The sequence below is a fragment of the Notolepis coatsorum genome (assembly GCF_963971535.1).
Source record: "Notolepis coatsorum genome assembly, chromosome: 11".
NCBI lineage: Eukaryota > Metazoa > Chordata > Actinopteri > Aulopiformes > Paralepididae > Notolepis > Notolepis coatsorum.
In genome coordinates, this window is record NC_140175.1 from 28,062,655 (window position 1) to 28,134,743 (window position 72,089).

Genomic DNA, 72,089 nt, shown 5'->3' on the forward strand with positions numbered 1-72,089 from the left:
TATTGTTCAGCGGTTCACGCTTTGAACTGTTAACAATCATTTTGATTCAGATGTAGTTTTCACTATACCTGGCGCTCGACATTTCAATTTATCTCGAATACACACAAGGACAATGGGAGAATTTGTTTGACACACACACGCGCACACACACACACACACACACACGCACACACACACACACAGACAGATATGGGCTTGTCTTCGCATCTGCCTGAGAGGCAGCCACTTGTTCTGTGCATAACGACTTCTAGCCCCTCGGATTCTCTTCTTTCAAGAATCCCATTTGATTTCATATTGGCCAATGAAACACTGGAGGCTGGGAGACAAGCGAGCAATCAATCTTTGTAATGTGATCCGCGGACTGAGCACTGTCTGTGAGTAAATGTTTGCGCAGGCAGCCGTCCAAGCCTGCAGTCAAACAATCCTGTAGAAAAGGAATCTATCCAGGGCACAGGCCTCTCTCTTTATCTCTCTGCTGCCCGACAGCAGCAGGGTATCAAGCGCATTATATTCCAGCGCTCTGTGCATTTTTCATATAGGCTCTCGCCTTTTATGTTTTATGTACGCCAGCTCAGGGGAGAACAGCTGTGTGGGCGCTGCTGCATCCTCTGTAAGTTTAGAGAAGAGAGAGAGAGAGAGAGAGAGAGAGAGAGAGAGAGAGAGAGAGAGAGAGAGAGGGGGGGGGGGGGGAGGAGAGAGAGAGAGAGGAGAGAGAGAGAGAGAGAGAGAGAGAGAGAGAGAGAGAGAGGGGGGGGGGGGGGGAGGAGAGAGAGAGAGAGAGAACTCATTTCACCAGGAGAAGTGGAGCAGAATGCCAAACACTAGGCAAGCACACTACCTGGGTACAAACGGCAGCGAATACCGACCAAGGCCCTGCCTGAGCTATTACATTACCATAATACACGGAAACAACACCTCGCATGCTGTTACAGCGGTAATTTGAAAACAGATTGACAAGATTTACAAGTTCTCGGCTTACCTTTGCCCGTGACCCCTGTGACCTCTATCTTTGCTGTTAACTTTTTGAGTGAAATCGTATACCGGCGGCTTATCCACTGATGTTGCAGATTTTTACCTGGATAATCTGGTATTATATATTATAATGGAAATTGATTTCTCTCTCGTGTTGCATTTGATTCAGTGGGGCCGGGGGCCTACAGGTCTACGTGAAGAAGTATAGTGTGATTTTATAATTAACCCTGTTTGCTCTTTCATGCAAAATTGTCAAATCTGTTTGATCCCTCCTGCGCTGAATGTAGATCGTGAATATAACAAATACAACATTTGCAATGTGACAAACTGCCTTTAAGGAAGATCCTGTTTGAAACACTGTTGGGGTCCTATTTAGACCATGCAATCTAGAAATGTAGGTTGTACATTGTCCTGTTTAATGTTAATTACTTTTTGTATGCCGTCTATGTGGCCACATCTTATTAAAAAAACGATATATATACATATATATATATACAATATATTCATCACAATGGAGTTACCCGTTTAACCTTAATGTCAGTTAATTCAAATACATTATTTTCACTATACGATTGTCGAGGAATACCTTTTTCTTTGTATATTACTGTTACATTTGCACTCTGGTTGGATGCCAAACATCTTTTTGTTGTACTGTACTTGTGCTGTATAATGACAATACATTTTAATCTAATCTAATCAATTGAGAAGGTTAGACTTCACATAATTTATTCAAATGTGTGTAATAAATAGACAGCCATAGAATTCAATTTGGTGACAATTCAATTTCTGTGAAATGACACCAGTAATGTCCAGAAATGTGTTGAAAATAAATAAATAAAGTCCTAAATACATGGTGACAAATATGACAATCTTATGAACCTTTTTTAAAATTTTCAATATCTTGCATGAGATAATAATTTGTATATAACTTATATTGGGATGATACAGCATCCTACGTGTATACTATGCATTTATATCATATAATATATATGATATATGGTATGACATATAATATTATATACTACCCTAGTGGGTAAAATAAAAAGATGGGTAAGCTATATTTAGGTGTGTTTACTTTCCACTTTGATGCAGCAAAGCAACATTACACAGAATAGCCGATTGTATTTCAGATACATTTTCCAGTGAATGTACATTATATCAGGTTAATGGATAATGAGAGACTGTGTAATACACTACCTTCATTACTGAATGTTTTTTTTATTGCTGTTTATAATCATGTTGCTTCAGGGTTTCAACTTAAAAACGCCATAATAACCAATATGTTACATCCAATATTATAGTATTTTGTCATTCATTGCTCATGACTTGCTTTCCTGTGGTTTACGACGCAATATCGCCACCTAGTGTTGTATACCATGAGCTACCACCTTCAGAGGGTGTGATTACTGTAATTGAGAATGACACTTGCAGGTTAAGTTGTCTATACCATTTTCACAATATGATCAAGGCCCACATACACATATGCACCTGTTTTGCCTTTTAGATCATAACGACTGACATGGTTTTGATTGAACATTTTATTAACAGATTGCAGAATGGGTACAATACAGTACTCAATACACATAATTGTTAAGGGGATGCAGACCAGAGAAAGACTTTCAACTGTACATTGGATTATCAACGAAACCTTACTTGGTCCCAAGAAGAGGGTCTCGTGTATTATTGGGTTAGGACATTTACAGGGGCCAGTTTCGAATTGCAGTCTCCCCTAGGTGCTCTTTGAGAGTGGTTTTGAAAGTGGGTAGTGATTCACATTCCAAATGGTCAAATGGTCCTTGTCGCCTAGTCGTCAATACCACCACTGCTCTCTGGAACTCCACTGATTATCGATCGCTCTGACATCACACTACATCATACAAGTTTGTTTGGATAGGCTACTACATCTCTTGCTGCTGGAAAAAACAACAACAACAGGTATTCATTCACTGTTCGTTTTCTTTCAGGGACAGTGGTCAACTAAATTAAATGTTAACGTTGACTTGCATTCACACAGTATCCCTGTGTAGACAATACAGGATGATTGGTTGTTACATGTAGGTGGTTCTTTTGTCCAATTCGATATCATCAGGGGACAGAGGACAGAGAGAGAGAGAGATGCACAGACACAGACACACACAATTTTTGTGTGTGAGAGATAGAAAGGAGAAAATACAGTACCCAGGGAATAGAAAAGGGGTTGATAATAGGGTGAAAGTGTGAAGCAGCACAGATACAGCAGCGGAGGGGGAAATGAGGATTGGAAATGAGTGAATCATATGCTGTAACTTATCCTCCAGGCCCACCAGAGACTGAGGCTCCGTGCACATTAAAACCAAAAAGGTCCAATCCCAGGTAGCCGCTGGGAGAAGGGAGAGCATTTTTTTCACGCATGAGAGGGTGCTGCTGTGCCCTAACTGGCCATTGGCAAGCGGTGCCGTTCGCCGGTCCCAGCTTGGTGCTTTTGTCAGTGTGCTGTGTCTAATACAGGAGGGGGGTCCCACATTCCCTCTACTTACCCTAATTAAAAGAGGATTAGCCGGCACAGAGTTCCAGGCCACTCCAACACACCACAGCCCTCATCCCTTCACTTTCCTGGGATAATCGCACCTCCAGGAATTGCAGGGAATCTTTTTTATTTTTTTTGATAAAGCTTGCTGCCTTCAGAAGTCATAGGTCCATTGCTGAAATGACAGACAGTAAGCCTAGGTCATTTTTAGCACACAGCTCTGGATGGGCTGAGTGACAGACAGGCTTTGGACATCTGTCTGTACATATCTGCATATAATCCTTTTGACAGTATCTGTTGATTCTATATCTATGTGTACATATCCCTCTCCTTTGTATATACAGTATATCTACTTGTATATTATTTATTATTGCACTTTACTGTTACATTTGCACTCTAGTTGAATGCCAAACTTATTTTTGTTGTACTGTACTTGTGCTGTATAGTGACGATACGTTTTTTTTAATCTAATTTAATCGAATCTAATATGGATACCATGGAGCACTGCACTGCGAACAGGGATGACAAGTCTTAGCTCTTTTATTATGATAGTCTTATTATGGTTCTCTACTTGTTAATGTTAATGTTATTAAATAATTGGGTCTGTGGATAGATTCTGAACAGTCTGTCGGAACCCAGGACGCCTAACAGCCAAAATGGCTATAGTTATTACAATACTATTCAGTGCCATTATCATTATTTCCTTTGTAAAACTCTGAAATTATGAATGTCAGTTGTGTTTGCCATGCAGTTGTGCCCAGTTGTGCACATTGGGTCCAGTACCAATTCCCCTGGAACAAACGGCCTCAAATAGGCTCTTTCTAAGAAGGGCCTGTGGTGAGGCTTGTTTGCACAGCATACTGGGTTGCGTTCAAGGGAGGCATACTGTTCTGAATATTGCAAATGGAAATGCCTTGTGTAGAGAGGACGTGATTTCTTAAATCTGTGAAAGAAAGAAGCATGTCTGTGTGTGGTACATGAGCAGTTTCAATTAGTTCTATAGTTGCAGTTCTACAGGCTGTGTCGTATTAAATATGGATAGTATGAAATATGTATTAATTCCAGATATACAACACTATTTATTTCCCATTTTTAAACAACCAAAATATGGAGAAATCACATGAAGTCGAATTAAAACATATCCTGTTTTTTATTTATTTATTGATAGATAAGCCATTCAAACACACAAATAATACACTAAAATATAGATAGGGTAGGCTGTTAATGTTAAAGCTTGTACAGTATATATTTTCTCAGCTAGCATGGTAACATGGCTAATAGCTATCTAGCTAATAAGCTAGATTAAAGTGTAATATTATTTTGATGAATTCCGATCATTTACAGTGTTATCTTGTCAACGATTCCCCATTTCATGCTGATCCATATTTAATACGACAGCTGCACCCTAAATTGTAAGAGGGGGGCAAATGGCACTTGTTCTCATTAGAAAAAACAAAAACAGAGCTTTATTGAAATCACCAAATAATTTTTAATGCAATTAAGAGTAAATGCATTTCAGTTTTAGTGATAGTAAAATCATTCTATAAATATCTTATCTAATCCTTGTAGTGTAATTTGCCAAACAGCCATTGCAATTCTATTTATTCTGACTATACCCCCCCCCCCCCCTAAGAGTTTCTGTTTACATAGCAACAGAATAGTGAAATGTTTTCGTGGGCTCCAACCGTGTCCTGCCCATGTTCTAGTATGTACCCAGTGAGCTCTGTACGTTGACAACATTACAATAGTTTGTTTGGTGTCGTTTGTTACTGCAGCTCATTCCAGTGTTTTTTTTTATTTTTTTGTGTCAATTACAAAAACATTGTTTGTTTCATACCCCCCCTTCTTTTCAGAATATGGGATATGTAAGATATTTACATGATTTTATATAAACTAAAACAAAATGCAATAGGAGAGACTTGAAGCATGTTGCTTTGAATGACTACAGACATGCAATGTTCACGTGATCATTTGAACTTGTGAAGTGACAAGGCACCTAATCATAATTTAGCATTAGCAACTTGCCAAATGTTTTGTAATACGCCTTAAATATTTGCAGGTGCCTGTTCCGACCCCAGCTCTTGTGTTACTTTATGCTGTGAAGTTCATCAGCTGTTTGACAGGGAGGGGATGAGAAGAGGAGTGATTAGGTATTGACCATTATTCACATGGTGGCCATTTTGCTCTGTTGTGATGCTCAGTTTGGGATTCATCTCCAGGGTGAAAAGGAATCCCAACCTGAGCATGACATGAGCAAACCGGACACCGTGTGAGTATGGTCAATAACATGTCCTCTCTGCGATTGCACCCAAAGTCTTTAAAAAAAAAAAGAAGAATTGCAAAGATGAGTACTTGATCAGCCATTACAAACATTACTTAGTATCCCATTATTATATTAAAAGATGTTTACTGTTTCTGAGGATGATTGTTTAGAATATTAACCATGTATTTAAAGGGGCAGTTCACCCAAAATCAAATTACAATAAATAAAAGATATTAATCATATTTCCCCCCTTACCTGTAGTGCTATCCGGAGTGTGATGTTTTGAAGACATCTGCCATCACTCCAATACAGTGGAGCTGAATGGCATGGGATTCTGGGTACGGGGGAAATGTTTTGATTTTGATTTTGGGTGAACTGCCCGTTTTAAGATCAACAGAGACAGAGAAATGGGAGCCAGTATGGGCTTGGTGTAAAATGTCAGTTTTGAGTGCCATCGGATGAATGAGTGGTTGCAAATACCCTTGAGTTGCATGTACTTTATGAAGCTAGTATTTTTATGTGCTTTGCTTAACCCCTTCATCACATTGAATTATGTAAAAGACCACTTGTAGTAAGTTGTTTTCTTTTATACGTGCACACCACTTTAGAAACAGGCGAGCAAGCCTGCTGTAAGTATGTACTATTTTGCTAAACCCCTTTTCCTACCAGTGGCTCAGGAGGTAGAGCGATGGTCTGGTAAGGTTAGATTCCCGCTCCACCCGGGCAGCATGTCCTCGAGCGAGACATTTATCCCCTAATTGCTCCCGATGAGCAGGTTGGCACCTTGCGCGGTTGCCTCCACCGTTGGTGTGTAAATGTGTGAGTGAATGGGTAAATGCGCTATATACATGCACCATTTACCATTTACCATGCTTGTCTCTCAAAGTCACCAGTCAGTCAGTCAGTCAGCCAGTCAGTCTGTCTGTGTCTCTCCCCGTCTCTTCTTTCAAAACACCAAATCAAATTATAATTATTTATTTATTCATACTTGAATACTGAATGTTAATATTGAATCAGACAATATTGAATACTGAATGTTAATTCAGGTTGACAGTTGACATCATTTGACAGTTGACAGGGGGCTGGAAAGTTGATTTAATAAAAGAAAAAAGACTCATTTAATCAGATTAATCACTTTATTCAAATTGAGGATTTAGTTTGAGGATATAAAAAAAAAAAATAATAATTTATAAAAAGAAAAATGAGAATATTTTTTTTAAATTTAAATTTTTTAATTAAAAACGAAGGTTCGAACGTCGAAGAACCCTGACGAAGTTTGAATCCCAAAAACAGGCTTCGGGGACAGCCTTACCAAACATATTTATTATTCAAATGGGACTCAAACATGTTCCGTTGTGATGTCACAGTATGATGTCATAATAGAACATTCTAGAACATTTGTGATGTCACAGTATGATGTCATAATAGAACATCTAGAACATTTGTGATGTCACAGTATGATGTCATAATAGAACATCCTAGAAGATTTGTGATGTCACAGTATGATGTCATAATAGAACATTCTAGAACATTTGTGATGTCACAGTATGATGTCATAATAGAACATTCTAGAACATTTGTGATGTCACAGTATGATGTCATAATAGCACATTCTAGAACATTTGTGATGTCACACTATGATGTCATAATAGAACATTCTAGAACATTTGTGATGTCACAGTATGCTGTCATAATAGAACATTCTAGAACATTTGTGATGTCACAGTATGATGTCATAAAGAACATTCTAGAACATTTGTGTTCTATATATATTCAACAATTCTCTCCGAATATCTCAGATGTCAGTTTCACTTGTTGTTTCCAGCTACTTGTCTGTAAGCTTGATATACTGTATTTTGCGCATTTTGAAACAGGACTTTTTCATTGTTGGAACGTTGTCGATATTTTTGATCTGTGATTATGTGGTTATTCATCCCTGACAACATGGCGGGACGGAAGGCCCTCGGCCTCAATATGAAGCTGCCGCCCATCCAGTCCTGGCAGTCCACCGCTGGAGCGGTTCCCATCAGAAATGAGAAAGGCGAGATCTCCATGGAGAAGGTGAAGATGAAGAGGTATGTGTCGGGGAAGAGGCCGGACTACGCTCCCATGGAATCCTCAGACGAGGAAGAGGAGGACTTCCAGTTTGTGAAGAAGGGGAAGGACGCGGAGCCGGACCAGGAGCAGGAGGAAGAGGAGGTGTCAGACCCTCGTCTCAAGAGACTCCTAAACCGTGTGTCTGAAGATGCAGAGGAGAGGCTGGCCAGACACAGACAGATCGCTGAGCCGGAGCTGCTGGCTGAGAGCAGTGATGATTCAGATGAAGGAACTTGGCACGCAGAGAGAGCAGAGGGGAGCAGTGAGGAGGAAGAGGAGGAGGAGAAAGTAGATGATGAGGAAATCGAGCGGCGGCGAGCCATGATGCGTCAGAGAGCGACAGAGAAGAAGACCGACGAGCCGGCGGTGGAGGTGATGGAGGTGGAGGAGGAGGGGAAGTCTGGGGAGGAGTCTGCGTCAGAGTCAGAGTACGAGGAGTACACGGACTGTGAGGACGAGGCGGAACCACGACTCAAACCCGTCTTCGTCCGCAAGAAGGACAGGGTGACTGTGGCAGAGCGTGAGGCAGAGGAGGAGCATCAGAGGGAGTTGGAGGTGGAGCTGAAGCAGCAGATGGAGGTGAGGCGTCGCTACACCCTGAAGATTGTGGAGGAAGAGGCCAAGAAGGAGTTTGAAGAGAACCGCGGGACGCTGCTGTCTCTGGAGGCCCTGGACACTGATGGAGAGAATGAAGAAGAAGAGTATGAGTCCTGGAAGGTCCGAGAACTCAAACGCATCAAGAGAGACCGCGAGGCGCGAGAAGCCACGGAGAGGGAGAAGGCGGAGATCGACCGGTCCCACAGTCTGACGGAGGAGGAGAGAACGGCGGAGCTTCGTAATAGCGGCAAAGTCATCACCAACAAAGCCTCCAAGGGACAATACAAGTTCCTCCAGAGGTATTACCACCGAGGAGCCTTCTTCATGGATGAAGAGCAGGACGTCTTCAAGAGAGATTTCAGCGCTCCGACTCTGGAGGACCACTTCAATAAAACCATCCTACCTAAAGTCATGCAGGTGAAGAACTTTGGTCGTTCGGGACGCACCAAGTACACCCACCTGGTGGACCAGGACACCACGTCGTTCGACTCGGCCACCGTGAAGAAGAGGAAGATCTGAAGAAGACCAGGGTTGGGCATCGTTTGGATTTGAACGCTTTCCGGTTTCCGATTCCGATTCTCCATATCGATTCCTGTTCTGAACGATTCTCGATTCCGATTCTTTGAGGTGCAGGTCACAGCTTATTTCGCAGGAGAATTTTTTTTTTTTTTGAAAACTTTACATTTTTTTCATACTATTCACATTGTCAGTTGACTTGATACAGTTTAATTTGGTTGCTGTACTGTAACTAGGGTATTAATTAACAATTAATATTTCGTTGTCAATGATTTATGATCATATGATCATAATCATATGATAATGATTAGGGAACATGAGATTTTTTTTTTTATTATTTGTATTTGAAACAATATGGTGTCAGAAGTGGGATGGCGTAGTCGGGAGATTGCCTGCCTTCCAACAGTCCTTAAAGCTTGAAATTCTCCCACCTGTTACAGAGTTTAAAACCTTTATCTCCAACCTTTGTCAATAAAGTTGTACATATTTTAATTAATTTGTTATCCTTGCTTTTTGTTCTATTATGACATCATACTGGGACATCACAAATGTTCTAGAATGTTCTATTATGACATCATACTGGGACATCACAAATGTTCTAGAATGTTCTATTGACATCATACTGTGACATCACAAATGTTCTACAATGTTCTATTATGACATCATACTGTGACATCACAAATGTTCTAGAATGTTCTATTATGACATCATACTGTGACATCACAAATGTTCTAGAATGGTCTATTATGACATCATACTGTGACATCACAAATGTTCTAGAATGTTCTATTATGACATCATACTGTGACATCACAAATGTTCAATTTGAATAAAGTGATTCATCTGATTAAATTAGTATTTTTTCTTTTATTAAATCAACTTTCCAGCCCCCTGTCAACTGTAAAATGATGTCAACTGTCAACCTGAATTAACATTCAGTATTCAATATTGTCTGATTCAATATTAACATTCAGTATTCAAGTAGAACAGCTAGCTAGCCGTTGTGGACACTCACCTTTCCACAGCAAAGGCAAGGCACCTTGGTTGAGAAATGCAGGCTTCAGTTTATGTTGTTTAGTCTGTGTTCAGTCCTGTGCAGTACATATAGTATGAAATATGTATTAATTCCATATATACAACACTATTTATTTCCCATTTTTAAACAACCAAAATATGGAGAAATCACATGAAGTCGAATTAAAACATATCCTGTCTTTTATTTATTTATTGATAGATAAGCCATTCAAACACACAAATAATACACTAAAATATAGATAGGGTAGGCTGTTAATGTTAAAGCTTGTACATTATATATTTTCTCAGCTAGCATGGTAACATGGCTAATAGCTATCTAGCTAATAAGCTAGATTAAAGTGTAATATTATTTTGATGAATTCCGATCATTTACAGTGTTATCTTGTCAACGATTCCCCATTTCATGCTGATCCATATTTAATACGACAGCTGCACCCTAAATTGTAAGAGGGGGGCAAATGGCACTTGTTCTCATTAGAAAAAACAAAAACAGAGCTTTATTGAAATCGCCAAATAATTTTTTAATGCAATTAAGAGTAAATGCATTTCAGTTTTAGTGATAGTAAAATCATTCTATAAATATCTTATCTAATCCTTGTAGTGTAATTTGCCAAACAGCCATTGCAATTCTATTTATTCTGACTATACCCCCCCCCCCCCCCCTAAGAGTTTCTGTTTACATAGCAACAGAATAGTGAAATGTTTTCGTGGGCTCCAACCGTGTCCTGCCCATGTTCTAGTATGTACCCAGTGAGCTCTGTACGTTGACAACATTACAATAGTGTCCTGCCCATGTTCTAGTATGTACCCAGTGAGCTCTGTATACGTTGACAACATTACAATAGTTTGTTTGGTGTCGTTTGTTACTGCAGCTCATTCCAGTGTTTATTTTTATTTTTTTGTGTCAATTACAAAAACATTGTTTGTTTCATACCCCCCCTTCTTTTCAGAATATGGGATATGTAAGATATTTACATGATTTTATATAAACTAAAACAAAATGCAATAGGAGAGACTGGAAGCATGTTGCTTTGAATGACTACAGACATGCAATGTGCACGTGATCATTTGAACTTGTGAAGTGACAAGGCACCTAATCATAATTTAGCATTAGCAACTTGCCAAATGTTTTGTAATACGCCTTAAATATTTGCAGGTGCCTGTTCCGACCCCAGCTCTTGTGTTACTTTATGCTGTGAAGTTCATCAGCTGTTTGACAGGGAGGGGATGAGAAGAGGAGTGATTAGGTATTGACCATTATTCACATGGTGGCCATTTTGCTCTGTTGTGATGCTCAGTTTGGGATTCATCTCCAGGGTGAAAAGGAATCCCAACCTGAGCATGACATGAGCAAACCGGACACTGTGTGAGTATGGTCAATAACATGTCCTCTCTGCGATTGCACCCAAAGTCTTTAAAAAAAAAATAAGAATTGCAAAGATGAGTACTTGATCAGCCATTACAAACATTACTTAGTATCCCATTATTATATTAAAAGATGTTTACTGTTTCTGAGGATGATTGTTTAGAATATTAACCATGTATTTAAAGGGGCAGTTCACCCAAAATCAAATTACAATAAATAAAAGATATTAATCATATTTCCCCCCTTACCTGTAGTGCTATCCGGAGTGTGATGTTTTGAAGACATCTGCCATCACTCCAATACAGTGGAGCTGAATGGCATGGGATTCTGGGTACGGGGGAAATGTTTTGATTTTGATTTTGGGTGAACTGCCCGTTTTAAGATCAACAGAGACAGAGAAATGGGAGCCAGTATGGGCTTGGTGTAGAATGTCAGTTTTGAGTGCCATCGGATGAATGAGTGGTTGCAAATACCCTTGACTTGCATGTACTTTATGAAGCTAGTATTTTTATGTGCTTTGCTTAACCCCTTCATCACATTGAATTATGTAAAAGACCACTTGTAGTAAGTTGTTTTCTTTTATACGTGCACACCACATTAGAAACAGGCGAGCAAGCCTGCTGTAAGTATGTACTATTTTGCTAAACCCCTTTTCCTACCAGTGGCTCAGGAGGTAGAGCGATGGTCTGGTAAGGTTAGATTCCCGCTCCACCCGGGCAGCATGTCCTCGAGCGAGACATTTATCCCCTAATTGCTCCCGATGAGCAGGTTGGCACCTTGCACGGTTGCCTCCACCGTTGGTGTGTAAATGTGTGAGTGAATGGGTAAATGCGCTATATACATGCACCATTTACCATTTACCATGCTTGTCTCTCAAAGTCACCAGTCAGTCAGCCAGTCAGCCAGTCTGTCTGTCAGTGTCTCTCCCCGTCTCTTCTTTCAAAACACCAAATCAAATTATAATTATTTATTTATTCATACTTGAATACTGAATGTTAATATTGAATCAGACAATATTGAATACTGAATGTTAATTCAGGTTGACAGTTGACATCATTTGACAGTTGACAGGGGGCTGGAAAGTTGATTTAATAAAAGAAAAAAATACTCATTTAATCAGATTAATCACTTTATTCAAATTGAGGATTTAGTTTGAGGATATAAAAAAATTTATAATTTATAAAAAGAAAAATTAGAATACTTTTTTAAATTTAAATTTTTTAATTAAAAACGAAGGTTCGAACATCGAAGAACCCTGACAAAGTTTGAATCCCAAAAACAGGCTTCGGGGACAGCCTTACCAAACATATTTATATTATTCAAATGGGACTCAAACATGTTCCGTTGTGATGTCACAGTATGATGTCATAATAGAACATTCTAGAACATTTGTGATGTCACAGTATGATGTCATAATAGGACATTCTAGAACATTTGTGATTTCACAGTATGATGTCATAATAGAACATTCTAGAACATTTGTGATGTCACAGTATGATGTCATAATAGAACATTTGTGATGTCACAGTATGATGTCATAATAGAACATTCTAGAACATTTGTGATGTCACAGTATGATGTCATAATAGCACATTCTAGAACATTTGTGATGTCACAGTATGTCATAATAGAACATTCTAGAACATTTGTGATGTCACAGTATGCTGCCATAATAGAACATTCTAGAACATTTGTGATGTCACAGTATGATGTCATAATAGAACATTCTAGAACATTTGTGATGTCACAGTATGATGGCATAAAGAACATTCTAGAACATTTGTGTTCTATATATATTCAACAATTCTGGGCGAAGCAAGAATTGTGGAGGGCAGTAATACGCCACGATGCGTCTACACTGCCGGAAATTCAAATAAGAAGAAGAAGAAGAAGAAGAATATGGGGGGCCCTCCAAGAGAGGAGACGATGTTTGTATTGTGATTGTATGACAAGAGGAGCAGAGAAGAAGGAGACAGAGATGATAGAAATGTGTTTTGAAGATGAGAAGAAGAAGAGGAGTGTAAACTTTCTCAAGTGTGGGCGAAGCAAGAATTGTGGAGGGCAGTAATACGCCACGATGCGTCTACACTGCCGGAAATTCAAATAAGAAGAAGAAGAAGAAGAATATCTCAGATGTCAGTAGACAAGTGAATATATCACTTGTTGTTTCCGGCTACTTGTCTGTAAGCTTGATATACTGTATTTTGCGCATTTTGAAACAGGACTGAAGATATCAACTGTTAAACAACATAGATTGAAACCTGCATTTCTCAAACATGTTTAGCCGTGTAAAGATGCCACTGGGTCTGGATGTATGTCAAGTCAACAACATCTGGGACCTTCTCAAGAATGCCATCCAGGAGATCCAGAGGAAGAGCAACAGCGGGCTGAGCTTCGAGGAGCTGTACAGGAACGCCTGCACCATGGTGCTACACAAGCACGGCGAGAAGCTCTACACGGGCCTGCGGGAGGTGGTCACCGAGCACCTCATCAACAAAGTACGAGAAGATGTCCTCAACTCTCTAAACAATAACTTTCTCCAAACACTGAATCAAGCCTGGATCGACCATCAGACTGCCATGGTGATGATCAGTGATATCCTCGGGTACATGGACTGTATCTATGTGCCGAATTCTTCCAGATGGAGCCAAAAGTTCCTAGCGGACTCCAACAGTCCTTAAAGCTTGAAATTCTCCCACCTGTTAGAGTTTAAAACCTTTATCTCCAACCTTTGTCAATAAAGTTGTACATATTTTAATTAATTTGTTATCCTTGCTTTTTGTTCTATTATGACATCATACTGGGACATCACAAATGTTCTAGAATGTGCTATTATGACATCATACTGTGACATCACAAATGGTCTAGAATGGTCTATTATGACATCATACTGTGACATCACAAATGTTCTAGAATGTTCTATTATGACATCATACTGTGACATCACAAATGTTCAATTTGAATAAAGTGATTCATCTGATTAAATTAGTATTTTTTCTTTTATTAAATCAACTTTCCAGCCCCCTGTCAACTGTCAAATGATGTCAACTGTCAACCTGAATTAACATTCAGTATTCAATATTGTCTGGTTCAATATTAACATTCAGTATTCAAGTAGAACAGCTAGCTAGCCGTTGTGGACACTCACCTTTCCACAGCAAAGGCAAGGCACCTTGGTTGAGAAATGCAGGCTTCAGTCTATGTTGTTTAGTCTGTGTTCAGTCCTGTGCAGTACCGTCTCAAAGCCTCCAATGAGACTTACTCTGACCTGCTAGGCCTAATGCACTGCTTGCTCTATTGTTCATTCCATATTTATGGGTAAATCTGTCAATAACGCCTTTCATTGATTGGTATTTAAAAACCCACACGAGGTATTGATCAATAGGAGTGGTCACGGCCAGTGCACCGTCTGATGAAGATACTTTACATTTTGTCATTTAGCTGAACACTTTTTTTTTTTTTTTAAGATTATAATAACGACAGGTTCGGGAGTCGAACCCGGGTCGGCCGTGTCGCGGCTTAGCGCGCTATGTGGTTCGCCACTGGGGCGCCTAGCTGAACACTTTTATCCAAAGTCACTTAGTTACAAGTTCTGTACAACAAGTCGGCAGGGAGGGTACAACTCTGGCAGCTAAGGGTCAGTGATATTGTTCATTAAACATTGTTGAACTCGAGTGTTACAGTCTTGAGTGCATAGTAGTAAAGACATACAGTATTGGCATAGTAGGTAGTAATATAGGCACGGTAGATTATTTAATATCAGAGTGCATACTAGTAAAATACGGTACTAAGGTTACTCGTTCTTTTTATTATTATTATTATTTAGTTATTAATTTAAAATTATATATATATATATCATTTTACATTACAAAAATAAATGTCCATTTCAGATATTGATTTGAAAGGGTGTGTTTTTAGTCAATGGCAGGAAATTGATTTTTTTTTTTTATTATAAATGTTGTATGGTAGAGATATATAAATCATTGTGGTATAATGGTTTTTCTACTCTGCATAGCATGTGATGAACACACCATGCAGCACAGAGCATGTGGTACTGTAGACTACAACCCAATTCCTATACTATTAGTGAACTCACTACTGCACTCCACAGCCAGACATATATGAGAGAGAGAGAGAGGGAGAGAGAGAGAGAGAGAGAGAGAGAGAGAGAGAGAGAGAGAGAGAGAGAGAGAGAGAGAGAGAGTTTGTATTGCCCAGAGCAGGTGATACCACCATGTGGAGCTCTCAGAATACACCAGGAGAGGCGACTAGAAGAGCACCCAGGGTGTTTTTCTGGTTATGTAATTTATTTTTTACATTGTGTGCATGTGTGTGTGTGTGGTGTGTCTCTCTCTCAGACTTAGTATGTTGGTACAACACTCTTCAACGTCTGTCGACAGGCCCAGCAGCATCCATCATCCCACACGCGGGCCTCATCCTCCGGGGGCCACCAGGGGTCCCAGACTCAGCCACGGTCACAGACTGACAACCAGGCAAGCTGTGCGCCCAGCCCGGGGGAGGAGCCGCCCGCCCGACACCGCGGCTCCCATGGGAGGCCTCGCGGGAGTCCAGTTGTTGTGTGGCGGCACCGCTACACGGGTACCTGGAGACGTGGCTGTGAGTGACAGCTCAGGTGGAACAGGTTTATAACAGGCAGCTTGACTTCAACCTGTGTGCGAATAGGTGTGGGACTCTACAGGGAACAAAATAAGCACACGCCATTCGCCAATGGCTTGTAGATTTAATGTTTGGCGACTAGAAATTAAGATCTGCCCGCCACCTGGCGGCTAACAAAATCCACTGCATCAGTGGGAGCTTGGTGCTGGATTTTGCGATAAGCATGCAGCTGCAGAGCCACAGAGCAGCAGTGTTTTCAGCTCCGGTCTGGGGACCGCTCAGCAGTGCCCCCCACCCAACAGCTGAATTGCCAATGGCTGAATTAGAGTACTGCACCGTGCGGGCACCACTGGTGGGTTCTGTGGCTCTGCAGCTGGATGCTTCTCGCAAAATCTTCAACTTTTTTCTCACAACGGGTCAAGTGCATCTAACATGCTTTGCACCGTCGCCATTCCTTTATGCCCACATTGCCCAAAATGAACGTTACGTTATCAGAGGCAGAGCAGAGCCATAGAGAACAGTGTGGACTGAGGAAAGGGAATGGGGGGGGGGGGGGGGTGCGTGCGTTTGGAAAGACGATGAAGTCAGTCAGGAATATATTATAGTAAACTGACGATTACTGAGGATGGACAGATAATGTTGATATTCAAATATAAAAAAGTTTCGAGAGGAGTGGAAGTTTGAAGACAGACTAGACTACAATATGATGCGGGGGTGGTGAGTTGAAACAGTGTGTGTGATTGATTGATTGATTGATTGAAAAGTTTATTAACAGATTGCAGAATGGGTACAGTACAGTACAGCTCAATACATACAATTGTTAAGGGGATGCACTACCATCACCGACATCTAAGAAGGGAGATCCCCCCTTGAATGGCCCTCTAAGGTTTCTCTCCTCCACACTGCATGTGGAGCATTTTTCCCTATTGTTAGGTTTTAGTGAGTTTTTCCTTACCTTCGCGTGGGGTATGTCTGGGAGTGCTTGCATTCTTTCATTTATTTGCATTTATTTTAAATTTGTTGGACCTTATGGTGTTCTTGTTCTGTTCTTGACTTATTGTTATGTTTTCTTCTTGACTTGTTTAAAGAAGACTTGTACGGCCCATGGGGACATTAACGTGTGTTGTCGGGCCTTATAAATAAATTTGATTTGATTTATGCAGACCAGAGAAAGACTCGTCTTGTTTACATCAGGGTCCCCCATTTTCAATTAATCATAACATAATATGATGTGTCCCGACCCCACTTCTATGTTTCAATAAATTATTTGCATTTAAAACTATTAACACTGACTCATTCCTTCAGTCCACTCAAAATTATGCTAATATTCCTTATGTTGTTTATGATATTAATTGAAAATAGCATATGAGAGTATTATAGTAATAATAACACATGGCGATATACTAAAAAGCTATTTATAATTTTTGGCTGGTAAAAATTCTGCCTGGCTGGTAGTTTTTAAAATCTACCAGCCAAATGGCTGGTAAGTCAAAATGTTAAGTTTGTTCCCTACAGGTTTTATGTAAGTTATTAATGGAATGGGCGAATACTCGTAGTGGGTTTAGCAGAACACTCTAGACAAAAGACTGAATCTGATTAATATGAACCCCTCACTAACTAGAATTTTAAATGGTTTTTCAACGTAGAGAGAGAGACTATGGAAAGAGATGCGTGAAAAGCCTTGCAAACCTTTTGTATTGTATAAACACTGGGAACGGCCACTTCCAGGATGAAACAAAAGCACACACTCAACACAAGACTGTTCTGTCCTGGTGGCTGTTTGAGATCTCATACCCCTATCCAGAGCATACTCAAGATACATTTGTCTGATAATGGTTGGTTGTCCTCATCATAACATGATTTCTTAATGAATAAAAAGATGGTGCTTTTATCTTGAAATGTTTGGTCTGCATTGGAATCCTTGTTGCCAAAGGTTATGCTATGCTGTGAGAATGTGTAAATATGCATGTGCACAAGGAGTGAAATATGGCAATATTGTCTCTTTATCCTCGAGGTGAAATAGCTATTAAAACACTTGAGAATGATCAAAGACCTTGTGATCAGGCACAAAATTGTCATCAGGAAAATTCTTTGATTGTATTTCGTCCCCCTCCGAGCTTACGTTTCCAACAACAATATGGGTTTTATAGTAAAGTAGATCTGTAGAGCAGAAAATACCATTTAAAATCAACACGTCAACTTTAGTAAATCAAATATTTTAATAAAGACAACTCTCCAAATCAATCAATTAACCTGGAATTGAATTCTTAAGACTCATGTATTTTCATTGATACTATCTGGTTGAAGACACCATTTGTAAAAAAAATTATAATAATTGTAAAAAAAAAATTAAAATCACAAAGAGTATAATCAGTGGTTGATAAATGTTTACATTGAAGAAGAAAAACATTCAGTATATTTGTGGTTGGTCCTTTTTTGTTTAGCTCTCATCAGCAATTACATTTTTAACATACACCTCTACTTTTGTGAGAAGCTCTGATGCCAGTTGCAGTGCTTGTTCTTCGTTGTCCGATTTGAACTGTCCATTGGGAATGTGGGGGAATGGGTGACAGTTGGGGTATTGAGTCTTTTTAGCATCCACTCCTAGCAGCACCAGTTGGTCCACTATTTGGGGCAAAGTGTTTAACTGAGAGTTGTAGCAGGACACTTTGGCAGTGAGGAGTGAGATAGAGCAGTTGTTGGGTTGTTGCTTTCCATGTCCTTTAAACTCTGCAGCCATGAGAGCCTTTTCCACAACTTGATGGACCTTGAACAGACACCACTCTGTGCTTCAACCTCCAGTGTCTTTGTAAGCTGCGGTGAGATCACAGCGGGCCTGTCTGCACCAGCGGTGGGCCTCCTCTCTGTCTGGCTGTGGGACATTTCCATAATGTCTCCAAAAATGATACCCATGCGAATGGTGGCTACTACTATAGAATCTCTCTCTACCACATCTGTGACGTTTGGCCTCCTGATCCCACCTTTCATAGAAGCCTCTGGAATGTGTGTTCCACCTTTCATAGAAACCTCTGGAATCTGTGTTCCACCCTTGGGATGAAGAAGGTGTAGTTTTGCCTTGCGTATGATCATAAATCCTGTTCTGCAAGTACTTGAATGCCTCAGTGGCAAGTTGTTCGCAGTCTAGATTTTTGTCAGGATGCCATCTAAGGTACAGTCGTTTGATGGCCTTTAGTCTCTCCTCCTCAGGAAGAGTCCAGATGGCCACCAAACATTTCTTTTTTGGCTTCCTCAAGAGACTCTGGTGAAGACCTTGCAGATGTTTGTGGTGTATGTGGCGCAGAATGTGCTTGTGCCTCCAGTTCTGTGGAGTCTTCTACAGACATAGGACGCCTCCTTCCCTGCTTCAGCTTTGTATCTTGTTTAAACTGATAAATATCAAGAGAACTGAACAGAACAGGCAGATGTTCTATAACGACTGCATAAATATACCCTGCGTCAGGTGCATTTGCATAGCCAACATATTCTCCTTCCTCGAAGTTGTTGAGGACATTCATATCGAGTGAATCGTGCCATTCCTCTGGGATGGCTGTTCCAGGCGCTGGTGAATGGCGAAGGAAGTCCTCTTTTGCAGCACAGTCACGAATTCCATTCTTGGACAGTGTTTTCTCAACATCCTCTAGACTGTCACACATAAGAAGATGTCCGAGGACTGGTAGGAGAATTGAGCCAAGTTTGTTATCTAAAAGGGCATTTATCTCTTTAGTCAGTGTCAGGTTGACCTCACTTATCACTTTGGGAGCCATGTCGTCATGGTGTTTCAGATAGAAAGTACAACCTTGTTGTTCCTTTTTGACATAGACATCCGTTTCGACACCAGTGTCATTAAGTGGCCTCTCATCAAGCCAAAGTTCTGTTTCAAGGCTCTTGCAGCAGGTTATCTCAATACTGCAAAATGTTCTCTGACACATGTCATATGCGTCTTCTTGGTTTATTTCGCCCGCAGACTGCTCTCTGATTAGACAAATAAGTCCATGTCTGAAGGGTATTGATGTGAGGTGTTTGTCAAACCATCCACTGAACTTGCAGTCCTTTCCATATTCACAAAGCTGCATGCGTGATTCCACCACATTTTCACCAGTACACAGAGAGAGAATTTTGGATTGAACATGCTGAGGCAGCAACTTCAGCAGTCTGTGGTGCTCATAGATATCATTGCTCAGATAACAAATGCCAAGTTTCTGAAGAAGCTGCAGTTTGTTCTCCAATGCCCCTTCTAGTCTGCTTGTCTGGAACAGTGTCATTGAAATACAGTGTGTTTGAGGGGTATAGCATACCATCTACTGAGGGAAGATGCAAAGTCGTTGCAAGTTCAATTGTTGATGTCTTTCCTGTGTGAGCTCTGATGAGGAGGAACAACTGCTCTACAGCACGCTTGACAGTTTTCTGTTGATTTGCGTTTAGTGTCCGCTTGTCTACTGAATCCACATAAATTGCTGCAAGAACATTACAATACTGCTGTACAGAAGGCTCCTGTCCGACACCAATCTTCTTGAAGAACTCTGCATACATGACATCTTTTGTAGGAATTTTGTACAAATAAGGCCTAAGCTCCAGGTCATCAAAGGGGAGTCCTAAAACAGTCTGTGCAGCCTTCACCAGCTTTGTGTCGTTTTCAACTAACACAGCGGGGAGGTCGGTCAACAGATGGCCATCAAAGTCCAGTGTTTGCAGGAAGGCATATGAACTCCGCAGCACATCAGCGCGGGTTTTGTTTAAGCCATGAGTTTGACAAGGCAGCGGACAGATGTTGCTCATGTTTCTTTTATTTTTTTATTTTAATTTTAATTTTTTTAAACTTTATTTTTTAGCGTTTATCGCTTTTCTGGTCAAGCATGACCGACAGAAACAGGTTAAAATGGGATGTAGAGCAGGGGAAGACACTGAGAAAATACGGCGGGTCCGGGAATCGAACTCGTGTACCCCAGATCCGTGACGAGCACGGTTTTCCCCGACGCAGAAATAGCGCCGAGATATGCGGTGAGCTACGGGAGCTCCCTTTTGTTGCTCATGTTTCTAATCACACACTCTACGGGCGGTTGTGCAAGAGCTCCTGCATTTACCATCATGTCCATATCATTGTCTCGTCTGGCAGCTCTTGGTAAAGCTATTATTGGAATTGAAGTCCAGACCAGGTCTTGATGCTTCGGATCCTTATGAATCAAAGATCCCTTTATTGCCACAGTTGTCCTCTCGGTAGCAAATGGCTGATGATAGTTGCATAATTATTTTCTAATTTCCATCGGGAATAAGAATTTGATGTCACACATGCGTTTCAACAAGTTCCTTTTTTTTGTCACCTTTCAGGGTCAATGTAGTTTCCCACAGTTTTAATGATTTATTTTTTAACTCTTCAAGTGCAAAATATCCTTTTGCTTCTCTTTCAATTTGGAATGCAAAATCAATTATCTCATCTGTTGACACAACATGCTTCATTCCAAGTTCTACAAGCAATTATTTTGCTTGTGTTTTCGTGTCTGTGCCATTACCGTGAGAAATCCCAAAAGGTCTTGGGCACAAATTTCTCTTGAGGCACCATTGCCTTGTACAACTTTACACAGTCATCGAAGTAGAATGATGCCTGCTCTAAGTTCCCATGGGCACTGCGAATCAATTTCACAGGCTTCATTTCCATGATGATTTGTTTATGATACTTATTGTAATCACAATGGGACTTTAGTGACAACAACAATTTGATAGATTGAAGAATCTGTTCTTCAGTGAGTTTGCATAGGATGGGCAGAATGAACATTACAAAGTAGTCCACATCCGTTAAGATTTTAATGTTCATGTGGTCTGACAGCCACTTGTTCTCAAGACTGTGTTTGAGAAAAACGCTGTTGTCATGCAGTGTGAACAAATCTGGAAAAACTGCCATTGTGTTTGTGTTGAGAATGAATACATCTTGATGTCCAGAAATCACCACATGGTCACCCTGTACTGTTTCAAACAATGGCAAAGACTTGAGTTTTCTCTGATACTCTTGTTTATCTTTGGATGTGGACATTCCAGACTGTAGAAAGTATTGAAGTACTTTCAAATCGTCCTTGGAAAGTTGACAGAACTCTGAATGATTTAGTTTGCAGAGTTGGGGCAACACAGTGCTTCTGTCATTTATATCCAGAAGGTTGGGATGTAAAAGGGAACATTCCTGTGGTTCCATCTTGGTGAAGAATGAAATGTCAAGCTTCATAAAGCCAAGTTTGAAGAGGATTTCTGTCTCTTCTCCTTTGGAGCCGAGATTAATCACGCTTGGCATGTGCTCCACACCTGCACACTTCCAGAGCTCCTTGAAACCCGAAAAGACAGGTCGAAGCACATGGAGATATGGCTTAGCTTCAAACTCCTCATTTTCTGCCACAGACTTGACATCCTCAAACTTGTCGCCAACAAGAATGAATGGGAATGAATGTGCCCTGTTTGAAATGAACTCAGAATCTTCTGAAATTTTTTGCCATTGGTTCAGATACCTATAGCATTTGTGGGCTATTTTGTAGAGCATGGTTTTGTTGATGCATGGCTGAGACTGCCTAGAAGCCTCTTGCAGTTGTTGAAGAACTGTCTCGAGTGGTGGACTTTCACGAATGCCCAGAATCTGGAGAATTGGATCAGCACTGTGTATTTTCAGGTTGGAATGATCAACCACAGGCTGTGTCATGTTGACAAGGCGGCGGCATGCATCACTATAAACCTCAGTGGGCTTCCAAAGTGTTATCATTCCATCATTCTGTTGAGCTGGAGAGAATGCTGGAATGAATACAGTCTCCCTTAGTACTTCCCACCAGGGAGAGTCGTCTTCCTCATGTAGGGAACTCCTCATGAGTTCAAGAGTGCACCTCAGATGTCCATATGCCTTCTCTTTGTCTTTGGCCCAAACACCAGCAATTCTGCCAGTTCTCTCTGCAATGTCTTCCAAAGGGAAATGGGAGTCACTCAGCATCCCCAGTTCCAACAGACGTTGAATCCTTTTGGGGGAACAAAAGTCATTTTTGGTCCCCCCAAGCAAGCAACCCTCTTTTGGTTTGAATAAGCAGGGCACTTTTCCATTTGGATGCACAAGTTTGTTGATATACTGGAGCTGTCCACTCTGCGTAGGGATGCATGGATTGCATGTCAGCAGACTGTCAACTGCACTCATATTAAGATCTATGGCATGCAGCACAAGAGCATCTCTACTCTCAGGCTCCATGGTGGTCAGGTTGCTAAATACCACCTCCTGGTAAAATGTTTCCCAGTCCCATGTTCTGCTATGTAGAACTGTCTCCAAGCCAGCCTGTTTGAAGCTATTTCTCACCCACAAAGGGAGAGGAATGACATGGTTGGGTGCCTTTGCATGCCTGTGACACACTTTCATTGCAAGCGTACCAACATTTTTGTCATCTTCAATGCTTTGGTGCAAAAATCGAGCATTGTCCAAGGAGCACCAATTACTCCCATCACTAAAGAGCTCGACTGGCCCATTAGAATGCTGAGCAATAGCAGAGTAAAAAGCATCCACCAATGGTTTGAAAGTATCACACACTTCCTCCCGATAAGGCCAAAAAGTGTGGTAACAGTAATTTTCCAGGATCTTGTTTTCAAACATATCCTTCAACACCGAGAGTACAGTGATGTATGCGGTCATTGCAGGATCTTGAAGAAGGGCTTTGTTCCACTTGTGTCTAACTCCAGTCTCCCAGATACCTTTTCGATTGGAGGTCACAGCAAATGCTCCATTCACATTCACTGGGAGACCTGTGTGAATGGAAAGGGGGAGGAAGCAAAAAGCCTGTCCAACAAGTTCCATTTGTGATGGGGCCCATCTTTTGGTTTCTGGATTGGCATGCAAAGGGACAGCAATTCCTCCAATAGGTAGTGAGAATATGGCTTGCTTATTTTCTTCCAGGGACATTTTTAAGGATTGCTGTGTCCCAAAGCAATTGTGGAGAAGCCAATACTGAATATGCACATCTGAACTGCAATGTTGGGTGATTTTAGCAATGCTGACTGTATTGCAGTCAATGACCTCTTTGCATTTTTCACCAAGCTTCATCGTTTGATCCGATTTACTTCGCCTTAACAAATGGCTGTCATCTGGAACCTTCATTGAACTCTCTGTTATCTTTGAGACTGTGAAGAGTGTTTCCGATTTGGTCATCTCTTGGAGGCGTTGAGGCATCACCTGTGATGTTTTGCAGAGATAGTATGTTGATGTTCTTCAGAAAGAGGAGGTGAGTTTGTGAGTTTCTGGTAAACTGCTGTTGGAAAATATCAATCTTTTTTCTGTCAAACACATTTGTGCTGATTTCTGACACAAGAGCTTCTTCTTGTGTTCGGAAAGGTAGCTTGATCAGAGTGCCTGGGTAGTAGGGTTTAGGGGCACATTCTCTTGTGAAATTGCAATCAAAAATGCGCTCATATGGTTTGAACTGACCAGGAAATCTATGCAAGAGTCGCTGTCGAGAGAGGTCCAGCTTCATTCCAGGGTTTGTTTTGCCCTTGATGTGCTTCGTCAGGTGGGTTACATTTGGATCCAGTATGAGAAGTTTGTCTCCACTAAGGATGGAGGGAACATCAGTTATGTGATACACAGTGTTGAATCCAAGTCCAAACTTTCCAATTTTCTCCACCATATTTTCTTTTGAGGCAGACCCAACTCTGACAATGTTTCCCCAATCGTCTTCTGAGAAGAGCTCATCATTGAATGCCCAAAGACAAGGTCCCTGGCACAGAGCCATGCCAGGGTCAATAAGACTTTCAGGAGGGTCTTTGTGTATTCTCAAATCCACCATGAACCTACACGTATTTGCATTGTTATCGGTTCAGACTGTCCACATTGTTCTATTCCAACTAACTCTGGACTGAGAATGCGAGTGCTGAGCAGTGGGATGTTTAGCCACTCAGCAGTTGCTCTTGGAATCTCCTCGTGGATGATGTGGAATTCTTCCTGGTCATATTTAAGATCCTCCAAACCATCCCTGCTCATGTCACAGAAGACTGTTGTTGATCGTGGTTTGAGGTTAAAGTGTTCACTCTCTGCCATGACTGGTACCAGGATATCATCTCGTCTTCTTCTCTCTCCACAACCAATTAAGAATGGCTATTGACACTTTCAGCTCAGAGGTATTTCCAAATAGAGGTTGCTTTTTTTCAATGTTTTGTTTTATATCATGAAGGATGCCCACTACTTCTTCCTCTGAAAGCCGTAGCCTCAATCCAAACTCAACAAGCAACTTCTTATATGGGAGGAATTCCTCTGGAACCTTCCTGATATAAGAGGTCAGCTCTAGATTAAGTGGGTAGTCTAGGACCAACTCTTGAGGAGAGACAAACTGGTTGTGGGTCCACAGCCAACACGTGTCTTTCTTCATCAAGTTTCAAGTTTCTTTAATAGTTGTCATACAGAAGTACAGAATACTTTTATACAAAATGCTTCTTACTGTTGCGCTCCAGAGACTGTGCAAGACAAGATAAGTATGAAATAAAATAACATAGTAAAATTAGAAGTAAAAAAATGAGGTCACAGTGTTCAGTTTAGACATATGTACAATGTTCGATGCAGAATAGACGTAGTTACCATACAATATACAATACTGTGCAGTGTACTAATATACAATACTATATAGTGCAAGGCAGAAATGGAGAAATGGGACGAGGTGCAATTTAGGTACAATTCACAGTAGGTGTACGAGTTGTAGTGCAAATCCTTTATCAATAAATATAAAGTGTAAGTGTGTTTGTGTGATCTAAAGTGTGGAGAGTGGGTGCTGCAGTGTGTTGTTTGTTTGAGTGAGTGTGTGCGTGTGGGTGTGTGTGCTGTGTGCATTTGATGGTTGTTGCATAGTGATTATTGTTCGTTTAGCAGCCTGATGGCCTGGGGATAGAAGCTTCTTCTGAGTCTTTCTGTGCTCGCCTTAAGACTCCGGTATCGCTTGCCTGACCGCAGCAGTTCAAAGAGGCAGTTGTTCGGGTGGCTCGAGTCCTTAATAATTCTCTTAGCCTTCCCCTTGCACCGCTTGTTGTAAATGTTCTGGAGGGTGGGAAGCCCCCCTCCAATTGTGCGTTCGGCTGAACGTGTCACTCTTTGTAGTCTGCTACGGTCTTGTGCAGTGCTATTCCCAAACCAGGAGGTGATGTTGCCGGTCAGGATGCTCTCTATTGTACATGAGTAGAAGTTCCTAAGGATCTTCTGACTGACTTGGAACTTCCTTAGGCGCCTGAGGAAGTAGAGGCGTTGTCGTGCCTTCTTCACAACACTGTCAATGTGTGTGGTCCATGTCAAGTCCTCGGATATGTGGGCTCCGAGGTACTTGAAACTGTTCACTCTCTCAACCGGTGCCCCGTCGATGCTGAGGGGGCTGTAGTCCTTGACCCCCGACCTCCTGAAGTCCACAATCATCTCTTTTGTTTTGCTGACGTTCAGGGAGAGGCAGTTCTCCTGACACCACTGTGACAGGTTCTCTACCTCTTCCAGGTAGGCCCTTTCGTCGTTGGCAGAGATCAGGCCCACCACTACTGTGTCATCAGCAAATTTGATGATGGTGTTGTTGTTCCGCTGTGCTACGCAGTCATGTGTGTACAGGGAGTAGAGGAGGGGGCTCAGAACACAGCCCTGGGGGGCCCCTATGTTGAGCGTGATGGATGAGGAGGTGCAGTTGCCGGCTCTTACCACCTGGGGTCTGCCCGTCAGGAAGTCCAAGACCCACTGGCAGAGGTCATAGTTCAAGCCCAGGTCCCTGAGCTTGGCTATGAGTTTGGAGGGGACTATGGTATTGAATGCTGAGCTGTAGTCGATGAACAGCATTCTCACATAGTTCCCCTGCCTCTTGTCCAGGTGTGATGCTGCTGTGTGCAGCACATGGGCTATGGCGTCCTCCGTGGACCTGTTGGGGCGATATGCAAATTGCAGAGGGTCCTGGGCCCTCATTCATCAACGTGTTCTACGCACAGATCTGTGCTTACCCTGTGCGTACGATCATTTCTAAGCAAAGAGTGGGATTCATCAATTTCAACTTGAACTTGACTTCGTGCGTACATCTACGCACAGGTCAGACCTGGCGTACCTAGCTCCCAGTGGAAGAAGATCGTTACTACGCATAAGCACTCCTCAGTCCTGCATTAGTTCCAAGGCGGAAATAAGCTTCCGTGCATTAGTGTTCAACTTCTGTATGACCCGTAATTCATTATAGTTCATTGCAAAATAGCGACAGTAGTGTAATTATAACGGGCTCACACGCGAACAAGAGGTTGGCCTGCTTGTTTGGCACGGGGGGCAGACGCAAAACACCAACCTCCAAACGCGATTAGATATTGTTTCAAATAAAAAGCAAATTATTATGTGTGTCATGTTTCCAAATAAGATTGGTCACGAAATGCTTTCTACTTCAATTTGTTGGTTAGAATAGATGACCTCCGTTGAAACTTCACTGAGACTAACAGTCTATTTGTGAGCTCCCGCACAGATGTGATGATAATAATAATAATAATAATAATAATAGCTTCATTTTATATAGCGCCTTTCAAGAGACCCAAGGTCGCTTTACATAGATAGGGGGGGGGGAATAACAAAGTAACAAACATAGTGGACAGACACACAACATATATATATGATGATGGAATTCATTCAAGATCCTCTCCACCCTCGGGTACGTCTTTGCCACCGCGGCACGGTCCATCGTGATATTGGAGATGGATCGACCAATAGACTGTTACTGTAGCTGTCAAAGCTCCATCACAAATGCAGTTATGTGAATAGAAAGGGATTCCACTCAGTCAATGTTGCGATGCGCATTTGCCTGATACATGTTATTGCTGGATGCCGGGAGGAAGGCGATGCTGAATGTTTTCAATTCATTAAATAAAACGGATACTTTTTGCAAGGGTTTACTGACTGTCATACAAATGATCAACCAACTACATACTGTAACTTTTCAGTGCACGTTCTTATTTACATTGTGACAACAGCCTTGTGAGTTCCCGCAGTGACCCGCACACAGACATGATGGAATTCAAGTTCATGTATTGAAAGGCAGGCTATCATACATGCAGTGAGATTCATTGTTCTTGTATATGCTCTCGTATTATATTGTTTATATAGGCTACCCAATACTGACATCAAAATAGATTGTAGTATGCCTCTAGAAATCATATGCAGCAGGTAGAAGATTGACGGGAGATCCATCGCGATTTGGAATCAAATTGAGGAGAACTTTAATCACTGGGGTATTAATCAAACAACACGGGAAAAGGCAGTCATATTCCAGCGCGGTCTTTATTAGCCGACAACAAAATAGATGCATCTAAGAATCATATAGCCAATCGAACACAACTAATAAAGGCATTCATATTACAGCACGGTTATAATGACACACAACCAACGCCAAACAGTGGTCAACGAACGGTCTTTATTAGTATTTTGAGCTGTCCAGGCAGAATTGCAGCAATGGTCTTAGGGAGCCGTTGATATCTGACATCACCGTTTACGAGTCCGCCTTTTATTTATCCCACAATACGCGATAGTGTCTTCTTGGTTCGACAGCAGTGAACAATCTTCGTGGAGTTTCTCAGGGTTCCGCTCGGGTCCGTCCATTATTTCACATCCCATGGGGGGGGGTTTCCTCATTTTCATGACCATATATGGATAATCATGCACGAGCATTGACGGTAGAACAAAGTGGTATTCATCAACACGGAGGACCATAGAGCCTGCGTACGCACGTGTGATGAATGCCGACTTCCCTGTGCGTACGCTAGTTCTACATTCCGTGCTTACGTGTGGAAGTAGGTCAAGTTCTACGTCCACGTTGATGAATGAGGGCCCAGGTTGATGGGGAGGGAGGAACAGATGTAGCCCTTCACTAGCTTCTCAAAGCACTTCATGGCTATGGAGGTGAGGGCTACAGGGCGGTAGTCGTTGAGGCAAGCGGGCGTAGATTTTTTGGGTACAGGGATGATGGTGGACTTCTTCAGACAGGTGGGGATGACAGCCTGTTCCAAGGACAGGTTGAAGATGTCAGTGAATACCGGGGCCAGTTGGTCGGCACAGACTTTTAGGACGCGGCCGGGGATGCCGTCCGGTCCTGCTGCCTTCCTGATATCACTTTTGAGAAGTCAGGAATATGATCTTGCATGAATTTGTAAATGCTATGCAACTTCCTTTTGAAATCCACATCAGTGTCTGGATCATGCATCGTCTGTGCCATTGATTTCAACACTGACAAGTTGTCTACCACCTTTGCAGGAGAGGGCAAGCATCGGAGTCCCAGTTTGCCGCTAACTCTCTCACTAAGCTCCCCTGTCAGAGGCATGACATGCCCGACAGTGTCCTTGTACATTGCATGCCTTATTTCATTTGGACAGAAGAAGGATCTTCTCTGAGATTCTTCCTGGCTTTGTTTTCTCTTATCGTCCGGTTCAACACATGGGATCCACTGCAAGACACGGAGATGTTCAAGCTGCTGTTCAAAGAATCTGGTCAGCAAATCAGTGGCGTCCAACAGTCTTAAAAGTACCTCAAATCTTTTTACAGCCTCCTGTTGTGAGTGAACATGCAGGTTCTTGATCTGTGCGGCGGCATGCAACACGTGGCTTGGGGTGACATCCATCTCTTTATTCAGCAAACCAAGATCCGTTAAGCTCTCCAGCATCTGCGGTGTCTGTGTGTACACAGGTGGAGGGAAGAATTCTTCAAAGAGGACTCTGAATGTTTCATTTCTTGGATCGAAAAAGGTTGAAGCCTTTTTCAGTTCTCCATTCAATTCAATGAAGCTCAAATCCTTGCATCTTCTTTTCAAAGTCGTATTCTGAGAGAAAAGGATTTTGCCTTGTTTTAAAATCCAAATCATGATTTTCTCTTTGTCATTTCTTTCAAAATCCCCTCTTTCAAGCCCATCAATCAGGAGACTGGCTACATGGACAGTATCCAAGAGATCGATGTTGAGCAGCTGTAGTAGTCTTCGGTCAGCCTCAGTAGCACACTGTATAAGTGAATCAGGCATGGGGAGTTCTGCTGGTATTGCTGGACCTGAACTTAAAAGTACAGCCTGTTTGGAATGAGCAGGAACACAGGATCCATTCATGGAGAGGAACAGAGGCAACTTGGAGAGGATGTCTTTCTCACGGTTTGAAAGAGAACCCAGACTGGAGAGGTAGTCCTTAAGGTCTTCCTTTTGTGTGTGAGAGGCAGTTGTCTTGATGTCACTGATGACATGCTGTGAATCTAAGTTCACCAACAGCTGCATTACACTCCTTGGGGATGGCGGCAGCACATAAGATTCCAGGTCTTGGTGTTTTAGGCACTCATCTCCTTTCACAACTGTGCCGCCAACTTTTTTCACCACTTCAGAAATCTGGTCTGGCAAGGTAGTTTGTTTGCTTTTTTGAAGAATAAGTGTGGTGTTCTGTTGTAGTCTTGCTAGTAATACAGGATGATTGACTTCCTGAAGGGGCTCGATGGGTATTATTGGCATGCCAGTGAAACCACTTAACTCTTTGAAGTGATTGTTGAGAAACTTCCAGAACTCTTGGAGCCACTTTAAGGGTGGATGCTGGCTACTGCCGACCTCCCAGGTAACATGCCTCGTCTTTGTCTCTTCCCAGCCCTTTGGTAGGTACCTCTTTGCATATTCAGCCACACGGTTTGAATCTATGTTGAATATCTTGAATACATCTGAAAAAAAAAGATAAAATATTACTTAAAAGAAAAAGGCAAGGTTGTTGATATTAAATCATTTGAATGGAATTCTTCTATTATACAAAAGATTTACCCGTTGTGGCTAGTTCTTTCAGATGTGTGAGGCAGGGTGTACTCAAGTCGTCGGGAATGAAGAGGTTTTTGCAACCTGGCAGCAGGACTCTGCAGGAAGAAAACATTGGTTATTCTTATAAAGTTGCACTATGGAAAAGTGGCAGCCTGTGGCCATGTGAAGTAACTGCACCATGTTTAAACAAGAGAAAACGGCAACAAAGAAAATCTTCAACAAATCTTCAAGCAAGGTAACTTTGGGCTGTTTTACATTTGTGTTGTTCACACTTCATGCTCTAGAAAGAAGACTGTAGCCTTTTACGGATTTCGCAACACTCACTGGTCGTACCCAGAAGAGCTTGCATTTGCAATTTCACTGTGTTTCATACTAGTGTTGTTGTAAGACTTTTTTCTTGTTCAGGCAACTTGGCCCAACTCTATGATTTAGATTGCAAAAGGACAGATTTATTTTGTGAAAAGGTTTCATAGAGCAGGATTAACTTGAAAAAACATTATTATGAAGGTTACTAAAGCTGAAAATATTACTGAAATATGTTACGATTTTACAAATATAAGTAAATAGAAATAACTGACTGGATAATAATTGTACTTGGTCGATGATTGAATCCACTCTTTGCAAACAGAGTTAAACAGAGTTCTGCTTGAGGCATATATATTTCACATATTGTTCTGAAGGATCAGATTAAACCGAATATATATATTTATTTATATATATATATTTAATTGTATTTGTATATCCCCTGATATCCCTTGTATATTCCTTGTACAATATGCATTGAATATCCCCTCTAGTCTACCGAACATCCCATAATAGTCTCCATTCTACCATTGGACGAGACCTTGGTGCCAGGTCGCCATACCCCTCAGACCAGGTTCAATCGTACCGCTCAACATGTATGGACAAGTCCTAGTTCCGCGTAGGAATATGTCTACCGCACCACTAATGGTACTATTTGTTCATAGTGCGTATATATACTGCGCTATTAAAGTAGAGCTTTTCTTTTAGTCCAGTTCCTTACCCTCCAACAGAGTGACAGACGCAAAAGCCTCCCCGCGAACCACGTGTGGGCAGTAAGGCCAATTCGGCCCAGTATCGGCATTGAGACATCGTGTATATTAATATTTGAATAGTCATATTTGGCACTATATCGTCGAGTTGGACGTATTCTATTAAGCTAATAATAGTCTATTCATATATAGTGCCTCGTGCGGTAAGAGTTCTATAGTAATCAGCACCCCCATCGTTTCGGGCATCAGCTGGACGCTTATCCAGGGTGGTTGACCCCACGTGAAGCTGCCCCCGAGGAGCTCCAGGCCAAAGAGCGAGTGGACCTGTATATTGGATTATTCTACCGACGACGGCTAGCCTTCCCCGGCTTGGATTATGCTTTGAGTACTTTGATTATTCTATGGATAAAGGCCAACACTGCGGTGTGTTGGAAATACCCCCCCCGGAGAGGACGACAGGTGAGAAGACGCTCTACACGACGAGGTCGCCTCACGTCTCTCCATCGTGGACCGGAGGACGCCGGCCACAGAGAGTCCAACTGCTTTCATCTGTGGATCGAGGATCGCTGGGCACCGGGTCGCACGACTGTGGGCTCTCCCAGGATACCCTCGGCCAGACGGGATACAGCCAGACTCTACCCCCCCCCCCTCCAGCTGTCCTACAAGCAGTCGGAACCTTCCCCTAGTGTATCCAGCTATATAATCATTCAAGTATCATTGCTATTGTTCCCTAAATATTCCAGGTTGTATATTTGCTTCCTGCGCAATCAGAGATTGGACATTCGATATTGATCTACCTACGAATACTCATTTGCCATAAAAGTGCATACTATTTCAAATCATAAATGTAATTAAGTGATCGTTGTACATACCTTTTGCTATGTATTATTAATAAACGCAGACTTTCGACTTGGTACATTTGTGTTGGATCCGTTTCATCAGGTGGGAGTGTTTATCATAATTATTTATACCTAGTACTGGGTGGCCAGAGTCTAAAGTACAAGAGGTAGTGGTAGTAAGTATCATATCTAACAATACAGTCAGGGAATTGTACCCCTCAGTTACAATTGGTCCTTCGAACCGGATGGTAATCAGTGTAATATTAATATAGTGTTATTAATATTAAAATGGCCTATGATGAACACTCCACGAAACGATCCTCCTAACCAACAACGCCCGCGGCGCAAACGACAGCTCCCTCAGTACCTAGAGGCTTACGCTGTCAGTCAACAACCTAGTCTTCTACCAACAGTAAACGCAGTAAAACTAGAAAGTAAAATTATGTCTAACCCTAACGACCAGGCTACCCCGACCATAGAGGCCCCTATGGGTTCTAACGTAACTGACCCAGCTCACGGTGGGGACCAGGGGGAACCAGACATGACTTTACACCCCGCCAATACCGAAGAAGTAGTCCCCGACGAGTCCCGGGAGGAAGACAACACTACCGAGAGAGAACTCGGCACGGAAGAAGATGAGGAGAGCACCGTGGAGATAGAGCTCCAAGACTCCGCACGGAGTACCCCAAGGGACGGCTCCCCTATACAACCGTCTTCTCCCAGCGAGGCAGAGAGGACACTACAGCAGGCATTCCTCGTCAGCCTGAAAGCCTCTACTGAACGCGATAGACTCCAGGGTGAACGCGATCGATTGCAGATACAGCAACGGAGCGAAGAAGAGCACATACGCCTGGAAATAAGACGCATTCAGATGGAAGAGAATATGGCAAGAGACCGGGCCGACGCCCAGCGCGCCGCCACCGGTGCCCAGAGAGAATCGGATCTCACCAAGCGCGAAGCCGAGCGCGACAGAGCACAAGCGCAACTAATAGAACAGCTGATCAGAAGGACAACACCCCCTCCCTCCACCAGAGGCTCCAGGAACTCGTCTAGACATCACTCCAGGGCGGCATCCCCTAGCCGAGTAAGCGACCCTGAACTTGACCAACAGACGAGGTCTATACCCCCCGCAGACCCCCTTCCCCAACCGGTCCAAGCGAGACCCAGCCACCGGGAAGGAGCAGCATACACTGCGGAGAGGCTAAATCAGAGACTACAAGCCCTGGATGACCTAACGGAAGACGAAGAGGAAGAGGAGGAGAACCACGCCCGACGACAGCACAGTACTCTACCGGACCAGGAGGTCCAGTACAGCCCAGGCTATACCCCCGCGGAGCTGCGCTACAGACCCCCGACGCTAGTCACGGGTGAGCACGACGCACGACCCGCACCGAGGAACAGCACCTGGACCAGCGGGCCATGGTACACAGCCGGTACCAGCCCACGCCAAGGAGCAGGAGGAGACTCGCCTAGGAGGCCTCTCCCCCAACGCTCGCCGATGTATCAACAATCCGCGTCATACATTGGCACACCTATGGTACCAGACTTCACCCAGGAGAACCGGGCCCAGTATACGGAGCTCCGCATGTGTCTGGAGACAATGTTGGTGGATGTCATTGATGAACGCCATAAATACGCGATACTACTGAAGCATTTAAAGGTACCCCGCGCGCACAACATAGCGCTCGCCTACGCCACTTCCACGACCCCATACACCGCAGCGCTGGTAGCGTTGGACCAGAGATATGGACGTATATGGGATTACGTGATCCAGGAGATCAGGCACATCGACCGCCTACCCCCAGCAACAGACAATCGAGCACTGGACGACCTGTCCATCAGAGTGCAGTCCCTGGTAGGGATGCTGGGAGCGCAGAGGGAAAAGGGTAGGCATGAACTATACGCCAACTCAAATGTAGAGAGGATCTTGGAGAAGCTACCGCCCGCCCGACAGGAGCGCTTTAGGCGGCAGAGAGACCACCGAGACCCTAATGGCCCCGAACCGAACCTCCTCGATCTAGCCGACTTCCTGGCGAGAGAAGTCAGCAGCTTACGGCTAGATACATTCGGACGGAGCACCCCTGGCTCCAGAGAAGGAACCAGGAGACTAAACGATGGAAGAAGATCGGTGACTGTCATGCACCAATCGGAGTCAGTGCCAAGCAGTAGGAGCCACAGTACCCCCTCAAGAAAGGAGAAGTGGAAGATAGTGTGCCCCTACTGTGAGAAAGAACACTGGCTGTCACAATGTGACTCATTCCCCAAGATGAATGCGGAGGAAGCGAGTCAATGGATAAAGTCCCACAGACGCTGTTTTCGCTGTGCGTGATCACACATGGCAGCCGAATGCCGCTTAAAGAAAAAGTGCAGTCGGTGCGATGGAGCCCATCTGGACATACTCCACGACAGTAACAGACGGCGGCCTCCACCCGCACCATCAAGCAGCAAAGCAAGCGTCATGTACATCGACCCCGCCAGCAGCAGCGGAGCCAGAGTGCTCTTAAAGGTAGTCCGTGTGACATTGAGCTACCAGAATAAAGTCATGGACACTTACGCCGTCCTTGATGACGGGTCAGAGAAGACCCTTCTGCTCGCGTCCGCTGCGGCCCAGCTAGGGCTGCGGGGGAGCGAAAACCAAATGACAATTCGGACAATAAGAAGAGATTTGAAAACGATAAAGGGCGAGAATGTCTCATTCTCTATCGCAGCAAGCGGCCAGCCCGAGCGACGGTACAGGATTACAGACGCTTTCACCAGCCAAGAAATAGGACTCTCGCGGTACACATACCCCGTAGCCAAGCTGATGGAGAAATATGTACATCTACGCAAGCTACCGATCGCACTCATAGACGGTGCTACCCCGACACTGTTGATAGGCTCCGACCATGCAGACCTCATTGTCCCGATAGACCGGGTTCATACCGGACCCAGAGGCTGTCCTGCAGCAGTCGAGACCCGCCTAGGATGGACTCTCCAAGGCCCACTCGCCAAATCTCTCAACCGAACCACAGCCACTAGCTGTCTCCACTCCCGAGTCACAGAGGGAGACACCGCACTCCTGCAGCATGTAGAGAGGCTATGGACCTTAGAACAAATGCCCTTTAAGAACGAAAAGAAAGACATTCGCTCTAAAGACGACATCTACGCCATTAACCTCCTCGAGACGGGAACAAAGAGAGTCCCAGTCAGCGGCGTGTTGAGATACGCCACGCCACTCCTGCGGCGGGAAGGGATGCCTACCTTTCACGCAAAGAAAGACGCCACAGAGCGGTACCTACTAAACACAGAGCGGCGCTTAGCCAAGGACCCCGCCCAAGAAAGTGTATACCGCGCTGAGATTGAGAAGCTCATCACAGCGGGACACGTCACAAAGATTGACATTAAAGAGGCCGACCAGACGACTGAATCGTGGTACGTGCCCCACCACAAGGTTCATCACAACGGCAAAGACCGCATCGTGTTTAACTGCAGCTACCAGATCGGATCCCAAAATCTGAATAAAGAACTATTGCCCGGTCCTACACTCGGCCCCTCCCTACTAGGCGTACTACTCCGCTTCCGCCAGGACAAGGTGGCTATCAGCGGGGATATCAAAGGGATGTTCCTGCAGGTGAGATTAGTAGAGGAGGACAAGCCCCTGTTGCGGTTCCTATGGAGAGAGAGGCCAGGAGATGAGCACCCAGCCATCTACCAATGGGAAGTCCTCCCTTTCGGAACTACATGCAGCCCATGCTGTGCTACATTTGCACTACAGAGACATGTCGCAGAGGACCCAGCAGCGGACGAAGAGGTCCGACACAGTGTGAAGAACAGCTTCTACGTAGATAACTGTCTACAAAGCGTTTCGACCCAGGAAGAAGCCGAGGCTCTCCTACATAAACTCCGCGCCTCTCTGATCAAAGGCGGCTTTGATCTCAGGCAGTGGGCCAGCAGCGATCCGCACGTACTGCGCAGCCTCTCCTCCGCGGACAAGGCAGCGAGCAGCGAGACCTGGATGGCCACAATCCCAGGAGAAGCCCAAGAGATGACACTAGGACTAGTGTGGCGCTTCAAAACAGATTCGCTCCACTATAGACACAAACCCCTGACCACGGAGCAGGGAAGGTCGACGGCAATACCGACCACCAGACGGAGTGTGTACAGAACACTCGCCCGACAATATGACCCGTTAGGATGTATACTACCGTACACCACCAGGGCAAAGATGATTGTACGAGCATTGTGGGACAAGGACCAGGGCTGGGACGACCCCATTCCCGCACACCTTACATCCACCTGGAGAGAGTGGGAGATGGAACTCCACTCACTCCCAGGCGTTAATATACGCCGAAGCTACTTCCCACCCACGGTGAGGCCAGAGACATGTAAAATGGATTTACACGTCTTCAGTGACGCCTCCGAGGTCGCCTACGGATCAGTAGCCTACTTGCGGGCCCAAGAAGAGGGGGGAGAGATCTACACAGCATTCATCCTCGCCCGCTCGAGAATAGCCCCACGCAAGCAACAGTCTATCCCACGTCTAGAGCTCTGCGCAGCCCTCGCAGGAGCGCATCTAGCCACGCTCATCCAACGTGAGCTCACCATTCCGGTGCATAGAACAATCCTGTGGTCAGATTCCACGACAGTACTCGCCTGGATCAAATCGGATTCATGCAAATACAAAGTCTTCGTGGGAGTCAGAGTCACTGAGATTCAAGAGTTAACCGGAGAGTTAACCGGAGAAGCAAACTGGCGCTATGTTGATACAAAACACAACTCAGCTGACGTCATCACCCGGGGAATGTCCCTAGATGACTTAACCCGTCATAACATCTACAGTGACGGACCAGCATTCCTCAAGCTCCCGGAAGGAGATTGGCCCACGCCCACCCCGAGGGAAGCAAGTGACGAGGAGGCTGAGAATAAGAAACCCATGTTCTGTGGATTGAGCACTGTTGTCTCCGCAGACCCCAACATAGACGATTGCATTACCATAGAGAGTGCGCAGCAACGGACATTCCTGCGGCACCACCCAGAGATTAAGTCCCCCGCTGATATGTCAGCAGCTGACTACGAGGAAGCAGAACTGCTTCTACTGCAACGAGCCCAGAGAGACTCGTTCCCCGATGAACTAGACTGTCTACAGGGAGGAAAGCCCGTCCCATCAGACAGCAGATTGATTCATCTGGCCCCCGAGAGTGACACACATACCCTCATCAGAGTGGGTGGTCGCCTGCGGAGAGCCCCCAATTTACCGGATGACATTAAGTACCCGATCGTATTGAACAGCCGACACAAGGTCACAGAGCTGATTATAAAGAAATACGACGAGGATGTACACCACGCAGGAGCAGAGAGAGTCTTCGCGGAAATCAGACGTCGTTACTGGATACTTCAAGGAAGAGAGGCGGTGCGACGCTTCCAGCGAACCTGTCTAGACTGCCGAAAGTGGCGCGCGCAGCCCAGCATACCACGGATGGCTGACCTACCTCCATGTCGCCTCCGACTCGGCGACAAGCCATTCCACTCAACAGGCATGGACTGTTTTGGCCCGCTGCACATAAAGAAAGGAAGAGGCACCGAGAAGCGGTGGGGTATTGTATTCAAATGCATGACCACCAGAGCGATACATATCGAGCTCCTTCCGACCATGAGCGCAGACTCATTTCTTATGGCCTTCCGAAGATTCACATCACGGAAAGGAAAACCGTCTACATTATTGTCCGATCACGGGACAAACTTCAAAGGCGGAGAAAGAGAGCTGAGGGAGAGCTTCCAAGCTATGGGCCCAGAACTTAAGACCCACCTCGCTCCAGCCCAGATTGACTTCCAATTCAACCCCCCAAACGCACCCCACTTCGGTGGAACTTGGGAACGAGAAGTACGTTCTATAAAGACAGCCCTGTACGCAGTACTTGGGGCCCAGACTGTGGCGGAAGAAGTCCTAATGACAGTCCTCACGGAGATTGAGGGAGTATTGAACTCAAAGCCCCTCGGTTACGTCTTCAGTGATGTAGCAGATGTCGACCCAGTCACCCCCAACACCCTCCTGATGGGGCGGCTAGATCCCGCGTTACCCCAGACAATGTACCGGCCTGAAGAAGCGAACGGCCGACGAATGTGGAGGTACAGCCAAGTATTAGCCGACAAGTTTTGGAGCAGTTTCCTACTGCACTACCTACCGTCTCTACAGACCCGCCAGAAGTGGGTAAAAGAGAGAGACAATTTGACGGAAGGAACAGTCGTCATGATTATTGACCAGTCACTACCCAGAGCTATGTGGCCGGCTGGCCGCGTAAGCAAAGTGATCACCGGTGCCGACGGCAAGGTCCGAGCGGCTGAAGTACTCGTCCAGGGGCGCATTTACACACGTCCTGTGGCGAGGCTCATAGAACTGCCCCGACTCCCAGACACAATCGACGATGACCATGACCCTATGACTTTGTGAGTTGACTGACCCTTACAGCGAACCCTTGAGTGGTAGACAGTGCGGTTAATCTGTCTCTGCTTAACTAATTGGGTTGGGACCAATTAGGGGGCGGCTGTTCTGAAGGATCAGATTAAACCGAATATATATATTTATTTATATATATTTAATTGTATTTGTATATCCCCTGATATCCCTTGTATATTCCTTGTACAATATGCATTGAATATCCCCTCTAGTCTACCGAACATCCCATAATAGTCTCCATTCTACCATTGGACGAGACCTTGGTGCCAGGTCGCCATACCCCTCAGACCAGGTTCAATCGTACCGCTCAACATGTATGGACAAGTCCTAGTTCCGCGTAGGAATATGTCTACCGCACCACTAATGGTACTATTTGTTCATAGTGCGTATATATACTGCGCTATTAAAGTAGAGCTTTTCTTTTAGTCCAGTTCCTTACCCTCCAACAGAGTGACAGACGCAAAAGCCTCCCCGCGAACCACGTGTGGGCAGTAAGGCCAATTCGGCCCAGTATCGGCATTGAGACATCGTGTATATTAATATTTGAATAGTCATATTTGGCACTATATCGTCGAGTTGGACGTATTCTATTAAGCTAATAATAGTCTATTCATATATAGTGCCTCGTGCGGTAAGAGTTCTATAGTAATCAGCACCCCCATCGTTTCGGGCATCAGCTGGACGCTTATCCAGGGTGGTTGACCCCACGTGAAGCTGCCCCCGAGGAGCTCCAGGCCAAAGAGCGAGTGGACCTGTATATTGGATTATTCTACCGACGACGGCTAGCCTTCCCCGGCTTGGATTATGCTTTGAGTACTTTGATTATTCTATGGATAAAGGCCAACACTGCGGTGTGTTGGAAATACCCCCCCCGGAGAGGACGACAGGTGAGAAGACGCTCTACACGACGAGGTCGCCTCACGTCTCTCCATCGTGGACCGGAGGACGCCGGCCACAGAGAGTCCAACTGCTTTCATCTGTGGATCGAGGATCGCTGGGCACCGGGTCGCACGACTGTGGGCTCTCCCAGGATACCCTCGGCCAGACGGGATACAGCCAGACTCTACCCCCCCCCCCCTCCAGCTGTCCTACAAGCAGTCGGAACCTTCCCCTAGTGTATCCAGCTATATAATCATTCAAGTATCATTGCTATTGTTCCCTAAATATTCCAGGTTGTATATTTGCTTCCTGCGCAATCAGAGATTGGACATTCGATATTGATCTACCTACGAATACTCATTTGCCATAAAAGTGCATACTATTTCAAATCATAAATGTAATTAAGTGATCGTTGTACATACCTTTTGCTATGTATTATTAATAAACGCAGACTTTCGACTTGGTACATTTGTGTTGGATCCGTTTCATCAGGTGGGAGTGTTTATCATAATTATTTATACCTAGTACTGGGTGGCCAGAGTCTAAAGTACAAGAGGTAGTGGTAGTAAGTATCATATCTAACAATACAGTCAGGGAATTGTACCCCTCAGTTACACATATAATATGCATATATTATCCGTTTGTTATCTGTACATAATTTACCTATAGACCAACTAGTAGATTAGACCAGTGGTTCTCAAACTTGTCAAAAATGTCAAGGACCTTCAAATTGAATAGGCCTTGGACCCCCATTTCATAGGATTTTGTCCCAGGAAGACCCATCCGAGAAGATATTAAATATAAAACAAATGTTGTTGTTGTTAGATATGACTTACTGTCTGCAGGTGTGGATATATAACAGAGGTGAGATCAGAATAGTCATTATGCATTATTGCATTATGCTAACTTCTAGTGAAGAATGAGTGAACTTAAAACTGTACAGTATACTCTGTACACATGTGCTGAGAAATCCCATGTATTTTCCCCATGACAGGAAATAATGTTCAATAATGTTGCGCTATTCTCAAAAACGAATAAGAATGCCAACTGTTAAATCATAATGAAATTAAGGATGTGTCCTCACTTAGTAATGTCCTACCTATATATGTAATCAATATGAAATGAATATGTTAAACAATGTGGTTGCTATTTTGAAAGAAACATTTTCCTATTATTCCTGGTGCGTTAAGCCAGAATTTCTTGTGTGACAACAATTAGAACCACTGTTTGTAGACCAAACTGTAAACACTAATAGAATTTTAAAGAATGCATTGTACTTGCACTTGATTTGATCCGAACTTGCCATAAGTTTGCTCCATGGTATGGAAAATGTAAATCATTTGGCCACATGGTGGTGCTATTAAATAAAATGAATATGAATGTGAAGTAATCAACAGCTTGTCCATCAGAAGGAACTTTGTTAGTAGTCTATAAAGTGGAATATAGTATTTTGGCCCCTTCATTGCTTCTTGCAGCTATATTCTTACTTTATTGTTGTATTCTATACCATTTTATTTTGTAGTTTTGTGTTCTTGCATTGCTATTTACAGTGTTCACATGCTGCTGACAATGGCACAATGTGCTCAGGGGCATATGGTTTATTTTCATATTTGTACTCACTGTATTCAACTCTGGCAATATCTGAATAGACAACAATCAAGAGTAACATTTTGTTCTGTATTTATTCCAACCTTTTTGTAAAAGATTTTCATCTATTCTTATTGCTCATTATAGGCTGTATAAAGCTATACATTATTATTATTGTTATTATAAATTGCTGGATGATTTTGGTGTGTTGCTGTATGCGTGTGTGTCGCTGTATGAGTGTGTGTGTCGTGTGTTGCTGTATGAGTGTGTGTTGTGTGTTGCTACTGTATTAGTGCGTTGTGTGTTGCTACGTATGAGTGTGGTGTGTGTTGCTGTATGAGTGTGTGTCGTGTGTTGCTGTATGAGTGTGTGTCGTGTGTTGCTGTATTAACCTTAACCATGCCTAACCTTATAGTGCAAACTGTCAAAAAGGGCTTTAGTTTTTGAGATACCCCTACCGGAGGTAGAACAAAACACAACCATGTTTTTCCTCATCTCTAAGGTCTCCCATATATGAAATGGATTCTTGTATAAAAATATTTTACTGCAAAACTTGTTAAATTGATAGATATTGTTATACACCCACAAAGGAAAAAATAACCAAAATATAGCCTGGCCGTATGGGAGTTGAGACATATAAACTCATATAGATTAATAATACAAGCTCAAAGAGCTTTCAAATTTGACATGCTAGCAGTCAGACAGTTGCTTAACATAATAGAACAACCTGGATGTGAATATCTTTATGCATGTAGGAAAAATATACCTATGTACACATACTTAAAATAAGCGGAAATGTAAAAAATGTATATCTATGCAGAATGTTCTCATTTACTTTGTAGTAGCTCTGCCATGGATTGTCATAGAAACACATATGAGGGCTTTTTCGGAAAGGTGTGGTTGTGCTGAATCCAGCAATACCACATGTGTAAATATAGCATGCATGGTCAGGGAGTTACTGTACATCAGTAAATGTATGAGGTGTCCTAAATGAAAGAAAATTAAACATTGACATAATGAAGTCTTCAGTCCAAAGCCCATTATCAGTGGTGAGAAGCATGTTGACAAATTCAATGTTACTGCAAAGTAAAGTCACTTGAGGTAATGTTCTGGTCTATAATGTTAATATATGTATGATACATAGGATGGGTACCTTTCACATTTGAACCGATACCGGTACCTGTGAATCGATACCGGTACCCAACGGTACCTTTTTCCGGTACTTTAGTCTCAAGAAATTATTAATTATTACCTCAGTCGTAAAAAAAAATCCAAACTTCAAATAACTACAATTTCGACAGTTTTCGGCTTGTCATTGCTCCGACTGCTTTGTTGTTGAATCAAGTGAAATCCTAGGTAAGCATATATTGTGCGTGTGAACGTTGACATGAAAAGAAAAAAGTAAAAAAAATAAAAAAAAATAAATAAAAAAAAATTAATAAAAAATATTTTCTTTTATTTTTTTTATTTTTTTTCGGTTTCTCACTTGATTCGATACTCGGTAGTACCGACGTGTTTCGGTTCGGTACCTCAAAAGTACCGAATTCGGTACCCATCCCTAGTATCTATATATATTCAACAATTCTCTCTGAAGAGCTCATTGTGCATCTTGAAACAGTGCTGAGCAGTACTGAACAGATAGACTAAACAACATAGATTGAAGCCTGCATCTCTCAACCAAGGTGCCTTGCCGACCATTTCGCTGTGGAAAGAGCCGGCAAGTTGATTTACGGCGTTCAGGTGAGGAGGAATTTTCATGTGTCGAGTCGGCGGTGATTTTGGAGACTGGGAAATTACAGTTTTCTTACCTTGTAGTGACGTGAATATTTAGGAAAATAGCTTTAGGATCACTTCTGTAAAGAAAGACTTCGCTGTGGAAGAGAAATAAACCATTTGGATAGCTTTGTTTTACACCAGAGCGGCTGTGGACCTTATTTCTCTTTATCAACAAACGTACTACTCACGACTCTGGGTACCGTTCACATTTGAACCGATACGGTACTGGTACCTGTGAATCGATACCGGTACCCTTTTTCGGTACTTTAGTCTCTAAAAATGTAATCTACCTACCTCAGTCGTAAAAAAAAAAAATCCAAACTTCAAATAACTACACTTTCGACCGTTTTCGGCTTGCCATTGCCCCGACTGCTTTGTTGTTGAATCAAGTCAAATCCTAGGTTGTAGAGGAGCCAAAGCTATATATTTAGGTTATTGTATTATATGAATGTTTATTTTTATAACCTTACATTGAAACGGCATTAGGAATATTGATTGGATTTAGATAGTAATTGAACCGTATTATTTGTCATAATAGAACCTTCTAGAACATTCGTGATGTCACAGTATGATGTCATAGTCAAACATTCTAGAAAATTTGTGATGTCACAGTATGATGTCATAATGGAACATTCTAGACCATTTGTGATGTTACAGTATGATGTCATAATCAAACATTCTAGAACATTTGTGTATCTATTAGGGATGGGTACCTTTCACATTTGAACCGATACCGGTACCTGTGAATCGATACCGGTACCCAACTGTACCTTTTTTCGGTACTTTAGTCTCAAGAAATTATTAATTATTCAGTCGTTAAAAAAAAATCCAAACTTCAAATAACTACAATTTCGACAGTTTTCGGCTTGTCATTGCTCCGACTGCTTTGTTGTTGAATCAAGTGAAATCCTAGGTAAGCATATATTGTGCGTGTGAACGTTGACATGAAAAGAAAAAAGTAAAAAAAAAAAATTAAAAAAAAAGTAAAAAAAAAAAATTAAAAAAAAAAATCTTTTATTTTTTTTATTTTTTTTTCGGTTTCTCACTTGATTCGATACTCGGTAGTACCGACGTGTTTCGGTTCGGTACCTCAAAAATACCGAATTCGGTACCCATCCCTAATTGATACATTTAATAAATTATACATTTCATAATTATGATACATTTTATGATACTTCATATGGAAACAAAGATCCAATTGAATCAGGTTGAAATTGAAATAGAACACCTTTATTTCAATCTACTGCGTTCTGAGCCCCCTGCTATATTCACTGTACACACATGACTGTGTGGCCAGGTTCAGCTCTAACTCCATAGTGAAGTTTGCGGACGACACAGTGGTGGTGGGGCTGATCTCTAATAATGACGAGAAGGCCTATCGGGAGGAGGTTGATGAACTGGCATGCTGGTGCCGGGATAACAGCCTACTCCTGAACATTGGTAAAACCAAAGAGCTGATCGTGGATTTTAGGAGAATACAGCAGGTGACACACACGTCACTGTGGATAAATGGGGATATTGTGGACAGGGTGAGCAGTTTCAAGTACCTGGGAGTCCACATCACAGAGGACCTGACATGGTCAACACACATAGATTATGTGGTGAAAAAGGCGAAACAGTGCCTCTATCACCTGAGACAGTTAAGGAAGTTCAGAGTATCGGGGAAGATACCCCACTCCTTCTATTCCGGGGCTGTAGAGAGCATTCTGACTGGAAACATCACTGCCTGGTTTGGAAACAGCACAGTACAGGAAGGGCCTCCAGAGAGTGGTGCACTCAGCAGAGCGTACTACGGGTATTGCACTACCACCCCTGCAGGACTTATATAACAGGAGGTACAAATCCCAAGCCTGCAGAATAATGAAAGACCCCCACCACCCCAACAACAGCCTGTTCAAGCTGCTGCGGTCAGGCAAGTGCCTACGTACACACGCTATGAGCACAGAGAGACTCCGGCTCAGCTTCTTCCCCCAGGCCATCAGAACACTGAACTCTCCACTCACAAGTACACATGAGCACACACACACGCACGCACGCACGCACGCACGCACGCACGCACGCACGCACGCACGCACGCACGCACGCGCACACACACACACACACACACACACACACACACACACACACACACACACACACACGGAAAGAACAGATGTGGTTCTTGTAATAGTTTAGATATAGTAAGTGTAACTGAGGGGTACAATTCCCTGACTGTATTAATCAAGTATGGTATCATTAAACCACTACCGTCTTATGTACATTATTCTGGCCATACCGTACACAAGTATATCAGATGAGAACACCTCCACAATGAAACGGTTTCCACACAAGTACTCGTTTAGAATATTTATTAGCAGATAAGAATACAAATATACTTCTCTAGATGCGCTTATAAGGCAAATGAATTATATCTATGGTACACTGATAATATATAGTGAGAGATACTGGAAGGGGGGTACTACCGGTTGTAAGCCAGCAGGGGGAGGCAATGCTCTATGCAAAGTCAATGGGTCCACGGAGGCGATATTACTCCATGTGTCAGCGGACGGGAGGCAGCCGCTGTACTCTCAGTGTGCAGCAGCACAGGTGTAAGCCGTGGAGCCTCTGGTCCAACAGAGACGGGCTCGAATGATGTCCTCACGGTAGATCCAACACAGCAGCGGGGTAGACGGTTCTCTGCTCCAGCAGCCACAGTACCAAAGCAATAATCCAGCCGGAAAGGGGGCTCTGCTGGCGCCGGTGTAGATATCCTCCGGTGCGCGGTGGTTCACAGTTGAACTTGACGTTACTATCCTATTCGCACGCGGCTATAAGTGCTCTATTTAGACACACAATTACTCACTTCACGTGGTCTTTGACTCGTAATGAAGGCTTACTAGTAAGTAGCGAACGATACGTTGAACAAACGTATTAGGATAAAACACGACTCTATTTTGGGGCAATACGGGCCCTACTTCACCGCACGTTGCATAGTGGGTGAGGCGTCACTTGGGTAACTCGAACTGAACGGACTGCGGACTGAACTGAACTGGACTGAACCGAAAAGGAAAGTTCTGTATTCGCCTGCGCCATATTTATATGTACGGGGAATAATCTAGTGCCTATCTCATTTCTGTCGCCGTATCCCTGGGCAGACCTGGGCATGTTGAGACAAGCCTTGACGGTAGCTTTGATGCTCGGCTCTAGGGGCACGGCACTGGCGCTGGTGGCACGCCATCCAATAAGAGAACGAAATATTATGGTCTGTAGGCTACTAGGTTAAAGGGACATTCCGTGTATATGTACAAAGAATACACAAGGGATATCAAACGATATACAAATATTATGCAATATATATCAATCAATAAATACATATATTCGGTTTAATCTGACCCTTTGTAACAGCCGCCCCCTAATTAGTCCCACCTAATTAGCTAAGCAGAGACAGATTAACCGCACTGTCCACTACTCAATGTCCGTTGTGAGGGTAGGCAGGTCACAAAGTCAGGGGTCATGGTCGTCATTAAGCGAGTCGGGGAGCCTTGGCGACTCTATCAGCCTCGCCACGGGTCGGTTGTATGTCCGCCCTTGGCCGAGCACTTCTGCCATTCTGACCTTTCCGTCGGCACCAGTGGTCACTTTGCTTACGCGGCCGGCCGGCCACGCAGCTCGGGGTAGTGACTGGTCTATGGTCATGACGACTGGACGGGATGAAGGGGGGCTTAGGAGGAAGCGGGCCTGAGACTGCTTTGATCTGTGCTTGGCTGTGCTTTCTCCTCCTCCGTCTGTTTCTCTTGTTTGCTCTGTACCCCATCTGAGGAGGGGCCGGTCCCGGCCGCCCCGTCAAGGAGTCGCTTGGGGTGCTGGGTTCGAGGTCAGCTACGTCTGGAGCGCAGCTGAGGGGGGTGGAGTTCCGAACTCCCTCTGGTGCCCACGGTTCTCTCACGGGCCTCTCGCTTAATGTCAATAGCCTCTGCTGTACGGGGGAGAGGCCGGTGTCGCTCGCCTCTGTGTGTAGGCAGCGTGTAGACGTGGGTTGACTGTCAAGTCCGTAGAGGGGGCCCTGGAGCGTCCATCCCAGTCGGGTCTGAACCGCGACTGGGCATCCTTTGGGTCCGATGTGGGCCGCCTCAATTGGGAGAATGAGGTCCGCGTGGTCGGAGCCGATGAGCAGGGTCGGTGTGGCGCCGTCGATAAGCGGTATAGGTAGTTGACGTAGGTGCACATACTTAGCCATCAGCTGTGGGATGGGGTAGGTGTACTGAGACAAGCCTATGTCGTGGCTAGTGAAGACGTTAGTTATACTATACTGCTTCTCGGGCTGGTCCACCGCTGCTATCTTGAAGGAGACCTTTTCACCCTTTATGGTCTTCTGGTCCCTTCTGATGGTGCGTATGGTCATTGTATCTTTGACACCCCGCAGGCCCAACTGGGCTGCTGCGGAAGCGAGGAGGAGAGTCTTTTCAGACCCATCGTCCAGGACGGCGTAAGTGTCCAGGACCTTGTCCTCGTAGCTCAGGAGCACTCTGACCACTTTGAGGAGCACACGGGGGGTCCCGCTATGCTGGTCAATGTGGAGCACTCCTGTTGGTTGGTTGCCTTGGACCTTCTGGTGGGCTCCGCACCGTGCTGCGCGGTAAGCGGCGCCCGCATGGGCCGCCCCTGCGTGGCAAGCGGCGCCCGCCTGGGCCGCCTCACGCCACTGGTCCACTTGGACGGGGTTCAGTGTCTTATATTCGGCGCACTGTGCCAGCCAGTGTCCGCCGTCGCAGTAGGTACAGTAGGGAGCGGTCTGGTGGAACTTTGGTGCTGGTGCCACCGCCTCGGCATGGTACATTACCGCGACGGGCCCACTCTGTTGTCCTGGCTGACGCCTGTTGATGTCATGCAGGACCTCCAAGTGGGTGCCACCGCACCTGCTGCACTTCTTTTTCAAGCGGCACTCAGCTGCTAGGTGGCTGCGCGCGCAGCGGAAGCAGCGGCGGTGGTCCTTGATCCACTGACTCACCTCGTCCGTGGTCAGCTTCCCGAAAGTGTCGCATTGGTACAGCCGATGTTCTCCCTCACAGTACTGGCACTCGATCTTCCACTGGTCCTCTTTCGTCGAGGGGGTGTTGTGGTTCTTGTGCTGCGGTACTGATTCGGCTTGGTGCATAACGGTCACCAACCGGCGGTTATCCGTTTGTCCTCGAGGTCCGAGTCTTGGGCTTGGTCCACTCCATACGAACGTGTCGAGTCGTAGGCTACTGACCTCCCTGGCGAGGAACTCAGATAGGTCTAGGAGGGATGCCTCTGGACCGTTGGGGTCGCGGTAGTCTCTCTGCCGCCTGAAGCGCTCTTGTCGGGCGGGAGGGAGCTTCTCTAATATCCTCTCTACGTTAGAGTTAGCGTACAGTTCATAGATACCCTTTTCCTTTTGGGACCCCAGCATCCCTACCAGGGACTGTACCTTGATAGACAATGCTCTGTTGTCTCTGGCTGGGGGGAGACGGTCAATGTCTCTTATCTCCTGTATCACATAGTCCCATATGCGTCCATAGCGTTGGTCGAGTGCTGCTAGAGCCGCTGTGTATGGGGTAGTAGAGTTGGCATAGGCCAGCGCTATATTGTGCGCTCGGGGCACCTTGAGGTGCTTTAGTAGGATAGCATACTTGTACGGTTCGTCAGCTACATCGGACAACATTGTCTCTAAGCACATTCGTAGCTCTGTGTACTGTGCTCTGTTCTCATGGGTGAAGTCCGGGATGGTCGGTGTGCCAAGGTACGATGCCATGGAGGACTGGCACATTGGTGAGCGTTGGGGAAGAGGCCTCCTAGGCGAGTCTCCCCGTGCGTGTCGTCTTGGGCTGGTACTTGGTGGATACCGAAGGTCGGGTACCCAGGTGCTGTTCCTCGGGGCTGGCGATGCGTCAAACTCACCCGTGAGTTGAGTCGGGGTTTGTAGCGCAGGGCCTCGGGGCTGACTTCTGGGCTGTACTGGACCTCCTGGTCCAGAGTACGTTGCTGCTGGTCGGGGCTGTACTGGGCCTCCTGGGCCAGAGTACGTTGCTGCTGGTCGGCTTGACCTTCCTCCTCTTCCTCCTCCTCTCCCTCTGCTAGGACCTGGAGTCTTCTGTTCAGTCTCTCGGCATGGTCCGGTTCTTCCCGGTTGCTGGGTCTCGTATGGACCGGCCGGGGAGGGGGTTCGGAGACGTGGACAGGATCCTCCTGTTGGCGGGGTCTCGGGTCGCTTGGTCGGGTAGGGGAATGTGTCCTAGACCCATGTCTTGACGATCTCTGAGAGCTCCGTGCGGAGTGAGGGGGTGTCGCCATGGCAACCAGTTTGTCTATCAGCTCCGCCTGCAGCCGGTCGCGCTCTGCCTCGCGCTGGGCATGGGCTGCGTCGCGCGCTGCTTCGCGCTGGGCGTTGGCGGCGTCGCGCTGCGCATTGGCTGGGCATTGGCGCTGGCATGGGCGGCGTGGAGCTGTGCATTTGCGACGGCGTGCTGTGCATCGGCGCGGCTTCTTTCAATGTTCTCTTCCGTCTGGAGGCGTCTGGTCTCCAGTCTTATGCGGTCGTCTTCACTCCTTTGTTGCGCCTGGAAGCGCTCTCGCTCGCCTGCAAAATGTTCGCGCTCGCGCGTCTGTTGCGCTTGAAGTCGATCGCGTTCGGTGGAGGCTGCCAGGGTGGCGATGAGTGCCTGCGCCAGCATCTTGTCCGCCTCGCTGGGGGAAGACGCCGTTCGAGGCGATCGGCTCCCGGCAGTGCTTGTTGGAGATGCGTTCTCCTGCGGGGAGTCCTGGGGCTCTATCTCCTGGGCGCTCTCCTCTTCTTGTACCGGGCAGAGTTCCATCTCTGGAGGGTTGTCTTTCTCCTGGAGCTCTCCGGGGACTACTTCTTCGGTCTTGGCGGGGGGTAAAGTCGTGTCAGTTCCCTCCTGGTCCCCACCGTGAGCTTGGTCAGTTACATTAGAACCCACTAGGGCCTCTGTTGGCGGGGTAGCCTGGTTGATAGGGTCGGACATAATTTTACTATCCGCTTTAGTTATTTTATCCGTATTTAACTTCCCTTTAAAGCTAGGTATTGGACTGACAGTGTATGCCTCTAGATAGGGAGGTGGCTGCCGTCTGCGCTGCGGGCGATCTAGCTTAGGAGAACCGTTTGTGGAGTGTTCGTCATCGGCCATGTCAATATTAATATTATATTAATATTACGCTAATTATTCTCCGGCTCGAAGGACCAATTGTAACTGAGGGGTACAATTCCCTGACTGTATTAATCAAGTATGGTATCATTAAACCACTACCGTCTTATGTACATTATTCTGGCCATACCGTACACAAGTATATCAGATGAGAACACCTCCACAATGAAACGGTTTCCACACAAGTACTCGTTTAGAATATTTATTAGCAGATAAGAATACAAATATACTTCTCTAGATGCGCTTATAAGGCAAATGAATTATATCTATGGTACACTGATAATATATAGTGAGAGATACTGGAAGGGGGGTACTACCGGTTGTAAGCCAGCAGGGGGAGGCAATGCTCTATGCAAAGTCAATGGGTCCACGGAGGCGATATTACTCCCTGTGTCAGCGGACGGGAGGCAGCCGCTGTACTCTCAGTGTGCAGCAGCACAGGTGTAAGCCGTGGAGCCTCTGGTCCAACAGAGACGGGCTCGAATGATGTCCTCACGGTAGATCCAACACAGCAGCGGGGTAGACGGTTCTCTGCTCCAGCAGCCACAGTACCAAAGCAATAATCCAGCCGGAAAGGGGGCTCTGCTGGCGCCGGTGTAGATATCCTCCGGTGCGCGGTGGTTCACAGTTGAACTTGACGTTACTATCCTATTCACACGCGGCTATAAGTGCTCTATTTAGACACACAATTACTCACTTCACGTGGTCTTTGACTCGTAATGAAGGCTTACTAGTAAGTAGCGAACGATACGTTGAACAAACGTATTAGGATAAAACACGACTCTATTTTGGGGCAATACGGGCCCTACTTCACCGCACGTTGCATAGTGGGTGAGGCGTCACTTGGGTAACTCGAACTGAACGGACTGCGGACTGAACTGAACTGGACTGAACCGAAAAGGAAAGTTCTGTATTCGCCTGCGCCATATTTATATGTACGGGGAATAATCTAGTGCCTATCTCATTTCTGTCGCCGTATCCCTGGGCAGAGCTGGGCATGTTGAGACAAGCCTTGACGGTAGCTTTGATGCTCGGCTCTAGGGGCACGGCACTGGTGCTGGTGGCACGCCATCCAATAAGAGAACGAAATATTATGGTCTGTAGGCTACTAGGTTAAAGGGACATTCCGTGTATATGTACAAAGAATACACAAGGGATATCAAACGATATACAAATATTATGCAATATATATCAATCAATAAATACATATATTCGGTTTAATCTGACCCTTTGTAACAGTAAGTAATACATAATGACAGAGTTAAAATAGTATATTGTATAGTAGTGTACATAGGAACCAGTGCCTTCTCAGGAATTTAGCATGTCTATTTTTATCATGCACATCTTATGCCTTACCTGTTTTTTTTCTATGTCTATTTTATTATTGTATTATTGCACAATCGATGTGGGCATGACCACCCACATGTCACTGTATGCCCTGGTATGTATGTGACAAATAAACCTCTTGATTCTTGATTCTAGCAACACATCACCGTCACTCATCCACATTATCATCAGTGACTAAATGGATCATATTTGGGCAGTCAGGGAAAGAGCAAGAGCAAAACTCAGTGCAAGTCAAGCCCACTGAAAGACATTGGCATTTGCTGACATCATTGCAGTTTCCATCTTTACAGTACAGGTGGGTGATGTCTCAAACTTACTTAGGTGCCGGTGCTTTCTGGAACATCACAGGTTCAATGGTCCCATCTTCTCTGAGCCTCCACCCTCTACCAACTGGGTTCCGAGAAGAGGCTTGGCCAGATGGCTGTGACACCACACTGCTGTTTGGTACAAGGCTCTCAACATGAATGAATGAATGAATGAAAACTTTATTTAACAGATTGCAGAATGGGTACAATACAGTACGGCTCAATACATACAATTGTTAAGGGGATGCAGACCTGAGAAAGACGTTTGTCTTGTTTCCATCAGGGTCCCCCATTTTCAATTCATATAGACATATATGACATACATGACATACAGATAGTCAGTACTGCTACATCTATACATTTATGACATACCAGATTTGCAAATACAGTACTGTTTGTGATACAGAAGGAGTCAAGAAAAGGGAGTATATACATTTGACGTAGAAACTGTACATTGGAGGAGGTTGGGTGGGGGGGGTTGGGTACATTGGGATATTGACAACCATACTGGGTAATTTACATTGGAGGTGGTTGGGGGGGGGGGGGGGGGGGGGGCGGGGGGCACACTGTATAAACAAGTAACACTGTACATTGAGGGGGGGGGGGAGGAGACACTGTACAAACAAACACAATTGTACATTGAACTATTGACAAAACCATACTAGGTAAATGACTGTACATTGGAGGGGGTTGGGTTAGGATATTTACAGGGGCCAGTGTTGAATTGCAGTCTCCCGTAGGTGTCCCTTGAGAGAGGTTTTGAAAGTGGGTAGTGATCCACATTCCTTTACAGCTTTGGGTAGGGCGTTCCACATTGATGTGGCATAATTGCGAAACGTGTTTAGTCCCTTATTTGAGCCGAATCTGGGTTTAACATGATTTGTGGAGCTCCCTCTGGTGTTGTGATCGTGGTATTCACTGACCTTTGGGAAGTATTTTGACATGTACATGGGTACCTTGGTCGTGTAGTGTATCTTGTAGACCAGGCCCATTGCAAGTTGTTGTACTCTGTCGTCTACTCTAAGCCATCCTAGGTTGTCAAAGTGGGCAGGGGTGAGGTGGGTTCTAGGAGTAAGGTCAAGCAGTAGTCTGACCAGTTTGTTTTGAGATGTTTGTAATTTTGTTTTTAGCGCCTTTGAGGTGCTTTGGTACCATGAGGTGCAAGCATAGTCGTAGTACCCCTGAATGAGTGCTCCTGCCAGAGTCTTCAGGGTGTTCTTGTTTACCAGAGAGGAGATCCGGTACAAGAATCGAGTTCGTTGGTTGACTTTTTTTATTACATTGGATGCCATTTTGTCACAGGAGAGATTAGCCTCTAGGATGGAACCCAGGTAGGTAATTTCATCTTTCCTTGTGACAATATTGTCACCCACTGTAACTGAGAAGCCGTCGGTCTTGCTGAGTTTGTTATTTGAACCGAAGAGAATGGACTCTGTTTTGCCCATGTGTAATGATAGTTTGTTATCAGCGAGCCATATGCAGATTCTGCCTAGTTCCGAGCTGAGGGTTTTTTCAACCTGTAACTTGTTCTTGTCAGAGACCAGCAGGGCTGAGTCGTCCGCAAACAGGAACAAGTTGCAGTCACAAGCTGACGACATGTCATTTGCATAAATTAGGAACAGTAGCGGTCCTAGTATGCTTCCTTGTGGAACACCACAGCTCACTGTGAGGGGGGGGGATAGGGTACCGTTTACCTCCACCATCTGTTCCCTCCCCTCAAGGTAGGATTGCATCCAGCTCACTGATAGACTATCAAAACCAATTGCTTTTAGCTTGTCAATCAGAATGGAGTGATTGACCGTGTCAAAGGCCTTTTGTAGGTCCAGCATGACCATGCCGCAGTATTTGCCTGCGTCCACCTCTTGTTTGATGTGGTCATTCAAATAGAGGCATCTTCTGTTGGGGGTAGATTTGCAGCTGATTAATCTGTGGTAGATGCTAGTGTGTACTTCTGCTCATCCATGTTGGTGCAAGGATGTCCATTCTCTATTTTCTTTTGGCCATACAGGAGGAGGGCATACTGTGTTCTCTGAAGAGATTCTCTGTGGCCCTGTATTGGTTATGTAGTTGCTGACGACAAAGCTACATAGGGCAGTCTTGTTCCCACTGATCCTCAGGTATTTCCTGTAGTTAGGAACACACTTGGATGGTGCCTCTTCTTTGTCTTTCAAGGTCTTTGATTGAGTGTTGATGGTCATATCTGTCAAACACTATAAAAAACGCAGTTGATGCCTTCCTTTCCCATTAACGTTGTTAATGGGACACACTCACCCAGATCATTGTATGTCTGAAAGGGCCACAGAGAATCTCTTCAGAGAACACAGTCATCTTGGCAGGTGGCTTTGAAAATGGTGAGGCGGTTAAGACGATTAGCAAGTCAGGCATTGACTGGTTGACAGATCTTTATAGTGACCAGGAGGAGGCTGACACAAGATTGGTGTTACATGCAATACACCTTGCACAGTCACATTCTCGTCTCATTGTCAAATGTGATGATACAGATGTACTGGTTTTGCTTGTGTACTATTCAAGCAAAGGGATGCTTGGATCCTCAACAGTGTTCATGCACTCTGGACATCGCCCAAAGGAAAGATCCATCGATCAGAAGCTTGGAGCAGCACTTTGTTAGTGTTTACCTGCATGCCACGCCCTCACAGGTTGCAATACCACAAGCAGCTTGTACAGAATTGGGAAGACAACTGCATTCACAAGACTGAAGACCCATCTGAGTGAGTTAAAAGAAATGGCCAACTTTAGACTGTCTGAAAGCCTAGAGGAGGCTTTTCCTGTGGCAAGAAAGTATGCCCTCCTCCTGTATGGCCAAAAGAAAATGGAGAATGGACCTTCTTGCACCAACCTGGATGAGCTGAGGTACACTAGCATCTACCCCAGATTCATCAGCTGCAAATCTACCCCCAACAGAAGATGCCTTACAGCAACATGTGTTGAGAGCCTTGTACCAAACAGCAGTGTGGTGTCACAGCCATCTGGCCAAGCCTCTTCTCTGGAACCCAGTTGGTAGAGGGTGGAGGCTAAGAGAAGATGGGACCATTGAACATGTGATGTTCCAGAAAGCACCGGCACCTAAGGAAGTTCGAGACATCACCCACCTGTACTGTAAAGATGAAACTGCAATGATGTCAGCAAATGCCAATGTCTTTCAGTGGGCTTGACTTGCACTGAGTTTTACTCTTACTCTTTCCCTGACTGCCCAAATATGATCCATTCTGTCACTGATGATAATGTGGATGAGTGACGGTGATGTGTTGCTAGAATCAACAATCAAGAGGTTTATTTGTCACATACATACCAGGGCATACAGTGAAATGCGGGTGGTCATGCCCGCATCGATTGTGCAATAATACAATAATAAAATAGACATAGAAAAGAAAACAGGTAAGACATAAGATGTGCATGATAAAATGTCAAGACAACCTGAGAAGGCACTGGTTCCTATGTACACTATTATACAATATACAATTTTAACTCTGTCGTTATGGTTTACTTACTATATATAAACTATACTATACAAGAACCACATCTGTTCTTTCCTTAAAGTGACTTTTATATTCTTCATTCCTTTAAAGTGACTTTTCCATTTAGTTTAAAGTGATTGTATAAAGTGGTTGCAGCGTGTGTGTGTGTGTGTGTGTGTGTGTGTGTGTGTGTGTGTGTGTGTGTGTGTGTGTGTGTGTGTGTGTGTGTGTGTGTGTGTGTGTGTGTGTGTGTGTGTGTGTGTGTGTGTGTGTGTGTGTGTGTGTGACACTGTGTGTGTGTGTGTGTGTGTGTGTGTGTGTGTGTGTGTGTGTGTGTGTGCGTGCGTGCGTGTGTGTGTGTGTGTGTGTACTTGTGAGTGGAGAGTTCAGTGTTCAGATGGCCTGGGGGAAGAAGCTGAGCCGGAGTCTCTCTATGCTCGTAGCATGTGTACGTAGGTGCTTGCCTGACCGCAGCAGCTTGAACAGGCTGTTGTTGGGGTGGTGGGGGTCGCCTGTTATTTTTCTACAACGGAGTTCGGCGATTTGCGAATCTGATTGGCCAGTGTCATTTCTGGTCATGTGACGCATACGCCCAATCGTGGGACCGCAAGTTTCTACACTGGTTAGGCTTAGGCGCTCGTTCGAAGTCGGTTAAGGTTAGAGTTTGTCTTAGAGCATGGTGATAGAACGCCTGCCCTGATTCCGACGGTTAAGCTTAGGCACTCTTTCGAAGTTGGTTAAGGTTAGGGTTAGGGTTAGGCGATAGAACGCCATGTGCTTTGCAGGCTGTTCGACGCGGAAATGGGCAAAGACACAGCTCGTCACGCTATTGGGCGCACATGTCACATGACCAGAAACGTCAGTGGCCAATCAGATTCGCAAATCGCCGAACTCCGTTGTAGAAAAATAGGACGCGTGGGGGTCTTTAATTATTCTGCAGGCTCTGGATTTGCACCTGAACTTCCTTAACTGTCTCAGGTGATAGAGGCGCTGTTTCGCCTTTTTCACCACAGAATCTATGTGTGTTGACCATGTCAGGTCCTCTGTGATGTGGACTCCCAGGTACTTAAAACTGCTCACCCTGTCCACGATAGCCCCATTTATCCGCAGTGGCGTGTGTCACCTGCTGTATTCTCCTAAAATCCACGATCAGCTCCTTGGTTTTACCAATGTTCAGGAGTAGGCTGTTGTCCCGGCACCAGCGTGCCAGTTCATCAACCTCCTCCCGATAGGCCTTCTCGTCATTGTTAGAGATCAGCCCCACCACCATGTGTTGTCCGCAAACTTCACTATGGAGTTGGAGCTGAACCTGGCCACACAGTTATGTGTGTACAGTGAATACAGCAGGGGGCTCAGAACGCAGTAGATTGAAATAAAGGTGTTCTATTTCTATTTCAACCTGATTCAATTGGATCTTTGTTTCCATATGAAGTATCATAAAATGTATCATATGAAATGTATAATTTATTAAATGTATCATAAATATATTAACATTATAGACCAGAACATTATCTCAAGTGACTTTACTTTGCAGTAACATTGAATTTGTCAACATGCTTCTCCCCACTGATAATGGGCTTTGGACTGAAGACTTCATTATGTCAATGTTTAATTTTCTTTCTTTTAGGACACCTCGTACTTTTACTGATGTAACTCCCTGACCATGCATGCTATATTTACACATGTGGTATTTCTGGATTCAGCACAACCACACCTTTCCGAAAAAGCGCTCATATGTGTTTCTTTTTTTAAAACTTTGGCCATTCCCCTGGCTCTTTTATACGTTTATCGCATTTATTCTGGTCAAGGATGACCGACAGAAACAGGCTGAAAGGGTTCAGATGGGGGGGAAGACACTCTGGGAAAGTGTACGGCTGCAGTCCGGGATTCGAACTCGCTAAACCCCAGATCCGTGACGAGCACGGTTGTCCCCGGCGCCGAAATAGCGCTCAAGGTACGTGGTGAGCTACTGGAGCTCCCTCATATGTGTTTCTATGACAAGTCATGTCAGAGCTACTACAAAGTAAATGAGAACATTCTGCATAGATATAAATTCTTTACATTTCCGCTTATTTTAAGTATGTGTACATAGGTATATATTTCCTACATGCATAAAGATATTCACATCCAGGTTGTTCTATTATGTTAAGCAACTGTCTGACTGCTAGCATGTCAAGTTTGAAAGCTCTTGAAGCTTGTATTATTAATCTACATGAGTTTATATGTCTCAACTCCCATACGGCCAGGCTATATTTTGGTTATTTTTTCCTTTGTGGGTGTATAACAATATCTATCAATTTAACACGTTTTGCAGTAAAATATTTTTATACAAGAATCCATTTCATATATGGGAGACCTTAGAGATGAGGAAAAACATGGTTGTGTTTTGTTCTACCTCCGGTAGGGGTATCTCAACATTTTGGGGGCATTGTCACTAGGCTATTAACCTTAACCATAGAAAGAATATTGCCATTCTCTAAGACAAACTCTAACCTTAACCAGCTCCTTAACAGCGCCTAAACTTAACCCTTCTAACCTTAACCAACTCCGAAACAATGCCTAACCTTAACCTTAACCTTAACCATGCCTAACCTTAACCGGCGAAAGAATACACGTTAAAAAAACAAAACAAAAAAATTGAAGGGATTTGAACTTGTAACCAACGGACCACAGGACCGCAGGACCGCAGCGCTGCCAGGTGAGCTAAGCTTCGAATGAAAATCATCGGCGATTATGGCTACATAATGCCGCAAGCTCTGCCGCTCCGCTCTGCGGCTGCCGCGCCTGCCGCGGGGCGTGTCGCAGCCAATCAGGGAAAACGCGGAAGCACTCGGGCGCACTCTTCCGCTGTCAATAAGCAATAAGCCTTCGGCGTTTGTACTCGGGAAGCCCCGCCCAGACGTTGGGCTTGCGGCTCTGCAGATATCCCCTATTGGGAGAAGGGCGTGCGCACGCAGTGCAGTCAGTCAGTGGACGGACGAACGACACCCCATTTGACAAGAAGAAGCAGTAAATTGGTCACTGGGTCAAAAGCTAATCAGTTAAAAACATGGCAGACGACAAGGGTGGAAAAAGACGAGGAGAACGTCGCCTAGTGGGTAACGTTGGTTCATTAGATACCGCTGCAGGTTACCGTTGTGTCGCTTAGTTACCTGCAATCTCTGCGATTAGTTAGTTAGCGGGTGGACATTTTCCAAAGTGACGTCGGCTAACGGTTCCCGCGACTAACATTGATTGATTGATTGATTGAAAAGTTTATTAACAGATTGCAGAATGGGTACAGTACAGTACAGCTCAATACATACAATTGTTAAGGGGATGCAGACCAGAGAAAGACTTTCGTCTTGTTTACATCAGGGTCCCCCATTTTCAATTCATCATAACATATATGACATACATGACATACAGATAGACAGTACTGCTACATCTATACATTTATGACATATCAGATTTGCAAATACAGTACTGTTTGTGATACAAAAGTGTCCAGAAAAGGAGTGTATATACATTTGGCATAGAAACTGTACATTGGAGGAGGTTGGTTGGGTGGGGTTGGGTGGGTTGGGTGAGGGCTGTACATTGGAGGTGGGGGGGGGGGGGGGTTGGGAAAGGGACACACACACATTTTACACTGTACATTGGAATATTGACAAAGCCTTACTTGGTCATTTACTGTACAACTAGGTTAGGACATTTGTAGGGGCCAGTTTCGAATTGCAGTCTCACGTAGGTGTTTTTTGAGAGTGTTTTTGAAGGTGGGTAGTGATTCATTACATATAATACAATAAAGCGACTCCCGTAAACTAACTGTCTAGATTTGGCTTGGTCTTCTTTTGTTTTTAAATATTATTGCAAGCAAAATTGTTTAACGTTAGCTAACGAAATCTAGGGTAGTAATAATAATGCCATGTCTATCTGTATGTCATGTTATGATGAATTGAAAATGGGGGACCATGATGTAAACAAGACAAAAGTCTTTCTCTCGTCTGCATCCCCTTACCAGTTGTATGTATTGAGCTGTACTGTATTGTACCCATTCTGCAATCTGTTAATAAAGTTTTCAATCAATCAATCAATGTTATGGATCTTAATTAACCCTCATGTTGTGTTAGGAATTGGCACCACTGACCGTTGTTAGCGGGTCAATGTTGACCCGGGCATAGGCGCCCACTTAATGGAGCATAAGATGCACGTGCTCTAGGACTATTGAACTTGGGGGAGCAAACTTGTCTTTTTGCTCCCTCACTTTTTGATCATATCATATGATATAAATATCCCCCCCCCCAATATATAAATCTTATCTAAGCATAACTACGTAATTTCAATCAAATTAATAATACGCAATGACACTTAATAGCAAGTTTTTAAGTTTCCAAAGATTGCGACACCCCCCTGCCCGATATGGTTTGATCCAGTCCTGCAGACTGAGTGGAGCCCAGTCTGCACAGCGCGCCGCTACAACAGTGCAGCCTCCACTAGTCCAGGTGTAACACAGTAAGCTGGTACAGGCAGGCAGCAGCGTGATTCGTGAACACTAGTTTAGGCACAAGTTCACAACGCACAAGTTACAACAACAGCAGGATTTTCCACTAAGTAAGTTCAGTTGTTCAAACAAACTATTATGTTAGAAGACATGTCTTTACTGTCGAGTGGTAGAACATCTACCACGCAATACAATAAAAGTGTTTCACGGTCCGAAATGCCATCTGGTCATACCGTAAAGGCCCTCCCATAGTCGAGCAGACTGTACACAGAGCAGACTCCGCGGAGGTCCGCGCGGCTCTTTGAGCTTTGATCTCAGCGGACAGCAGACCCACAGGTGCGAAGCGCCTATTTTCTGTCGCGCGGACATCCGCGCCGCTGACTTGGTGTCACACAAAACGCTGCTCGGCGTTTTGGTTGACATCGAACTGCATTTAATGTGACGCCGATCTGCATTTTACTCTGACCACTCGCTCCATGCCAAGAGAGATGTTTGAATGGCTTTTCTAAATGAAGTGTGTAAAATTGCCAGTTTTATTTCGAAATATTGGAAACGGAGATAACATAGAATGTTATCTCCGTTTCCAATATTTTTAAATAAAACTGGTGCTTTTATTTCATGCAATGCGTGTTTCATTTCAGCACCACGCGCTGTCCACCTCAAGCCTATACGGTACATTGCATCTCGCTACCTGTTATTCAAGTGCGTAAAACTTTTTTTGTGGGAAATGTAGTAAAACTGGTGCGAGAAATGTAGGAAATAGACCGCGGACGTCCGCTGAGATCTGCTCGACTATGAAGGCTCAAAGAGCCGCGCGGACCTCCGCGGAGTCTGCTCTGTGTACAGTCTGCTGGACTATGGGAGCGCCTTAAGTCCGTAACTAATAAATAATAATAATATAACGTTGGCGTTAAAGGTGCTCCCATAGTCGAGCAGACTGTACACAGAGCAGACTCCGCGGATGTCCGCGCGGACTCTTGAGCTTTGATCTCAGCCGACAGCAGACCCACAGGTGCGAGTCGTGCGACGCTCCTATTTTCTGACGCGCGGACATCCGCGCCGCTGACTTGGTGTTGACATTGAACTGCATTAAATGTGACACTGCGCGAGCGATTGGTGGCGCGAAGAGAGAGATGAGCCTGTGAAGCTCATCTAGAATAATAATAATCTCTGTTCTCTGTTCTCCTCCATCTCTGTTCTCTGTTCAGTGTGTGAATTATGTTAATCCCACAATTACTCAACTGCACTCAATATTTAAATACCAATGCTAGTCTAAATAAATGTAGACAGACAATGTACGCATTAAAAATATAATAATAATAATAATAATAATAATAATAATAATAATAATAATAATAATAATAATAATAATAATAATAATAATAATAATTCTTTTGTAAAGAAAAATACTTGTTCAGTAAAATAACTTTTATTTATAAATAACTTCCTTTCATTTAGTCTTTTTACCATCATAAAAGGGGGAGGGAGTGCTGGGAGGGGGGAAAATGAATACTGGGAGAATTTCAATTCTGTTTGTAAGAACGTTCATTTCTATAGATTTTTTCCAATTGATTTATGCGCATGTGTTTCCCATGTTCTGTTTATATTCTTGTCATTCTCTGAAAATAGGCTATATTTACAGCAGACCCTGTTATTGTTCCTTGTTGGTATTTTTTCTCTCTCTTATTAAAAACTTGGCCTATTTGAAAGGAGATTGATTTAATAAAAATAAAAGAGCGAAAAATCAATATACAGTATATATATATTAATATATTATTATTATTATAGTAATTGGCTATCATACTGCATATCATACTTATAGTGAAAAGAGCACCTTTATTGGTCAAGATTTAAGGCTCTATATTGCAGGAAATTGCACGTACAGGTTCATTAAATGAAAACCACCCCTTGCATGTCACTAAAAAAAAAAAAAAAAAAAAAAAAATTGGAATATTGCACCCCCACTTTCAACTATAACTAGGCGGCCATGGACCCGGGGTCTAACTCAGTCCTGACCACTAAAAAGAAAGGAGTATCACTCAATATAGTTAATACTACATCCATTCCTAAATCCTAACTAACATTATATGCATTCATAACCATATAATCCCATTGTAATTAGATTTTATGGCCCCCGAGACACATCATGTCCCTTATTTTTAAGATGAAAATTAGGTTGTTTTGATTTGATTTGATTTGCATTTGTCTCGAACATAGAAACATAAAACAAGTTTAAAAAACAAAAGGGTAAAGCCCTGCCCCTTCCTTACAATATTTGACATTATAATTTAATAAAAATAATATAACAAATAATAAAAAATAAAATAAAAGTACAGTTTTTTTTATTTATCCAAATGAGAAAAAATAATAGGCAGTCACATTACTGCTCAAGCTCCTCTCTCTTATGTGTCCATAAGTGCTTGTTTATAGCTACCTTTAAATGTATTGATATTTTTGCTTAATTTTATACTCGCATTTTCCCAAAACAAACCAATAGTATCCAGCTGCAGAACGGCAGACCAGCCGCACTCTCAGACCCAAACGCATTTCCTTTGATTTAATTATACATCAAATGATTTATGAAGTTAACTTTTCACCTGGATAACGTCAACATTCAGGGTGAATGTAATGTGAGAAATTGGGATTAAAAAAAATAAAAAATTTGGGTCTGAGAGTGTGGCTGGTCTGCCGTTCTGCAGCTGGATACTATTGGTTTGTTTTGGCAAAATTCTTCTGCTCTGTGTGACAATAAATGAATGATGATATGCAATTTAAAACCAAAACTAAGGCCTCAGTATGAGTTTAAGATGTGAACATGGTCATGTTTGTTGAAAAAGAAAATGGCAGATTTCTTTATTTTTTTTCGATCACGATCTTCGGAAAATCACGTGATTGGCCCCGATCACGTGATCGGATCGGGACATCCCTACTTTTATCCAAAGCAACAAATTATGCAACAAGTCAAACAGTGTCGAACTTGAGTGCATAGTAGTATAGACGTAAGTAGCATAGTAGGTAGTAGTATAGGCATCGTAGCATAGTAGTAGTATAGATATAGTTGCATAGTACATAATAGTAAAAGACCAACGGTACCTTTTTTCAGTACTTAACTATCTGTAAAAAAAAAAAGTATTTTTTCATTTGGAAAAAATAAATAAGTTCAACATTGTTATTTATTTAGAACATTTTGTTATGTATTGTTGTAACACACCACACAAAATAAATAGCAAATCACATAAATTATTTTACTTTCTTCAACTCATTTTCGGTTTTTATTTATAAAAGATACGGGAGGAACAATAATATAGTTATAGGCTATTATTTATTCAATATGTCAACGGAAAATAATGCGTAAAGGTAGCGCCGGTTCGTTTACTTCCTGGTTGGGCAGATATTTCTGACGGGAACGCAAGTGGAACAACGTCAAACTCTCTGTGTAGGAGTCCGAGTGTGGGCTATGATTTCCCCCATTGTATCCTCCCATTGAAGATCAAAAGTATCACAGCCATGGGTGAAAGACTATTCTTCCTGGTGTCCTAACACACAACCTACAAAATTACAGTACATTACATTACAGTAACAATAAAAACATAAGAAACACCTTAGCCTAAGCGCACTCTCAACATCTTCAAAATCTCAACAACAAAAAAACACACAAAGGCTCCAACCACAAATACAATACTAACTAAACTAACAATACTAACTAAATAAATCAGTAACTCAGCTGTATTTCACCATTCATAACGGCATCCTTCAACTTTTTCTTAAAAGTACATTTGTTGCTGATCATCTTTATCTTCACAGGTATACAATTCCAGTATCTAAAGGACGTGTGTTGCTTTTGGTTTAGGCTTGGATTTGGAGAACCCGGACGCTGACCTTGGCCTATGCGGTTGGGTATTGGTCCTATTATCCATGCTGCTGACACTGGTCACTCTGCCGCTCTCCATATGGATGTGCATCAAGGTAACTACTTGGCCTTTTCTGAATCCTGTTTGAAATATTGTCAATTAGCCATCATCACATACTGAAACGGGGGGGTGAATCTGTCCGGCATATTCAAATCTCTCCGGTCATAATGGCCTGTGAAAATAATTCATTCCAGTGTGCCTTCAGAGGGAGGATTCTCATTTGCAGTCTCTCTCCGAGTGTCAAACTAGCTTAGCTCTGAGGGTCTCTCCATTCAGTTAACTCGACAACACAGGCAAGAGTCTGAGTCTTCCGTGAACAACATTGCCACTGAGCTAGTCTGACACACTGACTCCGGCGTGAGTTATGCACACAAGTCTATTGTCGGGAGCTATTTTATTGTTGGCAGAGGGTAAAGGCCCCCCTTCCGTTGAAACCAAATTAATTTAAGTGCAGAGGCAATTCCTGTAGCCAAGGTGTCCCACCCTGCCTCGTGGGTGGCACAGGAAACGCTGGTCTAGCATGTACACCGCAAACGGATCCATTGTGTCATTGTCATCATGTGTATTTTACCGAGCAAATTGAAAGGAGAGCAACCTACGTCTTTACCCAATGTAACCACCTTTCTGCTTTTGTTGGGAGTCGGACACGAGTGCAGCAGGTGGGATGTTGTTCTGTGTTTACACTTTTGATAAAGGAGGATAAAGGGTCGGCTAAGTGGGCAAACAACGAGAGGAAATCCAACAATTGCCCGTCCTTTGCTTTGTCTCTCCCCACACAGATTGTGAAAGAGTACGAGCGAGCGATCATCTTTCGCCTGGGGCGCATTCTCCGAGGAGGGGCCAAAGGGCCAGGTAACAGACAACTTGCATGCCTTGGTTTCTGGCACGGTGCTGCTAAAAAGGACAGACTCGTCACGAATAGATTTCCCAGTGCTTCTTGTGTCGTGTACAACACTATCCCTTCCACTGTTCCACCCGGTCTGTGTCGTCCCCCCTGAAGCTACAGGCGTCAAGCTAAAGTGCTGCCGTTGGCCGTATTCACACGGTGGCCATTTTGCTCTTGCTTCGAAATGACTGTCTCGCTGTAATACTGAGAGATAAACTCAATAGTACAGTGCTGTTTTAACTTGCACTGCTATTGCAAGACTTGTGATAAAGATACCATAGAAAGACTCATAGCCTCGATTAATTAAATTTAATTTCAAACCTTTATTTAAACTCGAAAGGCAACTGAGGTTTCCCTCATTTGCAGTCACGTCGAGTGTACATACAGAAATTAGCACAAAAAAAGCATATCAATTATTAACCACATAGCATATAAAATCGCAACAAGAAGAGGCAAAAAGCAAGGATAACAAATCAACTAAAACATGTACAACTTAGTTGACAAATTATTGGAGATCAGGGTTTTAAACTCTGCAACAGAGGGGACAATCTCAAGCTTTAAGGACCGTTGGAGTTCATTCCATGAGCTAGGGGCTTCATAGCGAAAATGCAGATTTACCCTGTTCTGAGCAAATTCAGGTGACCTTAAGGACCAGCCACTAGTCTCCAGAACGGGTTCCATAGGTTCCAAAATTCCATTCCAATAATGAAGTGTAAGGAGGTAGCTTACCAACGAGGGCCTTAAAAAAGAACAAATACCAGTGTCTGTTCTGCCTCTCCGTTGGAGAGGGCCAACCAACCTTCTCATAAAGGACACAGTGATGAGTGTCGTATCTATCATTAGTGATGCATCTGAGGGCAGAGTGACGACAGAGTCCAATGATTCAGTTCAATACTTAAATAAGAAAAAAACAAGTTTAAGATTAAATATGTATTTATATAGAATATATCATTTATGAAATAGCCTAATAACTTAACACAGAATCCAGGATTTCATGCTCATATCAGTTATGATAATACATATTTGAGGTGATTGAAGTGTAGGATGTGCCAATGGAAAATAAGCTCCCTTTTTCTTAGATTAAACTACCTTTATATGTCTGTTTTTGCTACAGTCACTTAGATTAAACTACCTTTATTTGTCTTTGTTTCTGCTACAGTCACTTAGATTAAACTACCTTTATTTGTCTTTGTTTCTGCTACAGTCACTTAGATTAAACTACCTTTATTTGTCTGTGTTTTTGCTACAGTCACTTAGATTAAACTACCTTTATCTGCCTTTGATTCTGCTACAGTCAGTGGTAAAACATTATCACCATGGCATTAATTTCCCCTATAAACAATGATGTATCCATTGTTAAGAGTTAACCCCTTTGGCTTTTATCATAAAGTATCCTAATAAGACTATAAAATGAGGGCTACAATCCCCCGTAGAACCAAAACATTCAAAAACCAAAACATTGCGCCAGAACCAAAAAAAGAACCCCCAACCACCAGTTACCACCACCACCACTACTACTGTATGAAGAAGGATAGATCTATGGTACGCTATGGTTCTAGCTTCATCAGAGGAAGTTAATGGTTAATGGTTAGAGGTGAAGCTGCCTTGACCTAGTTCCCTTTCCTGTTTTGCTGCATCTCGATGGGCTGTCAAACCTTTGCCTCTTCTATAAGACACGAGGGGTGCAATTTAAACCAACAAATGCTCTGTTTTCCGCTTTTGGTGCCCTACATACAGTGAGTAATGGGGCATTTTCACTGTAAAAAAAACATGCCGTGGTGTGCTGTGCTGTCAAACCGAGCTCACGGCTTCCACTGGCGATATGTGCATGTAGATAATTATATGTTTTATATTAGGCTCTACCTACTTCATCCGATTGTGAATAAATGAATAATCTATTTTTGTGCCATACACTTGTGGTCCATTCGCCCATTTTCATTCATTCAGTTATCATATTTAGTGGAGTTAAAATGATGGGAGGCAGCGCGCGGATAATTATCCTACAGCTTGGCCTGTCTCAAAATGTACTGTAACGTGTGTCTCCTGTCGGATATAAATATGAATCTTTTCCAGCCGGCACAGTAGCCCATAATAGTCCACATCCGACGTCTCGCTCTTCCTCTCACAGTCAGCCCCGGCAGACCCCCGAGGAAGACTCAAGTGTGTAGACTAATTGAGCTGCTCGAAAATATTTTTTTTAATACGAGCAATAACTGTCTGTGCGGCGTGCCTCTGTGTTCCGTGGCACATCGTAGATCCATCATACCATCATACCATGGTGTCTTCCATGCGTAATGTCTGTGTATGGATTGATTCTAGGGATGCTCGATATTGGCTTTTTTACTGATACCGATATTCCGATATTGTCCAACTCTTAATTTCCGATACGATACCGATATCAACCGATACCGATATATGCAGGGTTTCCCCCCAAAAAAACGGAATAATTTCAGATAACTAATAATTTCACTGGATGCATTCAAAAGGCTTTCTAAATGTAAGCATTATCTGTGCAAAATATGATAATTAAAAAAGTTAAAATTAACATACAAGTTGTTGAATTAAACCAACATGCATACTTTTGACAATAAATAAAATAAGAATTGGTTCTTACTTGCTTGCCTGGGTAAATAAAGGTTAACAAAAAAAAATTGTTTTTTTTTTGTTTTTTTTACCGATACCGATATTTTCCGATATCACATTTTACTGCCGATATCGGCCGATAATATCGGACATCCCTAATTGATTCAAATTCAATAACCACAAGTGAAAAGCTTTACATAGCTTGTTCCGATTACCTGATTAGAAGGTTCCATTCGGTTGGCGAATTTACTTCAAAACGGTGATGAAGTGCACAGTTTAACATCAATAATAAATGTCTCGTTGGGATTTGGACTGATGTTCCCTAAGACTGCTGCCACGAAAAATAGCTCGGATCACCGGCGCCTTCCGCTTAAGACGTGGTCTTGAGTGGGCGGAGACACACGTGTCACTTTATGGATACCAATATTGTACAGCGCAGGCGGATCTGTACCCAACCAAATTGCCAATGCACCTGCGTCAGCGCTTGCACGGAAATAGAGCCTCGTGTGTCCTGGTCAAGAGTTTCACCTGGATCTCTGAATCACTGGCAAATCAAAATATAGGCTCGTAGGCCTTTTTACTAGTCTTTTGCTGTTCACTATTATTAATCCTCCCGTCAAGAGTTCTGCCAATGAATTTGAGAATGAGCACATTTCCAATCTCATGTTTTGGTTTTTGGTGTCGGGACTCTGGTGGAAAGTAACTAAGTATAATTTTGAGGTACTTGTACTTTATGTGAGTATTAATTTTAGGGAACGTTGTACTTTCACTCCACTACATTTCAAAGAAAATATTGTACTTTGTACACCACTACATTACTAGTTACTTTAAAGAAAAAATATTTTGCATAGAAAACAAGAATTGATGAAGTTGATCTACTTTCATATTTGAAGCCTGCCTACTTCAGGAGTTGTTGAACGTAATCGGAGCAGACCACAGTCAGACCCAGTCCAGTAACTGGACCACATAACACTATAGCGCTTTTCTAGACACTCAAAGCGCTCTCCACAATGTAGGGTGGAAATTGCCTCCTTCACCACCACTGGTAGCACCCAACCTTGGACTACGCAGCCTCAATGGCTGCCATACACTGGCACCAGGCACACATCACACCACACAATGGCTGAACGGCTCAGGAGACGGGGATTGATATCAGCCAATTAAGGGGAAGGGATGATTAGGTGGCCTTGATGTCAGAGACCTGATTGGGAATTTGGGCCGGAACGTCGGGGAACCCCCTACTCTTTGCGATAGGCGTCCTGGGTTCTTTAACGACCGGGATTCAGTCAGGACCTTTTACTTAAGTACGATTTTGAATGGAGGACTTTTACCTTTACCAGAGTATTATTTTATCTGGGTATTTCTACTTTTACTTAAGTAAAGGAACTGTGTACTTCTTCCACCACTGTCGGGACTAATATCCTTTTGTTTATGTTTGACACATGAATCGGACCTTTAACAGTAATGAGCTAAGCCCAGTATTTTAATCCCATTTGCTAATTAGGGCTAGACATGCTTTTCCCCGGTCTTGAGCGCTGATGTTTTGGTGTTCGGCATCAGCAGTGTGTGTTGGTCGTGGTGGTTTTGCTGCAGCCTGTGGTAAATGTCCTCATGGTCCAGCTCAAGCGTTTATCATCCTGGTCCCTTCATTCTAATGCACTTAAATCATTACCCCCCCCTCCCTGCTTTATGGCTCCCCTCCCCCATAGCCTGTGTTGCTATGATAATGACTAGTCTGTATGTGATTACCTTCTTCAATCTTCTTACTGAGGAGCAGAGCAGAAGACGGCCGTCTCTCTATTGTCAGAAGGCTGAGTGTCCAAGAGATTAAAGCTAGAGTGTGCACTCCTTATCTATACAATACAACCAAAGTGCTCCCACTGCTACCACACCATTGGAGGCAAATTCAGAAAACTACACTGCTTCTTCCTCGTTTCAGATTCAGTGGTGGTTGGGAACACTGCAGTTTCCGCATTGGTGCGAAAGAGTGATGGGGGATCTGTTTTTAGTTTAGTTTATTAGGATCCACATTAGCTACAACATTGCAGCAGCTATTCTTCCTGTGGTCCACAAGGAGCATTGTGACAGTGCAGCATAACAACTTACATGTTGTTGTCGCTACTACGCTGATTGATGGATTGATTGATTGAACATTTTAATTAACAGATTGCAGAATGGGTACAGTACAGCTCAATACACACAATTGTTAAGGGGATGCAGACCAGAGAAAGACTTTTGTTTAAATCAGGGTCCCCCATTTTCAATTCATAATGGCATTTATGACATACACAACATACAGATATTATACAGATATAATAATCTAATCATCTAAACTAATCTAATCATGACATTTAAGACATACATGACATACAGATATACAGTACTGTTACATTTGTGACATACAAGATATGCAAATATCCTAACAAAATATATACATACGAGGGGAAGGAGACTGTACATTGGTAGGGGAGGGGGGGGGGGGGTGGGTGGTGCAAGCATAGGGAGGGGGGCGGTTGGATTATTTACAGGGGCCAGTTTCGAATGGCAGCCTCCCGTAGGTGCTCTTTGAGAGTGGTTTTGAAGGTGGGTAGGGATTAATTTTTTTTTTACGGCTGTGGGTAGGGCGTTCCACATTGATGTGGCATAATTGCGAAACGTGTTTAGTCCCTTGTTTGAGCCGAATCTGGGTTGAACATGATTTGTGGAACTCCCTCTGGTGTTGTGGTCGTGGTATTCACTAGGGATGCCCCGATCGATCGGCCACCGATCGTTATCGGCCGATAATCAGTATAAATATGCGATCGGTGATCGGTGATAATGCTTTATTTTCGCCGATCGTCAAAACCGATCTCACTCGCTGTCGCTGAGTTCTGTCTCAGACACCGGGTGGTGCGGCGTCTGCTCATCCCTCCAGCCCCTCCCGCACGCATGTAAACACGGCTCTAGTCTAGTCGGACGGGACACGGGAGGACAGCGTCTCCCTGAGCTAACGTTAGCTTAGCTACCGTTACAAAATGACCCAGTCAACTATTCACTTTTAGTTTAATACATGATGAGGCATTGTCTAACCGAACGGTATCTAGCCGGCCAGCTACCGATAGCTCCTGACATCAACAAACGCTCCAGCAAGTCTAGTAGAGACGTGTATGATACCTCAGCTAGCTCACGTTAGCGCAAGTTAGTTCACTGTTCAAAACGAAATGTCCCATTGAACTAAATAATTCACTAAGGCGTTGTATTAACGTTATATATCCGGCTAGCAGTAGCTACAGATAGCTCCTGATATCAATGTCTTATAACACTGATTCGATGCGTATTCGAGCTGAGGGCATGTTGAATGTGATATGACCACAGTAACGTTATACCAATAGGGTCCAGCTGCAGCGCAGGAGAATCCTGGCCGTAGCTCGAGGCTACTCGAGTATAGGTCCAGCTGCAGCTCCGGAGAATCCTGGCCGTAGCTGGAGGCTACTAGAGTACACACAGACAGTGGAGCTTGTTGCGTGGTGGCGATGTCTCGCAGATAATACAAGTACAAGTCTAATTATATAATATATATATTTTATAAAAAAATATATATATAAAATACATTTTAATTTCTTTTAATCAAAAACGATCGGTATCGGATCGGTATCAGCCGATATGGCTCACGACGATCGGTATCGGTGGCAAAAAACGTGATCGGGGCATCCCTAGTATTCACTGACCTTTGGGAAGTATTTCGACATGTACATCGGTACCTTAGTGGTGTAGTGTATCTTGTAGACCAGGCCCATTGCAAGTTGCTGTACTCTGTCGTCTACTCTAAGCCATCCTAGGTTGTCAAAGTGGGCAGGGGTGAGGCTTAGGGTTTAGGGCTAAGAGAGCTTGTATTGATCATGTCTTTGTTTTATCATCGGTGGTGAGAGCCAGATTGGACGAGGGCAAGAATACATTTGTTTGTTTCGTTGACTTTAAAAAAGCCTTTGATTGGATTAATAGAGAGCTTTTAGATTATATGTTAATTTGTTCTGGTATTGATGGTCAGATGAATATTTTACTCAACCTTATGTAATGTTAAACTTAAAGAGAAGACGGAGGTCTCTGTGTGCCCAGTTGAGGTCTGGTACCCTGCCATTGGCTGTGGAAGTGGGTAGATTCCAAGGTAAACCTGAGGAGGAGCGGTTGTGTGTTCTCTGTGATCTGGGAGTGGTGGAAGATGAATATAATTTTGTTTTTTATTGCCCCTTGCCCCAACCGATTTGAGGAGGGCTTTATTTGAGAAAATTCAATTTGTGAATCCGGATTTGTTTTGGCAGTCTGAGAGTTGTATGTTGAGTTGGCTTTTTGTGGAGGAGATTTTCAGTTTTGCAGGATTTTTGTAGAAAGCATGGCACTTGAGACAAAACACACTATATCCTATATAATTCTATATGAATTCCTCTTGTTTCTTTCTTTGTTTACATACATTGTTTATAGCTTGTTATATTACATTTTTTTTTTTTTTTTTTTTGTGGCCATCTTGGTCTATATAACTTATTGTCAATGTCAAGTATACTATTATATACTTATTTTGTATGTGTCTTGTAAGCCCATATTAGCTGGGCATACACCTGTATGTAAGACACGGAAATAAAATACATCAATCAATCAATCAATCAATCAACTACTGTTCACGTGACACCGCTCGCTTTACGGCATGTA

At 43.7% G+C, this 72,089-nt stretch overlaps 2 protein-coding genes and 3 pseudogenes across 6 annotated transcripts in view; 2 read left to right on the forward strand and 3 right to left on the reverse strand.

Moving 5' to 3' along the window:
• Positions 1-7,685: 7,685 nt before the first annotated feature.
• LOC311236416 (microfibrillar-associated protein 1-like) lies at positions 7,686-9,081 on the forward strand (the record flags this gene model as incomplete). Its single annotated transcript, XM_084324094.1, has 1 exon — positions 7,686-9,081. The coding sequence occupies one exon, from the start codon at positions 7,686-7,688 to the stop codon at positions 8,952-8,954; it is 1,269 nt and encodes a 422-aa protein (XP_084180220.1). The 3' UTR covers positions 8,955-9,081.
• A 6,654-nt stretch (positions 9,082-15,735) lies between these two features.
• LOC311237077 (sacsin-like) lies at positions 15,736-20,745 on the reverse strand (annotated as a pseudogene). The gene is made up of 2 exons: positions 18,444-20,745; positions 15,736-15,967 (listed from the first exon to the last, which is right to left on the reverse strand). The product of its transcript is annotated as a sacsin-like (transcript).
• Positions 20,746-21,249: 504 nt separating this feature from the next.
• On the reverse strand, positions 21,250-22,150 carry LOC311237079 (sacsin-like; annotated as a pseudogene). Its single transcript has one exon. The product of its transcript is annotated as a sacsin-like (transcript).
• A 1,457-nt stretch (positions 22,151-23,607) lies between these two features.
• LOC311237080 (sacsin-like) lies at positions 23,608-25,337 on the reverse strand (annotated as a pseudogene). The gene is made up of 2 exons: positions 24,098-25,337; positions 23,608-23,670 (listed from the first exon to the last, which is right to left on the reverse strand). The product of its transcript is annotated as a sacsin-like (transcript).
• A 33,177-nt stretch (positions 25,338-58,514) lies between these two features.
• Positions 58,515-72,089, forward strand: part of stom (stomatin) — a 21,650-nt gene continuing 8,075 nt past the window's right edge. The window contains exons 1-3 of one of the 2 annotated variants that reach the window (XM_084325189.1): positions 58,515-58,641; positions 63,877-63,992; positions 64,717-64,789. In XM_084325189.1, coding sequence (XP_084181315.1) covers positions 58,593-58,641; positions 63,877-63,992; positions 64,717-64,789 — 238 coding nt within the window. In that variant the 5' untranslated portion in view covers positions 58,515-58,592. The remainder of the gene's footprint in view (positions 58,642-63,876; positions 63,993-64,716; positions 64,790-72,089) is intronic. The other variant, XM_084325190.1, reaches the window with a different exon arrangement.